Source organism: Mustela erminea, chromosome 10, assembly GCF_009829155.1.
Source record: "Mustela erminea isolate mMusErm1 chromosome 10, mMusErm1.Pri, whole genome shotgun sequence".
Lineage (NCBI taxonomy): Eukaryota > Metazoa > Chordata > Mammalia > Carnivora > Mustelidae > Mustela > Mustela erminea.
The window spans coordinates 5,468,251-5,540,339 of record NC_045623.1 but is presented as its reverse complement, the minus strand read 5'-3'; the positions used below and the strand labels follow the sequence as shown (position 1 = coordinate 5,540,339).

General features: G+C 43.3%; 1 protein-coding gene across 2 annotated transcripts; it reads right to left on the bottom strand.

The window, feature by feature from the left end:
* Positions 1–49,629: 49,629 nt before the first annotated feature.
* On the bottom strand, positions 49,630–66,392 carry GJA5 (gap junction protein alpha 5). Of its 2 annotated transcripts, XM_032301904.1 has the most exons (3): positions 66,259–66,392; positions 65,614–65,750; positions 49,630–52,126 (listed from the first exon to the last, which is right to left on the bottom strand). In XM_032301904.1, the coding sequence occupies exon 3, from the start codon at positions 52,092–52,094 to the stop codon at positions 51,018–51,020; it is 1,077 nt and encodes a 358-aa protein (XP_032157795.1). In that variant the 5' UTR covers positions 52,095–52,126; positions 65,614–65,750; positions 66,259–66,392; the 3' UTR covers positions 49,630–51,017. The 2 variants fall into 2 exon arrangements, with proteins under 2 accessions (XP_032157795.1, XP_032157794.1); XM_032301903.1 differs by lacking the exon at positions 65,614–65,750 and having other exon boundaries at positions 66,259–66,391.
* Positions 66,393–72,089: the final 5,697 nt, after the last annotated feature.

The window sequence follows — 72,089 nt, the reverse complement described above, 5'->3', positions numbered from 1 at the left end:
GGGGAGTGAGGGAGAAAAAGAAGACAAGCATATCTCCAAGATTTCTGGCTCGATAACTAGATAGGTTGTGGTGACATTTACTGAGAAGGGAGCCTTGGAGGAGGAGCAGGTTTTGGGTTACCACCAGAGGCAGAAATGTAGACAACAATTGGATCTCTGACTCCTAGGCTCAGTGGTGATGTCTGGGCTGAAAATAGAGTTTGAGCTCTGAGGTGGTTGATGAGGCCATGAGAATGCAGACATTACCCAGGGAAGGGGTGCAGTCTGAGAAGAGAATGGGGCTTAGGTCAGAATATTAGGGAGCACCAGGCAGAGGCAGAGTCAGTAGAAAGTGAGAAGAGAGTCTTCTTCTCACAGTGGCATGGCAGCTATCAGGAGAAGCTGGGGTCTCAGAAGCCCAGAGAGAAGACAGATTCTGGAAGGGAGTGGTTAAAGAGGCCACATCATATGAGGTGTGAAAGAAAGAATCTATCTGATTGGGATTTGGGGAAGAGGTCATTGTTTTGTTTTCAGAGAACAATAGTTGGAGGGGTAGAGGCAGGAAACTTATTGCTGTGAGTTGACATATAAATGGGAGAAATTAGTTGCCAACTATTTTTTTGAGAAGATAGAAAGAAGGAACGAAGATAAAAAGTAGGACAGAGGAATTGGAGAATTGGAGAGGGTGTTCTCTTTTTCTTCAGGTGGGAGAGGTGTGAACATTTTGACCTGTTGCAGACAGCAGTGAGGAAGGAGGACTCTAAAGGGTGGGGAGGAAGCGTGGAGAAGAGCCCAGGACAGCACAGGTGGAATGCAAAGCACATGGCCAGCTTTGAGATGGGAGAAAGGGACCATTCACCTGCTGGGTGTAGAGAAAAGAGGAGATGAGGGTCGCAGGTAAAGAGGTGGGGAGTTGGAATTCAGGCTTGATTGCTTCAAATGTCTTCGAAGTTGGAGGAAGGGCAGGTGGCTGGAGGAGAGGATTGGGGTGTGGAATCTGTGATATGGAGAGTGGTCTTGTTTGGGGGCTCTATCTGGGCCCCGGGAGTAGAGGCTTCTCCTTATATCCGCTCTTCCTGTATTCTTTAGAGTGTCCTTTACTTCTTTAGAAATTATAGTGCCCATTTTAAATGTACAATTCAGTAATTGTTAGTGCATTTGCAGAGCTGTACAACCAGAATCACAAAGAAATTTTTTCAACATTTCCATCACCATAAAAACCCATTTTCAGCCAATCCCCATTCTCTCCCCCAGCCCCAGGCAACCACTAATCTACTTCCAGTCTCTGGATTTGTCAGTTCTGGAAATTTCATAGAAATGAAATCATACAATTATGTGGTCTTTTGCCTCTTGCTTCTTTCACTTAGCATAATGTTTTCAAAGCTCATCCATGTCGAGCATGTTTCAATACTTCATTCCTTTTTATGGCTGAATAATGGCCTACTATATGTATCTATCCCACTTATTTATTTATTCACAATTCATTTGAGTTGTTTCAAGATTTTGGCTGTTATGAATAATACTACTCAGAGCATTCATGTTCATGTCTATGTACATGTATATTTTCTTTTCTCTTGTGTAAATACGTAGGAGTGGAATCACTGGGTTATATGGTAAGGTTTTTTTTTTTTTTTTTTTCACTTTTTAAGAAACTGCCACACTGTTTTTCAAGATAGCTGAACCATTTTACATTCCTACCAACAATGTGTGAGGGTTTGGTTTTTTCACATCTTTGCAGCACTTGGTATTATCTGTCTTTATTATACAAACATTTTAGTGATATGAAGTGATATCTCATTTGTGGTTTCAATTTACATTTTCCTAATGACTAGTGATGTTGAGCGTCCTTCCAAGTACTTATTAGCTATGCATATATCTTCTTTGGTAAAATATCTATTCAAATCCTTTGTTCATTGAAAAAAATGAGTTGTTTTTCTTCTTCTTTCTTTTTTTTAAGATTTTATTTATTTATTTGACAGAAAGAGAGAGAGAGAGAGTGCAAGTAGGCAGAGAGGCAGGCAGAGGGGAAGGGGGAAGCAGGCTCCCCACTGAGCAGAGAGCCCAATACAGGGCTGGATCCTGGGATCATGACCTGAGTTGAAGGCAGAAGCTTAACCCACTAAGCCACCCAGGTGCCCCAAGTTGTTTTTCTTCTTATTATTGAGTTGTAAGAGGGTTTCTTAGGAAATTCCTTGTTATTCCAATCCCTGTATGTTATAGTTAATATTTCCTCATATTAAACTTCCCCTGTTCAAATCACTATGTGATCTCTCTTTATTGTATTTTGATTTATACACATGCCTACTAACATCTATTTTCTTTTTTTTTAAAAGGTTTTATTTATTTATTTGACAGAGATCACAAGTAGGCAGAGAAGCAGGCAGAGAGAGAGGAGGAAGCAAGCTCCCTGCTGAGCAGAGAGCTCGATGAGGGACTCGATCCCAGGACTCCGGGATCATGACCTGAGCCGAGGGCAGAGGCTTTAACCCACTGAGCCACCCAGGTGCCCCTAACATCTATTTTCTAATAGGCTGGTAGGAAAGACTCAGAAAAGAAATAAGAAAAAGAGAAAGCTTTGGAGCTGGGCAGATGTTTATTTGGATCCCTGTTTTGCCACTTCAATATGACCTGAGACAAGACATTTGAACTTCATGAACTTGCAAGTTATCATCTATATAATGGGAAAATAATGCCCCCCTCATGGGATTTTCTTAAAGATTAGAGATACATACATAGCTTAGCACAAAGAATGACACTTACAACAACTCAATAATTGATACCTAACCACAAGAGCAGCAAGTGGTCAAGAGCTGAAAATAAATCTTAGGGCATTCTGCAACTGGGAGTTTTTTTCAGTCAAATCCCATTTTATGAAAAGGTCCTTGTTATTTTATGAAAAGTATCCTTAACTGGCACCTGAGTGCTCCTATTGTTGAAGAGATGTCAAAGAGAGAGAGGCCAGGTGATGGCTCAGAAAGGTCCTCATGCCATGGCCGCACTGTGCCAGCTCATCAGGAATATGGAGTGTGGTTCTCAGCTTCACAGGGCCCATTTTAGTGGTACCTTTGGAGTGTCCAAGCTTTCGAAGGCTGACTCATGCCAATGCAACTCACATAGTTATTTTAATCTTTAGGCTAACTAGATTGACTCACTCTTCCGGGGATTGATCCATTACTCAGTCACTAACTGTTATGAAGATTAGAAAACTATTACTTATTTTCATATTCAACTGACTGTACATGGAGACACAACCTTAAGCTAAAACGATCAAGTTTATATTGGGAAAGCATGAGTGACAACACATCACAAGCACGACTGCACTGCTTCTGATGATAATTATTTAGTTTGCAGGTAGACTTGGACATTTCCATATATTCATGTTTTGTGTGTAAAACGTTTTGCTGCCTTGAACAGTGTTAAAACCAGAATCAGGAATAGATGCGATAAAGGAGTCATAAAGGGGTAATAGATTGCCAAGTAAAGAACAGATCCTAATGCTGATGGAGCTGGGGACTTGTAGCTGTGTCTGCACTTCTGAGTGGGGGAGCTGGAGTGTGCTTGAGAACACCTTCCTCTCATTCTGAGAGGGTCTTCTTAGTGATCAATGTGGTCGAGGAGATGGAAATATCCACTCATTTTATCCACAGGGAAGCCTGCTTCACACATATTAAGTATGCTGTTTAGATCTGTTTCCTGGAGTGTGATCTATTACCTGCAGTACTAAGACATTTTCCTCTACGCTTGCATTCGAGCTGTGCATTCTGAAAATTGTGCGTGTGTGAAAGGCACGGGTGGGGTTTGCTCATGTACCTGCACTCTAAGGCCAAAGGACCAGGTTTTAGCAGGTGTGACACACAGGCCTGATTGCTTCTTTGCTGCACATCAGACAACAAGCTGGAGAAGGTCTGGACTTGGTGGGTGGTGTGCTATTGGTTTTATTTAGTACCAAAAAGGCCATTTTTGGTCACAAACAGGGGCCATGATATACGACAATGGAAGACATAGAGACAAGGAGATAAGACAGACTTCACACTGAAGAAGGGAAGAATTTGGGGTCTGCTGGAGGTTCCGAACATGGAAAGGTAATGACGTCTATTAGCTACTCTCCTTGTTTTATGTCCCTTGTACCCAGAGCATTTATTACGCATTCAGACCAGGGTTAGCCACATTTGGAGGGTTACAGAATATGATTATGCTCACACTTAAGGTACAGGATAGGGCATGAGCTGCTACTCCTGGAGAATCAAGTCATAAGATGACAAGAGGTGAAAGCAGGGTCTTAACCCCTTGATAGTCTAGCACAAGGACTTTGGTTGAGAAGACATATGGCAAATAGGATTTACGGAACAAGTAAGCTTTTGTCAGTGACCACTGGAGGTACTCAAGAAAGTGAGACTGAAAAAAGGCTAGAATTTGCAGCCATAGAGGACAGAGCTCAAGCTAATGTTATTTGGGACTTAAAGGCCAGAACATTTGAGCACTTCTGGGTTATATAAATATTAACATTTCTTTTCTTTTTAATTTTTTATTTTTTATAAACATATATTTTTATCCCCAGGGGTACAGGTCTGTGAATCACCAGGTTTACACACTTCACAGCACTCACCAAAGCACATACCCTCCCCAATGTCCATAATCCCACCCCCTTCTCCCAAACCCCCTCTCCCCAGCAACCCTCAGTTTGTTTTGTGAGATTAAGAGTCACTTATGGTTTGTCTCCCTCCCAATCCCATCTTGTTTCATTGATTCTTCTCCTACCCACTTAAGCCCCCATGTTGCATCACCACTTCCTCATATCAGGGAGATCATATGATAGTTGTCTTTCTCTGCTTGACTTATTTCACTAAGCATGATACGCTCTAGTTCCATCCATGTTGTCGCAAATGGCAAGATTTCATTTCTTTTGATGGTTGCATAGTATTCCATTGTGTATATATACCACATCTTCTTTATCCATTCATCTGTTGATGGACATCTAGGTTCTTTCCATAGTTTGGCTATTGTGGACATTGCTGCTATAAACATTTGGGTGCACGTGCCCCTTTGGATCACTACGTTTGTATCTTTAGGGTAAATACCCAATAGTGCAATTGCTGGGTCATAGGGCAGTTCTATTTTCAACATTTTGAGGAACCTCCATGCTGTTTTCTAGAGTGGTTGCACCAGCTTGCATTCCCACCAACAGTGTAGGAGGGTTCCCCTTTCTCCGCATCCTCGCCAGCATCTGTCATTTCCTGACTTGTTTATTTTAGCCATTCTAACTGGTGTGAGGTGATATCTCATTGTGGTTTTGATTTGTATTTCCCTGATGCCGAGTGATATGGAGCACTTTTTCATGTGTCTGTTGGCCATCTGGATGTCTTCTTTGCAGAATGTCTGTTCATGTCCTCTGCCCATTTCTTGATTGGATTATTTGTTCTTTGGGTGTTGAGTTTGCTAAGTTCTTTATAGATTCTGGACACTAGTCCTTTATCTGATATGTCGTTTGCAAATATCTTCTCCCATTCTGTCAGTTGTCTTTTGATTTTGTTAACGGTTTCCTTTGCTGTGCAAAAGCTTTTGATCTCGATGAAATCCCAATAGTTCATTTTTGCCCTTGCTTCCCTTGCCTTTGGCGTTGTTCCTAGGAAGATGTTGCTGCAGCTGAGGTCGAAGAGGTTGCTGCCTGTGTTCTCCTCAAGGATTTTGATGGATTCCTTTCGCACATTGAGGTCCTTCATCCATTTTGAGTCTATTTTTGTGTGTGGTATAAGGAAATGGTCCAATTTCATTTTTCTGCATGTGGCTGTCCAATTTTCCCAGCACCATTTATTGAAGAGGCTGTCTTTTTTCCATTGGACATTCTTTCCTGCTTTGTCGAAGATTAGTTGACTGTAGAGTTGGGGGTCTATTTCTGGGCTCTCTATTCTGTTCCATTGATCTATGTGTCTGTTTTTGTGCCAGTACCATGCTGTCTTGATGATGACAGCTTTGTAATAGAGCTCGAAGTCCAGAATTGTGATGCCACCAACGTTGGCTTTCTTTTTCAATATCCCTTTGGCTATTCAAGGTCTTTTCTGGTTCCATATAAATTTTAGAATTATTTGTTCCATTTATTGGAAAAAGATGGATGGTACTTTGATAGGAATTGCATTAAATGTGTAGATTGCTTTAGGTAGCATAGACATTTTCACAATATTTATTCTTCCAATCCAGGAGCATGGAACATTTTTCCATTTCTTTGTGTCTTCCTCAATTTCTTTCATGAGTACTTTATAGTTTTCTGAGTATAGATTCTGTGCCTCTTTGGTTAGGTTTATTCCTAGGTATCTTATGGTTTTGGGTGCAATTGTAAATGGGATTGACTCCTTAATTTCTCTTTCTTCTGTCTTGCTGTTGGTGTAGAGAAATGCAACTGATTTCTGTGCATTGATTTTATATCCTGACACTTTACTGAATTCCTGTATAAGTTCTAGCAGTTTTGGAGTGGAGTCTTTTGGGTTTTCCACATATAGTATCATATCATCTGCGAAGAGTGATATTTGACTTCTTCTTTGCCGATTTGGATGCCTTTAATATCCTTTTGTTGTCTGATTGCTGAAGCTAGGACCTCTAGTACTATGTTGAATAGCAGTGGTGATAATGGACATCCCTGTCGTGTTCCTGACCTTAGCGGAAAAGCTTTCAGTTTTTCTCCATTGAGAATGATATTTGCGGTGGGTTTTTCATAGATGGCTTTGATGATATTGAGGTATGTGCCCTCTATCCCTACACTTTGAAGAGTTTTGATCAGGAAGGGATGCTGTACTTTGTCAAATGCTTTTTCAGCATCTATTGAGAGTATCATATGGTTCTTGTTCTTTCTTTTATTGATGTGTTGTATCACATTGACTGATTTGCGGATGTTGAACCAACCTTGCAGCCCTGGAATAAATCCCACTTGGTCATGGTGAATAATCCTTTTAATGTACTGTTGAACCCTATTGGCTAGTATTTTGTTGAGTATTTTCGCATCTGTGTTCATCAAGGATATTGGTCTATAGCTCTCTTTTTTGATGGGATCCTTGTCTGGTTTTGGGATCAAGGTGATGCTGGCCTCATAAAATGAGTTTGGAAGTTTTCCTTCCATTTCTATTTTTTGGAACAGTTTCAGGAGAAAAGGAATTAAATCTTCTTTAAATGTTTGGTAGAATTCCCCCGGGAAGCCGTCTGGCCCGGGCTTTTGTTTGTTTGGAGATTTTTAATGACTGTTTCAATCTCCTTACTGGTTATGGGTCTGTTCAGGCTTTCTATTTCTTCCTGGTTCAGTTGTGGTAGTTTATATGTTTCTAGGAATGCATCCATTTCTTCCAGATTGTCAAATTTGTTGGCGTAGAGTTGCTCATAGTATGTTCTTATAATAGTTTGTATTTCTTTGGTGTTAGTTGTGATCTCTCCTCTTTCATTCATGATTTTATTTATTTGGGTCCTTTTTGATAATTTGATTATTTGATAATTTGATTATTTGATAATTTGATTATTTGATAATTTGATAATTTATTTGGGTCCTTTTTGATAATTTGATTATTTGATAATTTGATTATTTGATAATTTGATAATTTGATAATTTGATAATTTGATTATTTGTTTCTTTTTGATAAGTCGGGCCAGGGGTTTATCAATTTTATTAATTCTTTCAAAGAACCAGCTCCTAGTTTCGTTGATTTGCTCTATTGTCTTTTTGGTTTCTATTTCATTGATTTCTGCTCTGATCTTTATGATTTCTCTTCTCCTGCTTGGCTTAGGGTTTCTTTCTTGTTCTTTCTCCAGCTCCTTTAGGTGTAGGGTTAGATTGTGTACCTGAGACCTTTCTTGTTTCTTGAGAAAGGCTTGTACCGCTATATATTTTCCTCTCAGGACTGCCTTTGTTGTGTCCCACAGATTTTGAACCGTTGTATTTTCATTATCATTTGTTTCCATGATTTTTTTCAATTCTTCTTTAATTTCCCGGTTGACCCATTCATTCTTTAGAAGGATGCTGTTTAGTCTCCATGTATTTGGGTTCTTTTCAAACTTCCTTTTGTGGTTGAGTTCTAGCTTTAGAGCATTGTGGTCTGAAAATATGCAGGGAATGATCCCAATCTTTTGATACCGATTGAGTCCTGATTTAGGACCAAGGATGTGATCTATTCTGGAGAATGTTCCATGTGCACTAGAGAAGAATGTGTATTCTGTTGCTTTGGGATGAAATGTTCTGAATATATCTGTGATGTCCATCTGGTCCAGTGTGTCGTTTAAGACCTTGATTTCCTTGCTGATCTTTTGCTTGGATGATCTGTCCATTTCAGTGAGGGGAGTGTTAAAGTCCCCTACTAGTATTGTATTATTGTTGATGTGTTTCTTTGATTTTGTTATTAATTGGTTTATATAGTTGGCTGCTCCCACGTTGGGGGCATAGATATTTAAAATTGTTAGATCTTCTTGTTGGACAGACCCTTTGAGTATGATATAGTGTCCTTCCTCATCTCTTATTATAGTCTTTGGCTTAAAATCTAATTGATCTGATATAAGGATTGCCACTCCTGCTTTCTTCTGATGTCCATTAGCATGGTAAATTCTTTTCCACCCCCTCACTTTTAATCTGGAGGTGTCTTAGGGCTTAAAATGAGTTTCTTGGAGGCAACATATAGATGGGTTTTGTTTTTTTATCCATTCTGATACCCTGTGTCTTTTGACAGGGGCATTTAGCCCATTAACATTCAGGGTAACTATTGAGAGATATGAATTTAGTGCCATTGTATTGCCTGTAAGGTGACTGTTACTGTATATGGTCTCTGTTCCTTTCTGATCTACCACTTGTAGGCTCTCTCTTTGCTTAGAGGACCCCTTTCAATATTTCCTGTAGAGCTGGTTTGGTGTTTGCAAATTCTTTCAGCTTTTGTTAGTCCTGGAAGCTTTTAATCTCTCCTTCTATTTTCAATGATAGCCTAGCTGGATATAGTATTCTTGGCTGCATGTTTTTCTCGTTTAGTGCTCTGAAAATATCATGCCAGCTCTTTCTGGCCTGCCAGGTCTTTGTGGATAAGTCAGCTGCCAATCTAATATTTTTACCATTGTATGTTACAGACTTCTTTTCCCTGGCTGCTTTCAGGATTTTCTCTTTGTCACTGAGACTTGTAAATTTTACTATTAGGTGACGGGGTATGGGCCTATTCTTATTGATTTTGAGGGGCGTTCTCTGAACCTCCTGAATTTTGATGCTCATTCCCTTTGCCATATTGGGGAAATTCTCCCCAATAATTCTCTCCAGTATACCTTCTGCTCCCTTCTCTCTTTCTTCTTCTTCTGGAATCCCAGTTATTCTAATGTTGTTTCGTCTTATGGTGTCACTTATCTCTCGAATTCTCCCCTCGTGGTCCAGTAGCTGTTTGTCCCTCTTTTGCTCAGCTTCTTTATTCTCTGTCATTTGGTCTTCTATATCACTAATTCTTTCTTCTGCCTCATTTATCCTAGCAGTGAGAGCCTCCATTTTTGATTGCACCTCATTAATAGCTTTTTTGATTTCAACTTGGTTAGATTTTAGTTCTTTTATTTCTCCAGAAAGGGCTTTTATATCTCTCGAGAGGGTTTCTCTAATATCTTCCATGCCTTTTTGGAGCCCGGCTAGAACCTTGAGAATTGTCATTCTGAACTCTAGATCTGACATATTACCAAAGTCTGTATTGATTAGGTCCCTAGCCTTTGGTACTGCCTCTTGTTCTTTTTTTTGTGTTGAATTTTTCCGTCTTGTCATTTTGTCCAGATAAGAGTATATGAAGGAGCAAGTAAAATACTAAAAGGGTGGCAACAACCCCAGGAAAATATGCTTTAACCAAATTAGAAGAGATCACAAATCGTGAGGGGGTAGAAAGGGGATAAAAAGAGATTCAAAAAGGAAGAAAGAAAAAAAAAGAAAAAAGAAAAAAAAAGAAAAGAAAAGCATTAAAAAAAAGAAAACAAATAAGAAAAATATAAAAAAGAAAAAATATATATATTGGATAAACTAGTTAAAATACGTTAAAAAAGAAAAAGGTAAAAGTTAAAAAAAAATTTACCAGAAGGCGAGAAAAAAAAACAAAAAATGAAAAAGAAAAAAATCAAATTAACTGCAAGACTAAAAAAAATCACAGGGAAAAAGCCATGAGTTCGTGCTTTGCTTTCTCCTCCTCTGGAATTCTGCTGCTCTCCTTGGTATTGAAACCGCACTCCTTGGTAGGTGAACTTGGTCTCGGCTGGATTTCTTTTTTTTTTTTTTTTTTTTTTAAGGATTTTATTTATTTGTCAGAGAGAGAGAATACACACAAGCAGGCAGAGAGGCAGGCAGAGAGAGAGAGAGGAGGAAGCAGGCTACCTGCCAAGCAAGGAGCCCGATGCGGGACTCGATCCCAGGACCCCAGGATCATGACCTGAGCTGAAGGCAGCGGCTTAACCAACTGAGCCACCCAGGCATCCCTCGGCTGGATTTCTTGTTGCTCTTCTGGGGGAGGGGCCTGTTGTAGTGATTCTCAAGTGTCTTTGCCCCAGGCGGAATTGCACCGCCCTTAACAGGGGCCAGGGTGAGTAATCCGCTTGGGTTTGCTTTCAGGAGCTTTTGTTCCCTGAGCGCTTTCCGTAGAGTTCCGGAGGACGGGAATACAAATGGCGGCCTCCTGGTCTCCGGCCCGGAGGAGCCGAGAGCCCAGGGCCCCACTCCTCAGTGCGCCCTCAGAGAACAGCGCCCAGTTACTCCCGTCTGCCTGTCCTTCGGCCGCGCTCCGAGTTCACCGAGCCTGCGACCGGTTCAAGGTAACACCGAGCTGTGAGCTTACTGTCGGCTCTGTCTCTGTAGCCGGCTTTCCCGTTCCAATACCCGCAAGCTCTGCGACACTCAGACACCCCCGATCCTTCTGTGACCCTGCGGGACCTGAGGCCACGCTGACCCCGCGTGGGCTTCGCCCCAGTTTAGCCTCTGGAGCGATGTCCCTCAGCGGAACAGACTTTTAAAAGTCCTGATTTTGTGCTCCGTTGCTCCACCGCTTGCCGGGAGCCGGCCCCTCCCCCCGGGGTCTATCTTCCCGTCTCTTTGGATTCACTTCTCTGCCGGTCCTACCTTTCAGAAAGTGGTTGTTTTTCTGTTTCCAGAATTGCTGTTCTTCTTCTCTTCGATCGGCCGATGGATTTTCAGGTGTTTGCAATCTTTAGATAAGCTATCTAGCTGATCTCCGGCCAGCTGAAGTAGTCTCAGCCTGCTACTTCTCCGCCATCTTGACTCCGCCGAAATCAAATATTAACATATCTATACCATAGGGCAAACAAACTCACTGACACTATCACAAGCAGAAGCATAATCCAAGGATAAAACTAGTGATCTGGCACTTCCAAACCATTATTAACAATAAGCAATATAAGAATGACATTTCATTTATTTTCCCCTCTTTTCTCTTGCTACAATTTGAAATCTGAGTGGGGTCAAACAGTCCTTGCTCATGGTTCAAACAGGACCCTGTGCTCTCTGGAGCTCCTTCAAATTGCCCATCTTAAAAAAAAAAAAAAAGAAAAGAAAAAAAAGAAAAATAAATAAATGCCCATCTTGCTTCATGGCTCGTGCAATTGACTAGCTCTGATGTTGTGCCCTGATTCAGTTTCTATTTTTGACTTTTGCTTTGCTCTACATTATTCACCACCCTGTGATTATTAGGAATTGGCCTTCTATTCTGATTTAGCTTGTCATGGTATCCTCGGACTTTTAGTGGTCTCTGACTGTTCTCCTTACCTCATCCTTTCCTCCTCCTCTTCCCTGTTCTAGAAAAGGATTTAAGATGCTGGAGATATAGTTGATCAAGATAATAAATTAATTTAAAATTTTAAATTAAATTAAAAGTAGACAAATAAAAGAAAGGAAAAACAAGGATAGTAATAAGTGGGATATAAACATATATGCCTTAGAGTCCCAACTCTTGGTTACTGGTGGACCCTCAGTTGGTCCAAAATTGTTGGAGATCATTCAGAAAGTGGAGAGCATATCAACTGCTCTAATCACAGGGGTCATGAGATACCAACCTATTCCTATTACTAAAACCAGAAAGAAAAAGTTTCTGAAAGAATGTTCTAAAGAAGATGTAATCACAGAGGCCATCACCAAGAGCAACAGTTCTTAAGGTAGACACTGGATGGAACTCATTAGGGGTAACCACACCAAAGCTCAGTTCAATAAAAGCAGTTCTCCAGGCAGCCAGTTCAATTAAGGTCTGACAGTCTAGATTTTAATAGATAGTGGATGGTGATGAGTATGAGACTGTATTCCCTCAGGAGACATGAATCTCTTCTCTTGTGTTTCCCAGCAAGCTCAGGACTCTGTCCGATACTGGTTCATTGCATTGTGTGTAGAATGGCTTTTGACTTTGTTCCTTGAGTCCTGCCAGCCCAGACTTCCGCTGCTTCTGGCCTGGCTTCTAGGCTCAACCTGACTTACTCTCCCCTCTCTTCCCTGTCAATTCTTAAAATTCTGGCATATTCATCTATTCTGATACACTGAAAGTGACCCCTCCTTCTATATCATCTATGCAGTCTTGGGTGGGTTCCTCATTCTTCCCAAGACTTATTTTCCCTAACTATAAGATGGGCTGTATCTATGACATAGTTTTGATGTGAAAGGTCAATGAAAGAGATAAAGCCTCTAGAGCACAGTGCCTGGGAAAAATCTTGGTCCTCCTCTCCTTCATTATGATACTGCAACTTTAAAAAGAAGTAAAAGCTTGTGAAGTCTAGTACATTACTTATTTTTTGTAAAAATTTTTTTTCTTCTAAGGAGTCTATATATTTCAATTACTTAGGCCTTTCCTCGCCCCAAATTACAGATTGTAGAGCTTTGAGCATAGTAGGAACTCAATGCATATGGATTGAATGATTCCAGTTGGAATGATTTGAAAGGGAGGAGCTGAGCAGGATGGAGGACAAACCCTGCACTCCATCTGAGGGTCCATATGGTGGTCAGTTAAAGCTGTGACAAGATGTTGTTCCCAAGGTACCCTCATATCATTTTCTAAAGCTATTTCCTGTGTCAGTGTGATTGAGAGACAGCAAGACAGAGAGAGTGGGACAGATGCAGGAAGAAATGTGGGCGAGGGTAAAAGGCAAGAGGAAACTGGAATAGTCTTTTTTTTTCCCCTCCTCATTCAACTTCGCTAAATAACCCAAATATTTTAATAGCCCTATTTTCTCAATTCTCTTGCAATTTAATTTGAGGGCTTTGGTTATGCACAATTGTTAGCACATTAAGGATTTCTTTCTTAAATAAAGAAAAGCTTTGTGTTTGAATGAAAATCACATACAGAAGAAATTTTTTTTTTTTTATCTCTATTGTAGAACAATTCTCACACATGAGTCAAACATTCTCCCCACCCCTTTCTCCACCAACCTCCCCCAGTGCCATGTAAGGAGATTTGAAAATAACTCATGGTATTTCAGGGAAAATCAGCAGGCTATTTAACTTATCCTAGATGGGTCATAATAAAGAATTATCCTCCCCTCAGTTTATAGCACAAAGCAAGTGTAGGAGAGTCCAAGGTGGAGGAGCTGAGTGGGCCTGCCCATTTAAGGAGCTCAAACATATCAGAGCATGTCAGAACTTTGAGGGCAGCTGGTCGTGGTTTATGTTTGAGTGTGGGCTTAATGAGCCTCAAGGAAGAGGATAAGAACCAGTTGGAGCTAGTCCTTATTTTAATAACTGCAGCCAGTGAAAGGGATACTTTTGAATGTCCCAAACTGAAACACTTTACCTGGAGAAAAAGGACAGACAAGGGTACCACATCTACCCAAGGGGTTTGAGTATAACATCGCATAACGATGTAGAGTATGATATCCCTGAGAGTAAAACTTCAGGCAGTTCTCTGTCTTTGCCTGGTTTTGACCATTTTGGACACCCTCATATTGATTTCAAAAGTCAGGTAAGGTCCATCCAATCCTGATATTGCTCTATAATAAGAACTAAAAAAAGTCTTTTTACCCCAGGACTTTATGAAGATGGAAGAATTAAGAATGACTAAGTTCACATTCTGGAATTAGAATTGCCTACATTTTACCATATGGCTAATGCACACATAAATGCATACACAAACTACAAAGGATATAAAGTAGACTTGCTATGGTACTGGTAAAAATCATCAGGTCTGGCTGAGAGAATGACCTGTGTTTTGGTCCAATTCATAATTCTCTTATTCTAGTTCTGTAGATTCTCTTCTATGTGCCATACCATTTTTTCTGAATTAGAGGCCATACTGAGATGTGTCTTTCTTCTCCTGTCTTTATTATATGCTGTTCACTTTATGCACAGTTTTTGTCATTGTATTGCCAAGAAAATTGCTGACTCACCTTCATGAGCAAAGAGAAATAATCAGACAAGAGTTGCCACCAGAACACTGGCCCACCTTCCCAAATCTGTAGCGTATACGCTGCCTTTCTGACTTTGTTGTCTCTGTCTTTTCTCCAAGTCCAGCTCCTCCACTTGGACCTTCAATCCCACCTTTTGCCTTTTACCTACTCCAGCACAGTGTTCCAGAAGTTCTCCCTGTCCCTGTCTCCCTACCCTCTATTGTCAGCATGTCCGCGTGCTGTTATTCTCCCATCTAAAAAAGAAATCTTTTCTTGAACCCACTTCCTTCTGCAGCTACATCCCATTTCTCTGTTCCCCTTTACAGCAAAACTCCTTGAAAGAGATGCTGCCTCCAATTCCTTTCTCCCATTATCTCGTAAACCCACTTCAAGAGGGTGTTCATCTCCATTAGATCACTGAAACTTCTTTCCTCAGGGTCAACAATGACTTCTACAAAGCTATATCCAGTAGTCATTTCTCTTTTCTCATGATCACCTCTTCAAACTAACCTTCAACTTTCTCCCTGTCTGTCCAGTCCACACACAGTCCTCACAGTTCCTCAAATCTTCCAGCACACTCTCTCTGCAGGACTTGGTACTGGCTATTTCCTCAGCCTGGGGTACTCTTCCTCCAACTATATACATGCCTCTCTCCCAGATCTCTCTTAAAGCTCTGCTCAAGTGCTCCCTTTTCAAGGATGCTTACTCCAACCATTCAACTTAAAATTGCAGTAGTACCCACTCCACCTTGCTGTTATTCCTGGTTCTCCTTTGTCTTAGTTACTATTGCTGCTTAACACATTATCCCAAACTTAGCATTTTAAAGGAACAATGCAGTATGTCTTATCTCTTATCATTTCTGTTGGAATGAGGAGTGCTGAGTGGGTCCCAGCTTGGGCTGTTCCATGAGGTTGCAGTCACGCATCACCCCAGGCTGCAGCAGTCATCTGAAGGTTTGACTGGGGCTGGAGGATTTGTTTCTAATATGGCTTATGCACCTGGCTATGGGCAGGAGACCTTAGTTTAGTTTATCTCCACGTGGACATCTCCCAGGGTACTTGAGTATGCCTTATGACATGGCAGCTGGCTTCCCCCAAAACAAGTGATCCAAGGGATAGCCCGCAGAAGCTACATCAATTTTAACCTAGTCTTGAAAGTTACACACCATCCCTTCTGCAGTATCCTGATGGTCACATAGGCCAGACATATCTCGTGTGGGAGGAAACACAGTGAAGAGAGGTCTCTGGGCACCATTTTGAAGACCGACCACTCAATTTCTTTCCATAGTAATTACCATCTGCAGATAAACCATTTACCCACATATCAGATGTTTACTTTTGGTGTCCCCTCACTAGGATGTAATCTTCCTGAGTGGTGGATCTGGTGATGGATCTACTTCATTGAGTATTAAATCTCTAGTGTCTACACTGTGTCTGGCATATAGTAAGCACCTAGATATTTGTCAAATGAGCAATTGAATATAAAGCTCTGTAAAATTCTGCCTGTCCAGCTGATTATTATTCTGGAGCAGCTTCTCTCTCTTAAATTGCAAGGAGCTGCAGCTTCAGCGGAATCTACACTTCTTTGAGCATTTGGTGACCCATCTTTGTTTTCTGACCCAGTCTATTTAGTGCCTTTGCTGGAATGAATAACTTCCTGATTGAGATTTGAGCTAAAAACAAACTCTCTGCCAATGGAAACCACCCTTCCCAACACCACCGCCACTATACACACACTGTAAGTAAATGTTTTTCTTTGACCATTTCATGCCTAGTAAGTATATACATAAAAGTAATAAGGTTTCACTCATGATATCTTCTCAGTCAAGTTTAGGTAGCTAAGGAAGGAATGATGGTAAGAAGAAGGAGCAAATCAAAGGAAGGATCTCTGGGGTTAGGGTAGCTGCAAGAGAACCAAAGGCACATGGTAGCTCTCTTCTGTGGTCTAAGAGGAATTATTAGAATCTGGGTGGTGATCCTGCCACCACCAGAGTTCAGGAATTACTGAGAGGAGAAGTGGCATCTGTTTCCTTCCTGCTGGGTCTTGGCAGTGCAGGCAGGCAGCTGAGGTAGTAGGGGACGTGCTGGTGCCAGAGGAGGTAGGAATCCCAGCTGAGGAGAGTAGTGAAAGAGCAGGTGGCAGTGCGAGCTGGTGAGGAGAGAGCCCTGGCTTCTCCTCCATCCACAGCTGTTCCCTCCACCTGTGCTCTTGGGCCCATCCTGACTTTCTCTCACATGCTCCTGCTTCAGCCATTTCCCCATACACATTCCTTTCTTCTTTCTTTACCACAAACTTTTCCCCCTCAGTCTGCAAACATGATTAACTCTCTCCTTTCCTAAAAACCTTTCCTCTCTCCTCAGACCACTTTTTCTCAGGTCTTAGCCACCTCCCAGGTAAAATGAACACACACACACATACAAAATCATGTTCCTTTACCATTTGGTCCCATTTCCAACCATCATTCGTCTTTCCTTAGCAAACTTATTAAATGAGCTGTTCATATGCCTGGCTTTCTCATCAATTTATTAAGCTATTTATTCATATAAGCAATTTATTGAGGACCTATATTATATAACATACTAAGAATAGAACAATGGAGTATGGTTTAACTTTCAAGGAACTCTGTACCTAGTAGGGGACACGGATAACTAAATAAATTAATATAATAAATGCAACAATATAATGTCAGGAGGTAACACAGGAGAGAGAATCATTGGTTAGAGAGTAGAGAGACAGGAGTCAGAGATTTTTTTCCCAGAGGTGTGGAGTCTGAACTAGATTCTGAAAGACAACAGGTAAATCTAGGCCTGGGGAGTGGAGGGAAACAGAGAGAATCTTGGAAGCTGAATAAGAGATACTGGCCAGCTTACATGCACAGAGAGATGATGTAAAATGAGGAAAACGTACATGAGTTGGCAGCATGAAGATCATTGAAGGACTTTGCAGACACAGTTGGAGTGAAGAGCATTCCAATGGCCCAACTCTGGGAAAAATATTAACATAATAGTCACCTGCCTCTTAGGATTGGTATGAGGATTAAATGAGTTAATGGATATAGAGTGTCAATGCCTGGCACCCATTTGATTAGCAGGTGGTGGAGCCAGAATGTATATTCTCATCCTTGGGTGCCAATCATGTGCTCATTCAATTGCACCAAGAAGGCCTAGAAAAAGGCTTCCACATTCAGAGAGCTCCTAGGTAATGGGAAAAGAAAAAAGAGATTGAGCAGGGCCACCCCAGGCCACTCAGAGGACTCCTAGCCCATTCAAAAGAAGAAGTTTGAGCTTTCTCTCCCCAACAGGGCCAAAATCTCCCTCACCAGTTGTCCCTATATGGCTTCCTTCTTTTTCTTAATTAATTAACTAATTAATTAATTTGTTGAAGAGAGAGAGGGAGAGAGCATAAGCAGGGGGAGCAACAGGCAGAGGGAGAAGCAGGGAGACTGATGTAGAAGCCCGATTGATACCAGGATTCACTTAACCAACTAAGCCACCCAGGCATCTCCCCATGCTTCCTAATCTGACTTCTTCAAAGAGGTAGATGCCTTCTAGTGTGGGGCTGAGGGAAGACCTTATGTCCTAATAGCCCCAAGATGTCCCTGCTTCCCTCCCCACTGCATATTGCATTGGGGGAGCTCTGCTCCCCCAGGAAGGATTGAAGTTGCTGAGGATGACTCAGCTGTGGCCACTGCAGTTTCACTGACTGCCCTGTTATGAGGAGGGAGTGTTCTCCAGGAAGAGAACTGTGGGAAGCTCCCAGACACCAGCCCAGGAGGAAGGAGCTACACTGACCGAAGGGAGCAGCAGATCCCATTCAGCCTGTGACCTGGGGACAGTCTCAGATGAGGGCAAAAGTAGCATATTTATGCTAAAAGTTTAAAAATGCCATACATAAAGAAGAAAGAAAAATCACCCCTAACCATACCACCCAGAGATAACCACTGTTAACATGTGGGGTAAATACTTCCAGACTTCTCTTTTCACTGGTTTTTCCACTTAATACACAAACTTTATTTCATATTAATAAATATGTTCCCAAATACATCATTTTTTTCATGAAGATATCAACATTTTTATTTTTTTTAAGTTTTTAAAAGTTTTCAGTTTAATTCCAGTTAGTTAGCATGCAGTGTTATATCAGTTTTAGGTGTATAATATAATGATTCAACAATTCCATACATCACCCTCCAAATATCACTTTAAATGACCATATAGTATTCCTGTGAATCAACTAAAGGGGTATTTTTTTTTAAGATTTTATTTATTTGTTTGACAGACAGAGATCACAAGTAGGCAGAGAGGCAGGCCAAGAGAGAGTAGGAAGCAGGCTCCCTGGGATCATGACCTGAGCCAAAGGCAGAGGATTTAACCCGTTGAGCCACCCAGGTGCCCCCTAAAGGGGTATTTGAATGGAACAAGAGAGCATGGTTCATGCGGTCCTATATTCCACCTCATCCATTTCTCACCAGGTAGCCCCTCCAGAAACCAAATTCCCACACCCTCAATATATCTCAAACAGAGCTTTTTTCCTCCAAACCATTCCCTCCTTCCAAATTCCATTCTTCAAGCCACCCCCTCTCAAAACCCAAGAGTCACTTTTTTTCCCTTCCCTTTACATCTGCTTGTCACCACATCTTATGAATTCTTTGTGTACTTTTTCACCCACCCCATCCCCTTTTCATTTTTGTTTTCAGTACCTAATGCCAGAAAATTAATTACAAAATTCTCCAACTTACTATAGTTGCTCCTTAATATATGTTCCTGGCTTCTCTGCCTTCTCTCTTTCTCATTTATTTTTCTAATTCATTCTGCAGAATGTTGTCAGACTTTAAATACTAATCAAAAACCTCCAATCACTTCAGATTTCCTTTTAAAAAAAGGAAAGATTTTGAAAGACAATAGATTTTTAAAAATCTTGTATTTGTATAGTGCATCTCATATTATTTCTATTTCTGCAAATAAAGTTTACCTGGTAACATATAAAAACATATTATCCTCTATAATCTAGAAATATCTGTCAACCTCAATACCTAGCCCAATACTTGAAAAATGGTAGCCACTGGATAGTGATGAATAGACGAATAAATGCTTGAATGAAGTGCATTCTATTTTCCACTGACTTTCATCATGAAATTGGAGTTTTGTCTTCTCTGGATTAACATTTAAAAGTTAATTAGTGGACAGACTTGAAGATCTTGATGAGGAAAACTTAATATGGTCGATAGGCAAGAGGCATTGTGCTGAGAAAGGTGGTAGTGGAAAAACCCATCAGTTTTTTTTTTTTTTTAATATTCTAGAGTAACACTTGATAGTATATCCAAAATCTAGCATCTTTAGTGCGCTCCAATTTCCCTAGCTTCCATCTTTAGATGACTGGAATGTCTGTCAAAAGCAACTTGGAAGTAAAGTTAAAATATTTGGTTTGGGATCTAATGAGTATCAGCAGTGCAGAGAGAGGAAAAGAAACCTCTTATTTGGTGAGGGTCACAGAGGGGTGACCAGAAAACTGATGAGTCCTATTAATATAGCATGGTGCTGGACTTTGGGATGAGAGTACCTGGAATACACTACTGTCCTTCTCTGAGCCTGATTCCTTATCTATAAAATAGAGATAATACCCATCATGAATGGGTATACAGAGGAGTAAGGGCAGTTGGGATGTGTTTGTGCTTAGCACATAGTAAAACAGTGAAATAAATAACTGTAACTATTGTATTTGGGTTCTCTAGAGGAACAGAATCAATGAGATATATGAGATTTATTATTAGGAACTGGCTCACATGGCTGTGTAGGCTACCAAGTCCAAAATATGCAGAATTAATGTCTCAATTCAAGTCCCAAAGCCAGCAGACTGTTGTAGAACCAGGAAGAACCAATGTCCCAGTTTAAAGGCCATCAAATTCTTCCCTACTCAGGGGAGGGTCAGCCTTTTCTCTTTAAAAATTTTTTTATTTAAATTCAGTTTAGGGGGCACCTGAGGGGCTCAGCGGGTTAAGCCTCTGCTTTCGGCTCAGGTCATGATTTCAGGGTTCTGGGATGGAGCCCCCACATCGCATCAGGCTCTATGCTCAGCAGGGAGCCTGCTTCCTCCTCTCTCTGCCTCCCTCTCTGTGTACTTGTGATCCCTCTCTCTGTCAAATAAATAAATAAATAAATCTTAAAAAAATAAATTCAATTTAGTTCACTTGTAGTATATTATTAGTTTTGGGGATAGAATTTTGGTGATTTGTCATTTGCATATAACACCCAATGATCATTATATCAATTGCCCTCCTTAATACCCACCACCCAGTTACCCCATCCCCCAACCCCCATTTCCTCTAGCAGCCTTCAGTTTTTTCCTATAGTTAAGAGTCTCTCATGTTTTGCCTCTCTCTCTTTTTATCTTATTTTATTTTATTTTACCTTCCCTTCCCCTATGTTTTGTTTCTTAAATTCTACATATGAGTGAAATCATATAGTATTTGTCTCTCTCTGACTGACTTACTTCACTTAGCATAATACAGTCTAGTTCCATCCATGTCATTGCAAATGGCAAAATTTCATACTTTTTGTTGGCTAATATTCGTGTGTTTGTGTGAGTGTGTGTGTGTGTGTGTGTGTGTGTGTGTGTGTGTATACCACATCTTCTTTATCAATATCTGTTGATGGACCCTTGGGCTCTTTCCATATGTTGGCTATTGTGCACACTGTTGCTATAAACATTGGGGTGCATGTGCCCCTTCAAATCACTATGTTTGTATCCTTTTGATAAATATCAGTAGTATAATTGCTGGGTCATAATGTAATTTTATTTTTAACTTTTTGAGGAACCTCCATACTCTTTTCCTGAGTGGTTGCACCAGCTTGCATTCCCACCAACAGTGTAAGAGGCTTCCCCTTTCTCCCCATCCTCACCAACGTCTATTGTTTCCCGAGTTGTTTATTTAAGCCATTAGGGTCAGCTTTTTTTCTATTCAAAAATTCAATGGACTGGATGAAGCCCATTTACATGAGGAAGAGCAATCTGTTTTACTCAATCTACCAATGTAAATGTTAATTTTATCCCAAAACACCCTCACAAAAACACCCAGAATAAGGTTTGACCAGTTATCTGGATACCCAGTGGCTGATGGAGTTGAAACATAAAATTAACCATCATAACCATTATCAGTGATAATAAACTGTGGGCACAGCCTGTTATAATGGTAGATCACAGGGTATCAATCAGTCAGGGTGGTAGGTGTAGGGTAGGCCTCAGAGGAAAGGACTGATGAAGGCTCCCTGAAAGTTATGGAGTCTAACAGATTATGCATCGACTGAGGGAAGATGTCCATTCAATTTAGAGACCTGGGGCGCAGGGGAACTGCCAGGAGATAATCAAATGAGGTAAAAGAATGGATGAGATTAGTCAGAAGAAGTGTATAAGGGTAAGGAGGGGAACAGAGCCATGAAGAATACCACATTTTACAGATAGCCAACAGAGAAAAGCTACAAGACAACCATGCTGAACTGGAATGTTCCCCCAAATCTAAGACCTGAGACAAATGCCTTCTTCTCGATCTGTTCTATCAATTCAAAAATCTGAAAATAAGTTTGCAGACAGTTGGTGCTGCTTGCACTGAAACCATAAGCACGCAAGGGACGGGCCTTTGTGATGCTTGGCTCTGGCTGTGATGATACCTTAACTTATCTGTTACAGGGTCCTCAGCTCTAATCCAGATTTTTAGGAACCACCATTAGGTGCCCTAGGTAGGGGACAGCTTAGTAGGTAGCCACCTACATGGAATGATTTGGGAAGGTCTTTCTATCCCAAACCCACCCTGCTAGTACCTGCAGCAATTCTTCCACCACAAACTTCTTGAAGGGAAGGAACCATTTCCTATCCAACAGTAAAGGCTAAAGAGAACTGGTTTTCCTTCGAACTGGCTACATGATTGAAAACCAGCCACTTGCTTCCCCAGGACTCAGATGCCTGCTTTGTAGAATAAGGAGATTGGATTCGATGAGCTTTAAAGGCTGGTCTTTCTTTAATCTTCCATGAATCAGACTGTAAAGAATTGAATTGTCTCCCTTCATGAATTTGTATTTTTCCACTTGGGCTAGGAAATCCCATCAAGAGAGACAACATGTTATAAAATACTAATATTTCTGATAGCTGAGTGTAGACTTTTGTCAAATGGTCCTGTAGGATTTTGAGGGGTGGAGGGAGGAGAAAGAGAAAGAAATATTCTGAGTAGGGAACACTGCTCATGAGAATAACCCTGTTGGATGATTAGGGTTTGGGGTAGAGATAGGGGGATAAAATCTATCCCAGCTAGTGGGGGCTCCTGAAATCTTAGAAATCTCAAGAGGCAAGTGTGTCCCCTACACAACTGGTAGTCATTCTACACCTTTGTGTTTATTTCTCTTTATATATTCTGGCTCTCTACCAAACCACGCGCCTACTCACCCCACCCCACAGGACCAGTGCTTTGCCATCATGAGCCAGCAGAGTATGAGTCTCCCATTTTCAGTGCCCCTTTGATGAGGAAGACCTCGCTTCTAGGAAACAGAAGCCATTTTTATTCTTGTCAAGTGTACTTCCTTCAGCCACCTCTGTCAGTCATCTGCACCATCCCTCTGAGCTCCTGTCCTGAGATATTTCCCCAGGACACTTGCACTTCTCATCATAGCCTGAGTAGTGGGTGTCGCTGGTCTCCAGCTTTTCCTGCTCTTGGGTATCCGCTTCATTCTCCTTCCCTCTGGGTGTGGTATACTCCTGCTTCTTTGGGCCACACAATGATGTTAGGAAAAGCAGGAAGCAAAAACAGATGAAGGGAAGGCAGCTGATAATGTTCCAGTGTGGGAGCTTTTAAAAAGCACTGGTTCAGGAAATAGAGGACTGACTCTGCCACCAATTAGCCATGTGACCCAGGCAAGTCTCTCTACCCCAGTGGGTTTCCTTTTCTGGGTTGTGAAGTGAAAGTGTTGGGTGAAGTCAGTAGTTTGCAAACTTTTCACCACCATGGACCTCTTTTATTGTCTCTCTCTGCATGCACTTCATATTTTGAAAGACTAATCTTCCTCTAAAAATCCTCTGCATTTTAAAGAATTTATTTTGCCATCTGTAATTAATCAGAGATTTTAATCATCCAGTTTTATAACCCTGAATTCACAAAAGCCTAACTAGAAGCAAATATCAATAGACCAGACTTCTTTAGAGGTTTTGTCATATTATTCCTGGTAAGCGCATGGTTTCCACTGGACTTTTTGAAATAATACAAATAGCTCTGGCTCTACCATTGTCCAGAGTATGTACAGTCTCTGAGCTAGAACAACTTGACTAAGTGATTTCTAAAGCCCCTTCTCCAAAAGTGCTTTAAATTTATGTTATTCTTATGCTATTAGTGGGCTAAAATGGGCTAGATGTGAGAGAGGCATGTGGGGACTATCTGTGCTTCTATGTACAGTACAATCAACCTTCATCCATTTTGATACAAATGATTCAAAATTGCTCTTATTTTCACATGGGTTGAATGGAAGTCCATCTTTGCTACATTCATGAAACAGGTTTGCTAACCACAGTTGCATATGCCAAGTCTCCCAGTAGCTTGTCAGAGTAATATTAGGGCAGGCACAAAGTTTTTTCAGGCACTTCATTTCCCCAACCCCACTTACATACCCCACAAAAAATGGTATCCTCATAATGAATCATTTGACTGTCTTAAACATCTTAAGTTCCCTGGAATTATATAGCGTTACGTAAAACCACGTATTAATTGAGCAAATAGTTTCCAAGGCAAGAACTGTGGTAGGCAGTGCTGGGAGGGCTACAGAAGTATGTAAAATGTAGCTTAACTGCATTTCTACAAAATCATTTTTTAATAGGAAAACCTTTTCAAATAGTGTGCATTACAGAGGCTTCGCTCATTCTCACTTCTGGGGAAGCACAAAATAGAGATGAGTAGAAAACAGAATGAAAGAGAAAACTGGGAGGACCAGACCCAACAAGGAGTTAGGACATCTGGCTTCTGCTTCTTGAGGTGGGGTTGGCTTTGACCACAGCTGTAGGGCATCATTAGTTAGTAGAGAAACAGAGATGCTGAATGCAGACCCAAAATTCTTCAGTAAGTCTATTCAGCAACTACCTGTTGCCTATCTACCATATGTCAAGCACCATGTGGAAATAAAATGCCAAATAAGTCCCAGTCCTTGTCTTCAAGAATCCTGAAGCCAAAGGAGAAGTCACATAGGGAAACAGACATCTCTGGGTGAAAAGCGCCACAGGAGTACCAAGCAGTACAGAGAAGAGAATGATTTTTACTGTCATGGGTTACTGAGGCCACCTTACAAAGGAAGTGACCTTGAGGCCAGCCTTGAAGTAAGTTTCAGTCAGGGCATTCCAGGCACAGAGAGCCACATGGACAAAGCTGTGAACAGGTCCAGGTGGCTGGACCTGAAGGGAGAGGGAATGAGGGCAAAAAATTAAAGTTGGGATAGGATTAGTCCAGACTAGTGGTAGTAGTCCAGAATCTAGTATTGCTGTGGGCATCACTTTACTTAAAATATTTCAGGGGTATTCCCTCCAGGACTTATTAGGGCAGGACTCTCAGTTGGCTATCCAAAACAATGAGTTGACAGACATTCAGCAATCATGAAAACTGTAACTTATTTATTTGTTTGTTTGTTTTGTTTTTTACGGTTTTTTAATGCTAATTTTGTCATTGCATTTTATTTTAATTTTTCAATGTTAATTCCAGTGCAGTCAACATACAGTGTTATATTAGTTTCAGATGCACAGTATACTAATTTAGCAGTTCCATATATTACTCAGTGCTCACCCCAAGTGCACTCCTTAATCCCCATCACCTGTTTCCCCCTTCTTTTACCCCTTTCCCTCTGGTAACCATCAGTTTGTTCTCTATGGTTAAGGCCTGTTTCTTGGTTTCTCTCTCTCTCTCTCTCTCTCTCTCTCTCTTCTCCCTTTGCTCATCTGTTTTGTTCCTTAAATTCCACATATGAGTGAAATCATATGGTATTTGTCTTTCTCTGACAGACTTATTTTGCTTAGCATAATACTGTCTAACTTCATACATGTTGTGGCAGATGGCAAGATTTTGTTCTTTTTTATGGCTATTTTTCCATTGTATACTGCCTCTTCTTCATCCATTCATCTATTAACTATCAATGGACTCTTGGGCTTCTTCCATAATTTGGGTATTGGCATGTATCCCTTTGAATTAGTGTTTTTGTATTCTTTGGTTAAATACACAGTAGAGTGATTACCGGATGGTAGGGTAGTTCTATTTTTAACTTTTTGAGGAAATTCCACAGTGTTTGCCGCAGAGGCTGCACCAGTTTGCCCTTCCACTAACAGTGCACCAGGGTTCCTTTTTCTCCGCATCCTCGCCAACAATTGTTGCTTCTTGTGTTTTTTTGTTTTAGCCATTCTGACAGGTGTGAGGTGATATCTCATTGTAGTTTTGATTTACATTTCCCTGATGATGGGTGATGTTGACCATCTTTTCATGTGTCTGTTAGCCACCGGTATGTCTTCTTTGTAAAAATGTCTGTTCATGTCTTCTGCCTTATTTTTAATTGGCTCATTTGTTTTTTAAGGTATTGAGTTTTATCCATTCTTTATATATTTTGGATACTAACCCTTTATCAGATATACCTTTTGTAAATATCTTCTCTCATTCAGTAGGTTGCTTTTTAGTTTTGTTGGTTGTTTACTTTGCTATGCAGAAGTTTTTAGTTTTGATGTAATATCAATAGTTTATTTTTACTTTTATTTCCCTTGCCTCAGGAGACATACCTAGAAAAATGTTGCCACAGTTGATGTCAGAGATGTTATTGTCTGTGTTCTCTTCCAGGATTTTTATGATTTCATATTACACATTTATTTAGGTCTTCAATCTATTTTGAGTTTATTTTTGTGTAGGTCTAAGAAAATGGTCCAGTTTCAATCTTTTGCATGTAGCTAACCACTTTTCCCAATACCATTTGTTGAAGAGACTGTCTTAAAATACTGTTGGTGTTGTGACAGGGATGCATTAAATTTGTAGATTGCTTTGGGTAATACAGACATTTTAACTTCATTCTTCCAATCCATGAGCATAGAATGTCTTTCCATTTCTTTGTGTTGTCTTCAATTTCTTTCATCAATGTTGTATAGTTTACCTCTTTGATTAGGCTGATTGCTAGGTATCTTACTATTTTTGGTACAATTATAAATGGATTTTTTTTCTTAATTTCTCTTTCTGCTGCTTCATTATTAGTGTATAGAAACCCAACAGATTTCTGCACATTGATTTTTGTATCCTGCAAGAAAACCATATTTTAGATCTTGACAAATAACAGGTAAAAAGTTCTATTTAGAAACATTTTCTCTGTGTCTTTTAAAAACTAACCTTGGAATTCTTATTAATCATCTATTTTTAACTAGAGGGTATTATGCTCAGCAAAATAAGTCAATCAGAGAAAGACAATTATTATATGATCTCCCTGATATGAGGAAGTTGAGATGCAACATAGGGGGTTTGGGGGATAGGAAAAGAATAAATGAAACAAGGTGGGATCAGGAGAGAGATAAACCATAACAGACTTCTAATCTCACAAAACAAACTGAGGGTTGGTGGGGGGAGGGAGAGGGTAGGGGGGTTATGGACATTGGGGAAGGTATGTGCTATGGTGAGTGCTGTGAAGTGTGTAAACCTGGCAATTCACAGACCTGTACCCCTGGGGATAAAAATATATTATATGTTTATAAAAAATTCTAAAAAAATTAAAAAAAAGAAAGACAGTGCAAGAAAACATACATAAAGTGTGCACAATAGTGTGCATCTCTAATACATATAGCATACAAAATATGCATTGCTGAATTTGTATACTGTGCAATAAATATTTATTAAGTATTTGCTGTATACCAGGCACACACATGGTATTTCTTTCTTTCTTGGCACTTTTACTATATCTCTTTGCACTCGACAGAAGAAAAGTGGCAGAATTTTCTACAATGACTTTGACTTTTTCCCACTATGTTGTAATTGCAGGGCTATTTTATATATATATATATATATATATAATATATATAAATAAATAAAATATATAAATAAAATATTTAATGTATATTAAAGATTTTAATATATAAATCAAATATATAATTATAATTTAAATTAGAATATAATTAAATTATATAAATATAATTTAATATATAAATCTTTAATATATAAATTAAAGAGTTTATTTATATATGTTATATATATATTTATTTATATATTTTATTTATATATCTCTTTTTCTTAAATAAATAAATAAAATCTTTAATATGTATATTAAAGATATATATAAAAATATATATATATTAAAGATTTTATTTATTTATTAGAGAGAAAGAGAGAGTACAGAGGGAGAGTGAGAGGGAAAAGCTGACTCCCTGCTGAGCAGAGAGCCAGTTGTGGGGCTTGATCCCAGGACCCTGAGATCATGATCTGAGCTGAAGGCAGACACTTAACCGACTGAGCCATGCAGGCACCCCTATATTTTTAAATATATCAAATCAGAACCAGAGTGTAAACATAAGTGTGTTTTCCCCAAACCTCCAGTGACTATTTTGTGAATGAGTGGGGACTTCTTTTTTGTCTCAGTCCAATGTACTCTTTCAGAGTTTAATTCTGAAGCAGGCCACTTTATTTATTCATTCATTTATTCATTTATTTTCTATTGACCCTCGGGTGTAGTGAATTGATGTGGTCACACTCCTCAGTTTATGGCTCCTCATCACTGCTGGTTTATTCAGGAACCTTTTAAACTGCTGTTTTTACCCTGTCCCATGGATTCCTGTCCCACACTGTTTTCTTTTTTATCCCCTCTCCCTGTTCCACACTGCTTCTGTGTTTTTCATGTGTGTCCTTTGGATTCACTGTCCATACACTTATTACATAGAGTGGGTCTGTTGGAGGACTGGCCAGAATAGTGACACACACTGAGCTAAAGTTACTTTGACCTAGTTTTGCTGGCGAATCAGGAAGTGAGCAAAGCAGCAGTACAGAAGGCATCCATCAGAGGAAGGAAATGTGGGCTCTGAGTGGCTGAGTGGTTCTCCAATGTCTGCCTTGTTCTAATCATAGAGACTCCTCCGTGAAGTTTGAAGTCTCAGCATCCCCAAAGAGAAAGGAATTCTCCAGCTCACAAGAGGTCAGAACTGTGGGCTCACTACCTTTAGTCCCTTTGTGGCCGGGACAATCACTATCAAGCTTAGCGATAACATTGCTTTAGACACTCTCAGGCTTCTGTAGATTCCACCATTGCCTGTAAGGGAGCTGGGGAGGGGTTGGTCAGGGCAGGGGAAAGGGGATGCAGTTTCACCTTGGAGTAAAAGTCTTCTGCTTGGTAATTGGAATGCTCCTCTCTCCAGATGTCTTCCTATCCTTTTTATCATGCCATCCCCTTTTGGAGGAGATGGAATGATCCTTTGTGGATTAATATTTAACGAACCACAAAGTTTGGCAGAAGTCATGCTTTCCGTGTGACACAAACCTTTGGCCTCCTAGGCTTCCTGTGTGTCTGTGACACATGTCTGCTGAAATCCTTTACAGAGAAGTTCTACAGGACCATCACAACGTTGACACTGCTGTGTGTGTGGTACTCCTCTTTAGCATGTAACAGACAGATTGAACACCTCCTGAGTAAGACATAGAAACAGGAGCAGAATGGGGATATGGGCTGAGAAAGCATTGTTTTTAGGCTCTGACTTTGTGTTGAGTCACTTTTCAGCCTGAGTTTTCAGCTCTGTCAGCACCCCAGGAGTCACTGGGCACAGCCACTTTGATTCTTGGAAACTGAGCTGAGGGCGTGGCTGCTGTGGGAGCTGGTGTCAGAGTGTGACTGGATGGGGCCCAGTCTCAGCTGTGCTTGTGGTGACAAGGAGATTTTCATGCCCACCCCCTTCCTATCCTGACTGGTCCCTATTCACAGAGCTTGCCAACAAAATATCCCACCTAGTGGTCTCCTGAGGGAGAGAGGGAAGGGGGAGAGGCCACAGGAAGAGAGGCTGCGTGGGTTGGCATCAGCCTTGTCGCATGTGAGGCAACACGCTGGCTCAGATGTCGCACCCACTAGAGCCCACGGCCCTATCAGACTCGATAGGCACCCATGAGGATCAGCTCACGGGGGACTCTGGCGGGTAGGCACTCCTTGGAATTCTCTCATGATTTCCTGTTGTTCAAAGTCACATGACCTTGGAGGGGTCCAGCTCAGCCCTTTGGGGGTAACTTAGACTAAGCTACAGAGGCGACTACCATCAGGAGAACTTGGTGTCCACGTAGAGCCTGCTACACACAAGATCCTCTCTGGGCCACAGGCTCACATCAGACCACTGTGAACCCCTTCCTGGCCTAAAACAAAAGAATGGTTAAGGGTGATCATTTTTTCATGTTGTGCACATGAGAGCACTTTTCATAAATGATGTAGCCTAAAGGTACCTTTATTTTTACCTTTATTTGGGGGTAATTCCACATACCAAATCCACTGACCTAAATGGACATTACCAGATCCCACTTCCTCTGCTGGCTGTGGGACCTGGGACAAGTTATTGAAGTCTCAGTTTCCTCATTTGTAAAATGTAAATAAAAATAGTCCATCCACCTCAGAGGACTGTTGTGAGGTTTAAATAAGATCTTCCAGGTAACACCCGCATCACCCACTGACACATCCACTGCTCAGTAAATGTTAACTCCCACTATGATTTTTACTTAGAGCTGTTCCACGCTTTACAAGAGGTAACATACTTGCCATGTGACGTCACTGTCAGAGAGGTTGTTACCATTACCTGCCATCTTGTGAACGCTCAGCACTGAGAGATGTTGGGATCAACAGGGCCACAAGGAAAACCAATCAACCAGAACTCGGCAAGCCATTGGCACCCAGATGTGTGAGCTCCCACCAGCCATTGGAACCCACTAACTGAGTAGCAGTAGTGGATGGAACACTTCTAAAAGTGGTATAGAGTAGTGTAGAGTGATGGGGGAAAAAAACAAGGAACCCATCAATGGCAAACGATTACAAAATACTGTTTAACTTATTCCAAGAACATCTGCATGTGGGAGAGGATGAAACATGGGCAGGCAACCTAAACCAGTCTATTTGAAAGGGCAAAGGGGGGATAGGGAGGAGAGCAGCTTGTTCTAAGGAGGGTCTTCTGCTGAGGACTCACTCCTGGCTCTCTAGAGCCTCCTCCTGGGACACTGAGGGTGCTCCCAGAGCCACTCTGACAGACATCTGGGGGTGCTTCTAGTGTTGTCCCTTGCAAGCATGTCTTCTCTGAAGCTCAGAAACCTTCTCCAGGAGATCAGCCCCTCTTGCTGGGGCACACTTCTACTGCCTACCCAAAGAGAGGTGTCAGCCACACCACTTTTTAGGCTGGCAGGCCAGCAGGATTTGAGGGCTGCTGCCTCTGGGGTGTCCTGCCACCACACATCCTGGCTCCCATGTCACTTATTTTAGCACCAAGTTGGAGAATGAGGCAGTTAGAGGCAGAGTAGATGAAGTAAAAGTAGCTACCATTTCCATGGCATTTGCAGTTTGTAAAGATTTCCCAAATGTGCTGGTCCTTATATGAACCTCCCAATAACCCTCACAGCAGGGGAGGGGATATCCTTCCCACTTAGCAGCAGAAGAAACTGAGCTCAAGTGAAATGACTTGCTCCGTGGAAGGTCTGGATTCACAGCTCTGTTGTGCCACTCATTTTGTGGAACCATAGGCAAGTCATCTGGCCTTTTTACTGTCAGCTTCCTCCTCTATAAAATGTGGGGATTGGATTATCCAACCTTAAACAGTCTCTTCACCTCCGACATTCTCCAACTCACTTAATTCAGCATATAGGCTCTTAGCTTGCAAATCATCTTCAGTGAACATTTATTCCATATAAGCATCCAATCTGGGCAAGGACTCCCATCTGAAGGAAACAGATGAAGTCCCCTCTTCTTCTTGCTGCTGGGGACACTTAGGCACCCACTTACAAACACTGGAAACTCCTGAGGCTCTCCCTTTTGGCCATTTATGCTAGCAGAGGGCAGTAGGAACTCAGAACTTCTGTCACTGTGGCGGCCTGTGCAGAGGACATGATCTCCAAGTCCGTGTTGGGGCTGCCCTTGGCAGAGACAGCTTTCCATATTACAGTGCAGAATGGCTTTTTCTGCTGGAGTCAGGTTTTAAAGGCTGTAATGTTAAGGTACTATAGTTAGTTACATTGTGAGTTAAATAAGTTCCTGTGGAATAGCCTGGAAACCTCCCTCTCCTGTTCATAGGTTTCTCTGAAGTAAGCCTATTAAGTTCCAACACATGTGATTCAGGACCACAACCTATCTGAAGGCTGTGAACTGACTTGTACTTTATCATCATTCTTAATGTTTCAGGATTATGTCTCTTACAGTCTGTGGTCCTGAGCCTTTCATGTAGACAGGATCAGTAAATTATCTCAGATGGCTACTGTTTCTTCTAAATAACCATTCTGCTCATTTGCTAAGTGCTTGTATTCCCCCAAGTCTCCATAGTCAGATGATAGATCCAGAGGGGGAGCAAAGGGACTTAAGTCACATGGTGGGTAACATCCTAGTGTTATGATATTGACGACATGCCTGTCCCCAAATCGCCAGCCTGGCTCCACTGTTAGACATAACACTGGGCTGGGAGAGGTGTGGGAGATTCTTGGCCTACTCAGCGTCTCTTATCTGGTGCTGACCTCACCTACCATAGAACAGGGCTAGGAAGTGTGTGGGTCTTGAAAGTTCAGAGTCCTGGGCTCAGCATGGCTCTTCTTAGTTTTAAAAATTTCTATAGAGCTACCCACCTGCCAAAATTAATAAGCTCTGCTAGCCAGTACAAGAAATTCAACTATATATTTTGTTAGCTCGGTTTTTGCTTTCTTAGAATGTACAGCATAATAGGAGAAACAGACATTTATAAATAACCCTGACACTAGGCAGACAGAGAAGTGCTAGACCAGATACACTAGATATACAAACACAGTGCCTTGAGAGACTATTTCAGAGGATCTTAAAAGGGTTTTTGAGGGGCACGAGATTAGAACCAGGCCTTAAGGAATAGCAGATCTTCAGCAGAGGCTCTGAGAGAAGGTAAAGGATGCTGGAGAGGGGAAGAAGAGTGGGTGGAGGGAGCAGCGTGCGTCAGCCAGGGACAGGGAAGAGCATGGGGAGCCTCAGGTGTAGGTGGGGGTAGTGAGGAGAATGCTGGAAAGGGAGGCTTGTAGCATCACGCGGAGGACTCTCCAAGCCAGGCTTTGGAACTGAAGGAGGCAGTGACATATTGTGCCAGGTTTGTGTTTCAGGGAGACCGCCACGTCAGAAAGGAGGATGGACTCATACAGCGGGATGGAAGGTGAGGACCAGTAGGAAGCTGAGCAAGGGCCTGGGCGGAACAACTGGGCAAGTAAACTTAGGTGAGGCAGAGACGATGGAAGGGAAGGAGAGCATGCAAGAGACATTATGAAGTCATCTTCAGAAGTTGTATAGTCCGGACACAGGCCTCTGTAGGGCCGATTTTATGAGGACATGGACACTGTTCTTCTGGGATCTCTTTCATGAGATATTTCTCTGCTCAGAAAATTACAGTGGTTCCCTATTGCCCACTGGATCAGATCCAGGCTTCCCATTCTGACCTTCAAAGTTATCCAGTAACTGGAAACTGGATCCTTCATGATTTCCTCTCCACTGTCATCTGCAAATGCTAACACTGTAAACACTGTAGTTCTGTTTGGGCCAAGACAGTCTGCTCATAGTCCCTGGCCCTGCCTGAATCCCTGACCCTCAAGGCCTCTCTCCCCTCAGCTGAGGCCACTGACACCCCGCATCCATCTATCTATATATCTAGATATCGAGATCTAGATATATAGATAGATGTATATCTATCTAACTAGATCAAGATCTAGATCTAGATACACACACACACACACACACACACACACACACACACACACACACAGGTTTAAAAGCTTAGCTTGGCCCAGCTTCCTTGGTATAATGCTGACATGAGGTAGGACCAAGTTCCAGGTCCTGGCTCTTCAGTGTGTCCCTTTCTGCTGGGGCTTTCTGGCCCTCACACTTTTCTTCCCTGAGTATGACAGAAGGGATGCTTATAGCTTGCCCAGGCCCACAGGAGGGAGAGACAGAGGAGGAACAAAGTGGCTGAAGTTCAGCCACACCTTTCCCACAATTCATTCAGGACTGTTCAGTGTGAGTTCTGTATGTGAGCTGATAGGGCATTGTATTTGAAGAATTTCACACTACAGAGAGCTGTAAATGCATTGACCTAGACGTGGCCAACCTATTCTTGGTATAAAAACAGAGTACAGGGTCAGAAAGACTTGCTGCGTCTATTTGCTTCCCAGTCAGGTACCTACAGGGGCACAAGGCAGGGGCTTAAGTGTGTGAGGGGTTTGGAACCAGGGCCTTGGAATTTACACTCAGTCTGTTTCTGGGTACAGCAGTTGTTCAGTGCAACTTATTTTGAGAGTCTCTATAATCCTTGAGTCAGAAGGTGGTGACTTGTGAATCTATATTGGGCAAGAGGTAGTAAAGTCATGGGGACTAGCCATGATGGGGGTGTGGTATGTGGTATTAGAGGTTGGGGGTGGGATGGAAGTCTTGAACAGCCTTCCTTAATGGGGCCTAGGGCATCACTGCCATCAGATGCCCACTTTCCCCTTGCAAAGGCCTTATGAGGTACTCCTTTTCAGAAGTCAAACTCGACTTTCCCAAAACACCTGCTCCTGGCAGTGTCTGTTTCAAGGCTTATTTTTAGCCAGTTTTAACTGCACCCACCCCTGTTCCACCCTCAGCAAAGTTCTAAAGAAGCGATGGATTAACAATGGGACCAGGCATCAGGCCCCAGGGTTTGTCTTATCAGGGGGAAACACCGAGAACTGCCATAATCCCTCCTCTCCCACATCTCCACAAGGAAAGGGTGACTTTTCCTTGCTTGGCCAAAAGGAAATGTGACTGCTTGTATAGAAGGGTGGTGGCAGCTTGCAGAGCTCTCTGTCCATATTGATTGCCAATGGTAGAGCTGTCCCAACCCGACTGCACCTAGAAGGCAAGCCCTGCTTTACCTCACTTCCCCCCATTGTGTGTCCTCTGCTATCTTCCTAGCTGTAGGCACACACCATGTTCATTCATTCAGTGAGAGCTGGGCACAGGCCAACCAGGCAGACTTCCAAAGTGCCAATCCATAAGGGTTGCATTACAGGCTATAAAACATCACTGCGTATAATGAAATGAAAGAAAATATGTTTACCAGAACATCTTTCAAGGAGAGCACTAAATTCATTTCATTCATTTACCAAATAAAGGTTTAGTTGTTCCTATTCCATTCATTTGATCAATAGATATTTATTTAGCACCTTAAATTGTGTGCCAGACACTAGTCTAAGCACTGAGATACAGTAATGAGCATAAAAAGTTTTCACCATGGTAGAATTTATATCCCAAAAGGGAGACAGACATATACAAAGATCTTAGGTCAGGTTCCTCACAGGCAGACACTAAAATGATTTGGGTTTAGTGATCTAATGAAGTGGAAATGGGAGGTATTAGGGATAGTAGAGATATGGGACCTTATGGGATAGGAAAAAGTCAAATCATCTGATCCCCAAACAACGGGAGTTAAGACACAAAATATGTGTGTGCAGCAAAGGTCCAAAGGTTCATTAAGATTTCACAGTTACATAGAGGGACTCAGTCTATGAGAAAAATCAACTTCAACTTCATATTCAAGCTTTTGCTTCAGACGGCCTCAGGGTAGCCTCCAATGAGTTGACAGAGGCATGAGGATGAGGAAGCATCTTGATACTGACAAGGCAGTATCAAGACTTATGTCTAGGAAAGATTTCTGGGCATGTCTATAGGCACATGAAATTGACTGGAAGCAAATAGATTAGAAGCCTACTGTTTTTGTTTGTTTGTTTTCTGAAGATTTTATTTATTTATTTGACAGAGAGAGATCACAAGTAGGCAGAGAGGCAGGCAGAGGGAGAGGGGGAAGCAGGCTCCCTGCTGAGCAGAGAGCCCGATGTGGGGCTCGATCCCAGGACCCTGGGATCACGACCTGAGCCGAAAGCAGAGGCTTTAACCCACTGAGCCACCCAGGCGCCCCAGAAGCCTACTGTATTTGAGAGAACTCTGTTGTCCGAGAAATCATAATCCTGATTCTAAAAACAAAAACAAAAATAAAACGATTCCCCCCAGACACCTTGTAAGATAAGATAACTGTCAGTATTCTAAATTTGTGCTAGCTTTCCAGCTATATAGTTCCAGCTATATATATATACATATATATATATATATATATATGTGTGTGTGTGTGTGTGTGTATATATATATATATATATATATATATATTTTTTTTTTTTTTTCCTCCAAGCTGTGAATGCTATAGAGTCCCAAGGATGGCCAGCTCAGCAATCCTCACTTCAGATAAGGCTGTGGAGGAAAAATGGACATGGACCAGTCTTTCAAAGCTGTAGTCAGACCCCATGGGGGGGCACCTGGGTGGCTCAGTGGGTTAAAGCCTCTGCCTTGGTCTCAGGTCACGATCTCAGGGTCAAAGGTGCAGTCAGACCCCAGAGAGAACAATGGATAAGGAAATTCCTCCAGAGATCAGAATTTAGGTTTAGTCAAGGAATTCCACCCTCACACACTGGAGCAAACAGTCTTTACTGTGTCTACCCAGCAAGACTTTATCATTTCTGTGGATAAGTGACTGCCCTGCTACTTCTTCCCTCTTCTAAAATGGAATTTTATTTTGGTTTTCCTGTTCCTGCCTCCACATTGTATTTTGAGTGGTTGTTAGTGGAGAGATGATAGTTGTCTTTGAGACAGAGGTCTCTGTACCACAAGGAGCTATATCTAGACTTGCTAGAGATTACTGTATATCACCCATACATCCTCGTCTTTGAGCTAGATATAGTGACGGGGTGGGAGATTGGGTGTGTTTGTGTTTGTGTGCATGCTAAGTGTGTAAGTATGGAAAGAAAGGTGTGGGCTAGTATTGATGACCAGTCAACCTTGTTGACAAGCTGATAACATTATACTTAGATGACTAGCTGTCCATCCAATATTCATATAGTATAGGATTGATGTTGGGGTAGACTACATTTCCCAGCATCCCTTAGATCCATATAACTAGCTATCACCAATGGACTCTGAGTAGAAATAATGTGTATCACTTACGGGTTGGGATTTTGAAGAAGATAATGAGGAATATCCACATTTTCTCCTCTAGTCTACCATCAGAGTGTTGAGAACTCTGAGTTTCTAGGGAATAATGGAGCCACAAGATGGCTCCTAAACACCACATAAAGGAATGTTGAAAACCACCCATATGAAACGTGTACACTGAACATTACATGGTCAAGAAATAAATGTAGGTTAGGTTAAACCAAAATTTGGGGGTTACACAAACTATCATTACCATAATGCTAGAAACAGCTTCATGTAAAATTTCATGACACTGAATCAGGCATTCATTAAAGCCTTAATTGATGTTCCTGACATCATGGTAGGCAGAGAGAAAAATGCAAATCCAGATAAATACCTATTTCAGTGAGAACCAAATTGTTGCCTACTCCACCATTAAAGGATTTAATTTAATCTTTCAGGCAAGCCCTAGATTGGTATCTCGTAGTCATGGTACCATACTGAGGGTTCAATATTAGTAACTGTTTCAGGGAAGATGGATACTCAGAAATGATGGTGGCCAGGTCAGTCTCCATGAAGGAAAATGCATGCTGTATCCTATCTGTAATTGTAACCCTGCCACTATGATGATGTTCATAACCTCACTGATTAAATATGAGGGTGACTAGGAGAGGCTGACTTACATTCATAAGGCAAGACATCTTGTATACTGTTTGAGAGCCTCCTGCATTGTGGACAGCTTTGGGAGAACATTCTCATGGAATAAATACATTTTCACATCCTGGACCCATTGTGATTAATCAATTCATAAGCCTCTTTCCCAGAAATGCTTTACCATAAATCCCTCACTTACTCCATCCAAGTTCCTAACTATTTTTTCAAACCATTAGTCACTGTTCATGAATTGGCTTAGATCTAGATCTCAGGCCATTTCTCCTTTCAGACAAAGTACCACTTAAAGCTCTGCACGTGGAAGGATTTCTCTCCTCCACATTCCTTCAGAGACACCTCTTAAATAGAACTATACTACTACAGGAGTCCACTTAACTGTTGTCACCAGCATATTGTGCAGATCTATCTGTAAACCATGTTCTTTTAGGCTAGGACTGAAGGTGGGAGATGCTGCAATTGAAATGTGTTCCCTGAGTTCATAGGAGATGATGGGATCCTGAAGTAGGAGAGGCAATGTAGCAGCACTTAGCCATCAGAGGCAGGATGGGCATGGTTACATAAATGGCTTCAGGGCCAGAGTAAAATCAGCAAGTTAGACCCACAGCAATCCTTGTGTTAAGTGAATGATGCATCCCTAGGAGCAACATGGAGGAGCAGCTCAATACATTCCTTCTTGATCTGTATAATCCAAGGAATTCTAGGTCTGAAAAATATAAGCCTGACTTGAATCACCATGGTAGAAAATCTAGATCAGGATCAACTCAAAGACCCAGAGCCCTTTAAATGAAAGAAAGGCTGAAAATCCTTGAGAAAGTAGCCGGAGATATTGCCACCAATATATACTACAAATCTTTCTAGTCTTCCCCAAGTAGGCCTTCTATGGCCATTTCCCAGGTAACTGTATGTTGTGGTGGAAGGAAATACCCAGACATTTTCAGAGGTTATTGAATTCTGGCTCTGAGCTTAACCCTGAGGACCCAGAATACCTCTCTGACACATAAGCCAGGGTGGAGTCTTTGGGGAGGGCATCATGTCATAGGGTATCAGGGTAGGTGACTTTACCTCAGGCTTCCTCCCTGGCCAACATGGTAAGAAGGAAACACATGAAATTTGCAGCTTTGCCCATATCACAGTAATCCCAGTAGATCACAAATACATCCCACCCACCCACCCCCATATTCCTTAGTATATACTGTTAAAAAATATACTAAAACAATAAAAAAAAAAAAAAAAAAAAAAAAAAATCCTTCTTTTTCTCCTGACCTGTACTGTGAAGGCTATCATGATAGGAAGAAAGTGGAATCCTTGAAGCTACCCTAGTGAAATGGCAAACCAAAGCACTCTGTTTACGATGGTGGAATCACAGAGACTAGAACTAATAAAACCTTGAAAGAGGCAAGGAGGACAATCCTCACACTCCCGTTTACTTTATTTGTTTGGCTTATGTAAAAGACAGATCTTGGAGCATGACAGTGGACCCTCATAAACCAAATCAGGTGGAGGCTACATTTAGTTCCAAACATAATCTTTTTAGCATAGTAAGTCAATACATACCCTGGCACTTAGTATGCAGCTGTTCATCTGGAAAATGATTCTATTTCTACAACAAAAAGAAAACACCACAATCAAGTAACTTTCATGTAGAAAAATGACAGTTTTCTCCATCTTGCTACAGAATTACATCAGTTCTCCAGAGTCATGTCACTTCTTTACTCTAAAAGGCATGCATTTCTCAGTATGGTGGCAAAGAGAAATGTCTTTGAGCCCTCTTCAGGGACAAAGTTAAGAGGTAAATGAGTGGGGTTCTATGTGATATATACTCCAACATTCCTATCTCGCTAAATTTTTGGATTCTTCCCTCTGCATTTTACCGAAGAATTTCTGTTGTTGCTGATGAGGAGTCTACCATTGTTCTTTTATAGTTAATCTATCTCTTCCATAAATTCTGGGATTTTTTTTTTTGTTATTTTTGTGTTTTATAGTTTATCTGTAATATGGAGTTTGGAGATTTATCATATTTAATACTTGATGAGCTTTATAAAGCTGAATACTTATGACTTCCTTCAGATCTAGAAATAGCCACCATTCTGTCTTCAATTATTGTGTCTTTGTCATTTTCTTAAGTCTCTCCTAAAACTCTTTCATTAGACCACATTGGACTTCCTCCATGTCTTTTCATTTCCTTTTTAGATTTTCTAGTTTTTTAATTAACTGTGTTGAAATTCTAAGAAATTTCATCAGTTCTATTTCCCAATTCAGTAATTCTCTTTTCAGCTCTGTCCAATCTTTAACTTAGATGATTTTTTAAAATTTTAATGTTCTATTTTTCATTTTAAAGATATACACTTGAATTTTTTTTCATATTTGCATGTTCTTGCTTTGTAAGTCCAATTTCTTTGGTGGCTGCTACTCCATTCTTTATTCCTTTGAGGGTTTTATTTTATTTTTTTAAAGACTTTATTTATTTGAGAGAGAAAGACACATCACAGAGACAGAGGGAGAAGCAGACTAGCCACAGAACAGAGAGCTCGATGAGGGGCTCAATCCCAGGACCCTGAGATCATGACCTGAGCTGAAGGCAGATGCTTAACTGACTAAACCACATAGGTGTCCTCCTTTGAGGATTTTAAACATGCATTTTTAAAGTCTTTTTCAACTTGCTCTGTTACTTCTCTTTTATCAGATGTGTTTCTTTTGATTTATTGGATATGATGACTGTATCATGGTCTTGTCTTTCCCCAAATGCTTTATTAATAATTGCAAGCTTATCTTCCATAACATTTCTAACAACTTTATTGTAATATAACTTATCTACCATATAATTCACCTATTTAAAGTGTATAATTCAATTGCTTTTAGGATATTTAAGGTTGTGTGTGCATCACCACAATCAATTTTTCATTACCCATTCCATGACATTTTGTACCATATGCACTCCTATACTATGATGACCTCCTTGTGGAATGACTTTGCAATTCCAATGCAAAGCACTGAAGCGGATCTTTTGCTTGAGACTTGGCTCAAGACTTAGGCTCTGAGAAAATAGAGTCATACTAAAGCCTGAACTCATCATAGAGGTTTGTGCCTGTGTGTTGTGCCAGTGACTCTTCTTCCTTAGCCACTGGTAGTACTTCATTTTTAAATGCAGTTTCAGGAGAAAAGGTAGAGTTATTCTAATTTCCCTTTTTTAGATATCAGCTTACTCAGGAATTCTGATTCAGACCCATTGCCAGTAACGGAGCTACCAATAAGAACAATGACCTTATCCTCGCTTGGGCATCAAAACTGTGGTTGGTTTATTTGTTTGTTTTCAAAACTGTGGTTTTGATGGTGTTTATGAATTTCCTCCTCCCATGGATCATGAGGTTCCAGTCCTTGCCTGTGACTGTAGGTTCTTTCCATATATTTTCTTCTCCTCGTTTTTTCTTCTTCTTTTTTTCTCCTCTCCTCTTTTAGGGTGACAACTTTATTTCTGGTCCATGAAGCCTTCTCTTTCTAGTACTTTATGTATGGATGGATTTTTAAATGTTCTATTTATCATATGTGGTGGGGGATGAAAGTGTGAGGTTCAGCCTGTGCTGAATTCACCCCATTGCCATAGAATTGGTAAATGCTTTTCCAAACAACCTTCTGGCAACCTTCTCAGATGTTCTGGGTGTTTATCCTGTCCTCAACTCCCCAGGATGCTCCCAGTGGTTTATCCTATGCTTTGTACCACCATCTCTATGGAAGAGGCTCTCTGGAAGCAGAAGGTTTTTACAGTTTTGATGTAAGATCCCCTCTGGAACTGAAGAACTAATCTTGTCTTTCCACTATACTTGTAGGCCAGAACTATTCCTGTCCTTTTACCCATTCATTAGCATAAGAAAGTGTGCAGGGGAGATGGGTGGGTTCTCTTGGTGGGCTGCTACCTAGCCCCATCTACAAACACCTCCCTCTCTGATCTGTGAAGATGGAACAGAGAGAAACTCATTGAAGTCTACCTGTAGTGGAACAGCACCAGACTAGAGAGGAAACTGATTTTAACTGAGTCTTTCATTAACCAGCCCTGAGGCTGGTAGAAATCACTTTGCTTCTATGGGAATAATTATAATAGCAGTTTATTATGGCAAATTGCTTTCTTTTTTGATTCATGGAGCATGTATTTCACAGACAGCCTGGCCCATTCTAGTCCCAACTCTGCCACTAATTCTAACTCACTTGATGACTTAGGGCAGCTCACACAAGATGGAAACTCCATGAGTATAGATTTCAACTAAAAGAAACCTTAGAAGTTGCTAACAGAGCTACCTGAAGATAGGCTGGGTTGTCTTGGGAAATGGCGCAATAATATAATAGTTAATATTTAATTAGTAATCAATTGATACTAGGTATTATTTGCTTAATTTACTTTTCATAGCAGGCCTATGAGTTAAATGCTATCACACCATTTCATAGATGAGAAACAAGAACTCAAAAATTTGCGTAAGTAGAAAACTGGGCTCTGACCCCAGATCTGTGAAACCAAGCTGACTGATCCTAACCACTCTGCTATTTTGCCAGTGGAAGTGCTCAGAAGAAACTGGATGACTGCTGTCAGGCAAGGGAGAGATCACAGCAGCAATTAGGAGGTTGGGCTGGGCGACTGCTCAACATTGAGAATTCTTCATTCTCCAGGGCTGTTTCCTGGAAAGTAACACTTGAATTTAATTGCTAGAGATTCCTTTCTGTTTTAAAAATCCTGTGATGCATGTGCTAGAGACAGAGGGTGACAGAAAGAAATGTCATATGTACTCTCTAATGTCCCCGGGGTTTAGTTGGGAAGACGAGTCATTTGTTCATGAACTTAGCTGCCCATGACCCAGTGCTCAGCTGGGTGGGCAGGGAAAGTCAACAGGGTGGACAGAAAGTGTTGGAAGGAATGAGCAAGGGGGCTTGGAATGGCAGGGTCTAAGTGGGTGCCAGGAAAAGGAAACAGAAAGTGTGCATATTTGAAAAGCCAGACGTGTTTCTCCTTGAAAGCTTAGCTGCCACTGGAGCAGCTCTATCCATGCCCTAACAACAGCCAGCCCCAGCAGTCAGAGGGTGCCTTTCACTCTCTCAGCAGCCAAAGTGCCCTGGATGTCCCAGACTCAACACCTCCTCCCCTGGTCTTCCGCCTGAGCCTGGCAGAGGAGGCTGAGACGAAGGCCACCATCGCTTTGGCTACCTCCCACTCCCAGAAAGCCCTTTGGGTTAAGGGCTGTTGTAAATATTAAGAGAGGGGCCCTGTCGTGTGTGTGTGTGTGTGTGTGTGTGAGAGAGAGAGAGAGAGAGAGAGAGAAAGAGAGAGAGAGAACTAGAGAGCAACTTTTTATTTTCCCCAAATCTTGAGACTGTTTTAGGGATGGAGAGGAAGAAAGACAAGTTAGTGGCAGTGATGTCCTTGATTAACTGGGGAGGGGAAAATAATTTCTTTCTACACTTTAACTTCCTTTCCTACTAAAAAGCTGAACAAAACTAGGAGATTGTTACGGTTTGTTGGTGAGGGTGGATGGGAGAGGGGACTTGTCCTGGGAAGAGGGACACAGAAGCAGACGGCAGCAACCAGCTTGGATATTTCCTAGGCAGAACCTCTAAAGCCACTGCTTGGGAAGGGGGAGCTCTTTGGATAAAACATTGTATAATCACACGGTATCTGTTGGAGCATGGTCACACTTTCACACTAGATGGAAGTTTCTAACAGTGCTATTTTACCGTGCACAAGCAGTACAAGGAGAGGAAGGAAATGCCCTTTTGGAAACTAGTTGGTAGATAAAACAAGGCAGCGAAAGACAACGTAGAATCCAGGGAAATTAAAGAGAACAACTTTGGTTCAACTTGGCAGATGCTTTCTGGCATCTTCTGCCTGCCCAGCACTGTCTAAATGCTGTGAGACACAGGGTCTTGGAGTTAAGATCTATCGAGGCAGACAAGACTAACACACAAGAAACTATGGGATTCTCTATAAATGCTGAACAGAAATGTCAGGATTTTTGACCTACACTTCTATACTGTACTTGTTCTAGAAGTGAAGTATTGCTATTAACCTTGATGTTCCAGGCTTGGTCTGAATGCTGTGTAATTTTGCCTAGAGTGAGAACAGCTAGAGTTCAAGTAAGAATCATTGGTTCAATCTGGATTCCCCAGGGAGTGGAGTCTGAGGCAGAGACTGATGTGCTGACACCTTATTAAGGTGTACAGTTCTGGGAGCAAGAGTAGGCAATAAGGGGAGAGAGACAAGAGAGGGCAGTAGATCCAATAGGAAGATGTATTATCAAGCTAGGCACTGCTAAGTGGGACCAGTTGTTCAATCTAACTATACCCTGAAGAAGTGCTAAGAACTAGGTCTCGGAACCATCAGGGTGGTGGGGGTAGGAGTGGAAGAAGAGCTTCTGTCCCCTCGTGGTCAGAGCTTTGCCCTATATTGCACAGATTACTCAACAGTTCTGGGTTGTTCATTTGTTGGGATAGGTGCTGAGCAGAGTTCTACCCCTGTCAGTAAGGGAAGCCTGGAGGGGTGTCAGGTGCATCTGTGTGAAGTGGGTCCACACCCACAGACAGCTGGAACAAGAGGCAGGTGAGGCTAAGAGGGTCTGAAGTGATAGAGATAAAGGGTCTAAAATTAGCCCTCTACTGCATAACCATCACTGTCTTCCCACAGATTTCCTCTCTGGGTCCCCAGGTCCTGGCACTGAGTGAGGCACAAAGCAGGCCCATGTTATATTCTTATTAACTAAATGAATGGAATGAATTTTGTTGAAATAAATGAATAAATGGTCACACAGATCTGAAACCTCTTCATTATCTCTGGTTTCCTTCTCCTACCACAATCCCCACCCTATACCTAGTCTCCATGGCTCTGTGTTATCTCATTTCATCCCTGCTTCAAAAGGGAGCCTCATGAATGACCACAGCCTCCCAATCTCTAGGGTCTTCCCTCTGTAGCCTGTAGACAAGCTTCTGTCTCTAGTCAGCCTCGACTACCATGCTGGTCACCCCACTCCCCAAAGAAACTCCGCAGCTCCTTACTGCCCTCCGGGTCAGTTACACTCTCCAGCAATCTCCACATGTGCACTTGCCGCCTCCTGGCTTCATCTTCCCCTCCCGGTTCCTTGTGGTTCCTGGAACATACAATCTTACTCATATTTCACAGTCAATTTCAGATGGCATTTAACACTACAAAGCCTTTCCTGCAGTTTTGCTCTCCCTGGTCCTTGCCTTGCCCCAAGGCCCCACAGTGCCACTTTCCTCTCACTTACCACACTCAGCTTCTCCCCTGGAATATGGCATGGTTCTCCTCTCCTGCCGGGTCTGAGCACCTGGGGACTCTCCCACTGGTATGTTCCCAAGCTGCCCAAACAGCGCCTGCCCGAGGCCCTGACCTGACATAGAGCAAGAGCTTCCCACACTCACTGCACTTGGGGGGAGGGGTGCAAGCTCACGGCAGGGGGATGGTGCGGCTGGGTAGCGCCCCTGCACTCACTGCAATGCTCAGCCACATCCAGAGGTGCAGCTGGCCGACCTTCAACAGCCCCGACCCTGGGGTGGGTGCCTCAGGCTAACCTTATTCCATTTAAGGGTGGCATTCAGAGCCCAAATAAAGACACATTTTCCCAGGCATGAGTACTGCGGAAATGAAGAGAGGCAGCTCCCAGCAGTCACCCCAAGGGAACACCAAATTTAGCCCGAAGGCTGAAGATAAATATATTTTAAATTTTTTAATTATAAAAATAACATGAAAAGTTAAAATAGTTTAGAAATAAGGAGAATTAAAGCGTTCCCACAGATCCACTGTACTGGCACAACCACTTTCATTTTTGTTTCTTTCAAATCTTTGTTCTTTTAATAATCTTTTTTTTTTTTTAAGATTTTATTCATTTATTTGACAGAGAGAGAACAGGAGAGCACAAGCAGGTGGAGCACAAGCAGAAGGAGAGGGAGAAGGAGGCTCCCCATTGAGCCCTGTGCAAGGCTCCATGTGGGGCTCAACCCCAGGACCCTGGGATCATGACCCAAGCCGAAAGCAGTCACTTAACCAACTGAGCCACCCAGGCGCCCCTCAAATCTTTATTCTTTTAATTGCCTACTTTACACATTGGAGTTGCGATGGGGTACACTTTGTATCTTGCTCTTTTCCGTAAAAATATATAAGAAGCACTTAAAAGAAGCAGGTTGTAGACAAAGAGAAGTGTTTGAATATCACTTCTACCACCTACTAATTGTGCACATTACTGAATCTGTTTCTTTATCTGTAAGGGGATGTGTGTCAAATGATACCATAAGATTATTATAAGGATGAAGTGATAATTCATAAAATCTCTTAGCACAGAGCCTAGAAAATAGCACTTAACTATTCCAAAATAGGTGGTGGTTTTGGGGTTTTGTTTTTTTTTAATTGGCTTTTCCCCAGCTAATGACACCCTATGTAGGTTTTGACACTGGTTTCCAAATGTACAATTTTGGCTTAAATGTTTGTAAGCTTAAGCCCCTCTACATGATATTTCAATCCTTAAAAAAAAAAAAATAATAAAGTCCCAGGAAAGCATAGAACAACTTCCCACCCTGCTCTGAATGTCCGCTACCCAGGGGGCTTCAGCTTGGCCAGGCTCCAGAGCCCAGGGTAAGAGCTCTCCAGAATGGTTTCATGCCTGGCTTTCAGTTTCTCTCAGAGGAAACCCTTGTTCACAAGTGAATGCACCCCATCCCATAAGGCCTTGAGTCAGAGTGATAGAAATTCAGCTAGGTTAAAGGGACAGAGGGGACTTAAGCCATTTCCTGGCCATGACCTCCCAGGGCTGCGTTAGCCTTCCATGGAATTGAAGGAGGTGCCAGCTTGGGGTGATTTCAGAGCAGTATCAGATCCCCTGCCAAAAATCATCTCCCACCCACCATCATGCTTGATGAGGTGCGTGGAAGTCTCACTACTGGCCATTCCTTAGATTTATGACTTTGAAGTCATCTAGTATATGTTACCATCAATAAATATATCTAGCAGCACCTCACATCAACTCTGATAATGAGTACCCACCTTGTACTCTGTTCAAGGCTCTGTCCCAATGCATTGCCTAGTTACCCAGCTCCTAGGCTAAAGCTGTGCTTTGCCCATGTCAACACCCTCCTCTGAGTCTAGAGGCCTAGTTCCCAAAAAACCAGATCAGGGGTCATTACCCTGCTGCCGGCTGAGAGATGTCCCCAGTGATGCCTGCGTGGCTGGCGTCTTGCACAACTTCTGTGGCCTGGCTTCCCCACCGCTGTGCTTCTCCCTCCTTCCTCACTGCCCCCACTCTGTGCACTTGAGTCTAACTGTTTTGACTCCTCTGATGCCAAGCCTCCTCTGGACCACACCCTGCTGGCTCTTTCCCAGCCCCTCAGATGCAGTCTTCTCTGCCCACCAGCCTGGACTCTAGGGAATGGGCCCGATTTAGAAGTCCCCAACCGTGTTACAAGAATCAATCCCAGTGGAAATCATAGTTGCAACATCAAATAGGGCTTTTTAGAATGTTGACATATGATATTTAGTTGTTTTAACTAAGACCACCCTTCTCTTCTTTGAGTAAAGAGAGTTTTCTGTCCCTTGAGGCTTTTACTGAAAAGGTACGTGGTGCCAAGTGGTGTTGTTTTAGGTGCTAGTTAGGGACTGCTTGAATTCTGTCTTTCAAGAATGTTGGATCAGACTGAAGTTAGGGTCACTCACATTTTGGGGTTTCCTGGAAGGAATTTGGGTTCTCCTACTTCAGTTCTTCTAGTCATCAGTGTCTGGCTTCTCCTCAGCTCTCAGATCTCAGCCTCTGTGTTACCTCCTTCCTGCCAGTCTGAGGAACATCCCTCCTCCACCTTTGTTAGCATTTCTCTGTTTCCTTTTTGGCACTTACAACAATTTGTAATGATTTTGTTTATTTACTTGCATTAAGGTGTCTTCCCTACTAGATGGTAAGCTCCAAACGATGGAATCATATGTTTTATAAATTGCATTCCTAAAACCTGACATAGTGCCCAGTCCAAAGTGGGTGCAGAATAGATGTTTGTTGAGTGAAATTTTTCTCTTTCCCAATGGAAAGAATAATAAAAAACTGTAGATCATACTCATTTCTGATGACAAACAAGTAACCAATGAGAGGAAAAGCTATCAATCCTGTTCTGTTTACATATATATCATTTGTAAACTCTGTTTTATATTCAAGCCGTGGACCCACTGCAGGGGCTCCTAGGAACTACGGAGGATTGGGAAGCACAGAGCTCATTTTTGGCACCCCCTCCAACCTTGTTGTTTTCTTCATCTGCACATCATGAAAACAATCCTTCAAGACACCTGTGAGGTGTGCAGCGCCCTTGTTCTGTTTTTCTCTCTGCTGGAGAAATTTGCTATTAGGAAGGAATCTGAAATTCATTCATGCTATGATTCTTCATAAGAGTATTATTAGCATTTAAGCACTGAGATGCTTTAACCACAGTCATGAAACACTAGTGGTGGAAATGCTGATCTTATCTGGCACTGGAGGGAGGAAATTAAGAAAGGGGCCTGCAGGGACCTGCAACCCAGAATGTATTCACCATATTACCACCCAGCTAACCCTCCTTAGGGATGAACTTTAAAAGGGAAAGGAAGAGAAAATGAGAGCAGATACATGGAGTTAAAATCTTACTCACTGTAACGTAAGTCCCTTAGCTTTTGCTGTCTGGGTGTAACATAAACTATTAAATGTTAATAGCTATGTTTATAGAACCATGAGATGCACTGCTTCTTTTCTAGGAGAAAAAATAGATCTCAGATGCTTTTTCCACTTGGACTACTCAGGCACCTCTGGGCTGAGCACCTTGCCCTTTAACAGATGCCAGCTACATCCCCAAGTCTCAACTCTGCTGTCCTAAGTTGTGTTCTACAATCTGCTTGCAAGACTCTTTAAAAGAGCTCTCTTGCCCTGATGAACAACACTAATTGGTAGTGAAGATAATACTTCTGTATATGTTCCCCAGGCTTTGTTTATTTCTATAGGAAATAGCACCCATGTGGTATTCAAGGGCTCAGTGGTCCCTTGAACCTTTGTTTGCAGCAAGAATCATTTCTCCTCTTCCAAAAAGATGTGGTCCCAATCAGAGAGGCCAATGAGAAGCTTTCACTGTTACAGAAATTTCCTGGGCCTCAGTTTCTAAGTCCGTAAAATAAGAACATCAAGATCCATTTTACAGAGTCATCCTTGAGGTCTTCACCTGACTAGAACCTCAGCCTCTTAAGGCCCGCCTCGGTCAGGTGTCCTCTTCCAGGGGTTTTGTTTCACTTCCAGGAGCCTGTGGTTCTTAGAATTCCCATTCAATTCTCTTCCAATTGTTTCCTCTGCCTTAATTTGAATTAATTTGACCTGTCTTAAACTGACCACCTTAGGTAGATGGGAGCTCCATAAGGGGAAGTTCTGGAATCATCTCTCAACATCCCAGGTTTTCAAATATTCTGTGTTCAACACAATAATGAAAATAATAAAGATAATAATGGCAACAGTATCAATGATTACCATTTAGTGAGGTACTGTTATTTCCCAGGCACTCAGATGAACTTTTCACTCCCTCATTTAACAACCTAAAGATGAGGTAGATGTTCTGAGACTCTACTTACAGATAAGAAAACCAGGGTTCAAAGATTAAGTAGCTTGCTGGAGTCCAGCGGTAAATGGGCAGCTGAGATTTTTAACCCTTGCATGTCTGACTCGAAGCTGTTGGCATTACTAACTGATGGGTGGAGTCTGAGTGCTTCCCTCCCTGACCAAGTCTGTCATCCTATTTTCATAGTCATGGCATGAAAGGACACCAAGAAGAGAGATGCAGGGCCAAATTTTATTAAGACAAACTACACATATTATTTCTTATTTTATTCCTGAAAGTCCCATCATCAAGGACTGATGTCATAGGATTTCTAATCCAAGTACACTTATTTCACAAAACAAACCCATTTTAGAGATGGAAGGAGAGACATTTTTGTTTGTTTGTTTGTTTTGTTTTGTTTTGTTTTGCAGAGAGTCTTAATGGTGATGCCAGATAAAAGATAAAAAGGTGTTCTCTCTAGGGACCTCTGATGACCATTCTTCCCTAAATGGCCTCCCAGTCAGTCCCCTCCAACTCTCTACCCTCATCCTTCTCTCCACCCACCAGTAGCAGCCAAATATCAGCAGAAGGGCCTGGAGATCATGATGGGGAGCAGAGGCTAAGACACCTTCTGAGCCTTCACCCTCCTCTGCTCAACTTCTCATCTGCAAAGGCCGATGCCACTGGAAACTGTGAGTCTCAGCCCCTCCACCAGCATCTGGAGGTGAGGGCAGGAAGACACAAGTTCCTCTAAAGCTTCCTTTCCTTATTTCAGACTCCCCTCTCATTCATCCACCCTGTCAGTGTAGACACACACACACACACACACACACACACACACACACACACACACACGCATGCATTTTAAAAAGTAATCATCTACCTGTAAGTCTCAGTATCCAATTCTGAGCATCCTTTACCTTCATCCATAATGGCAACCGCCCATTATGGATGGACTGAACAGAGAAACCAGGCCAGTCCCTGGGAAGGCAGGACTTTTCCACAGTCCACAGTCACCACTGCTTTCTAGCTGTCTCATTAGGAGCACCAGGGGGACATAGAAATCACTGTGCTCTTAAAAGAGGCCCCTGCCAAGAGAGCTGGAGATTCCCTTACTGCTTCCTTGCCCCTGCTAAGCCCTCCAGGGAGATTGAGATCTGGGGGCTCCATAGCTGTCATCATGCCTCCTCTTGGCACTCTAAGTTGGCAGTCAGAAAGGGAAATAAATAGGGGGAAATAGTTTTCCAGTATTTTCTCTCTTTTTTTATTTTTATCTTCACAGCAGAATTATTTTTTCCCAAAGGGAATTTGAGAAGCACAATGCCCTCTTTGTTTTAATAAGACCTAGAGAAATTCCATTGGCCCTTGTGGCTGGTGATCTGGTCCGGATCTGAGAGAGGACGACGGCTTCTTGGGCACTCGGGTCGATAAGATCTTTAGGGGAGCACTGGGTGAAGAGCCAAGGAAGGGATGGGATGGTTTCTATCATCGGGTTGAGCTGTAAAGAGCTGCAGGATGACAGGTGGTGGCAGGGATTCCAGTGGAGCCTGTGTATATAGTCACTCCCTGGGGGAGTTTGCACCCCCATGAGCTAGTTGTCACCCTGGCAGAAGTAAAGGCTGCGGCTTCACTAAGGTAGGACATTTGCCAGAGGTACCTACCAAAACACTTGTAAAGTTGAGGCTGCTGGTCAAGTTCCAAGGACCTCTTTTTAAGTAAGACTGGGTACAGGGAAGGCCGCCCAGGGCAGCCCTAACATCACTGCAAGTTTTGACCCATGGAGACAACAGATTCAAGACCACATCTAATGGAAGGTCTTTGATTGATGCTCTTTATTGGCTGGGATCTTTGGGTTTTTCCTTGCAAGAAGAAGGGCGATCAGGTCAAGGAATCCATAGAGACTTGGAGAACCCATCTGGTATGTGGTTGGTATGTAGAGAGCCATTTTGTTCTTCTGGCTATCCCTCCTGTGGCTACCTTTATCGCTGTTCCCTTTTCTTTCTCTTGACCAAAGAATCTGAAAACCTTCTATGTACACTGGGTAGAGGATGGGAAAGGACAGCAGCTGGGGTAGGTAACCGTGTCACTGCCTGCACTCGAAGAGGTCTGGTCCTACCTTCTGGAATAAATGAGCAATGCCATGGAGACCTAAAGCCCAAAAGGAACAGAGCAGATATGAGAATGAGAGATGGGGTTGATAAGGACACATCTTCCCTCTGTGAGCTTCCTCTGTTCCCACCTGGTCCTGGATTCCCCCCCAGTACTAGAGGGTCACACTGATAGGTCATCTGACCTGGCCTTGCTGCTGGCCTTGCTGAGACGGCGCTTGTCACTTGGATAGCCAATGGGAAGGCGGTGACCCGGGGAGGCCCCATTGGGTACCTCAGGCTTCTGGCCGTAATGGATGTGAATGAAGCCCTCCCCAGGAATCGCCTCCTGGCCTTGCACTTGCTCGGTGGCCAGGTTCTCGGTGTTCTGCTGTGAAGCCATCTTGTTACTGAAGGGATTGAAGAATTTGCCCCCAGGACCGTTCTCCAGGCACTGATTGAAGTCAGGGGGTGGTGTGCAGTTCTGGACCATGCCGGCAGAGGGGCCAGGAAGCTGACACTCGGCTGTGCCCTGCCGAGATCTGACAAAGCGCTGTCTGATCTTCTTCCAGCCCAGGTGGTAGAGCTCAGCCAGGCTGAGGAAGAGGGACAGCGCCGCCACAGCCAGCATAAAGACGATGAAGACATTCTTCTCTGTGGGCCGGGATACGTAACAGTTGACTGGGTGGGGACAGGGACTCCTGCGGCAGACATGCAGGGTGTCCAGGAAGATCCCGTAGAGGAGGTACTGACCCACAATGAAGGCTACCTCCATGGTCGTGCGAATCAGAATGCTGCAGACATAGGTGTTGAGCAGAGTGCCCTGGAGGACAATCCTCCCGTTCACTTCCTCCCAGCAGGACAGCTCTGCCTTCTCAGCCACTGGGTACTCATAAGAGCCAGTGGCCCGGACCTCTTTGGCCCTCTCAGCCTCCCTCAGCTTCCGCTTCTCCTGCATACGCACCGTGTGCATGGCATGGCCCATGTACACCAGCGATGGCGTGGACACGAAAATGATCTGTAGCACCCAGTAGCGGATATGCGAGATGGGGAAGGCTTGGTCGTAGCAGACGTTCCCGCAGCCGGGCTGCATGGTATCACATTGGAAGTCGGCCTGCTCATCCCCCCAGGATGACTCGGCAGCCGTGCCCAACACCAGCATGCGGAATATGAAGAGGACGGTGAGCCAGACCTTGCCGATCACTGTAGAGTGCTTGTGTACTTCCTCCAGGAACTCTCCCAGGAAGCTCCAGTCACCCATCCTGACTCAGCAGGAGACAGCCACCAGGACTTCTGCAAACGGGGCAGAGAGAAAGAGAGAAAAGGAGAGGGATGCTTCTGCAAAGTCTGGACAGTCTGGGGCTCCACCGATCCATTCTTTAAGAAAGTGCAACTCATGAGCCAAATTCACCTGAAAAGCTCTCTTTTTTCCAGGCCAGCAAAAGGAAAGGGAGATCGAAGTTTAAAAATGGTTGTGTTAGCAAGATGAGAGTGATTCCCACACTTGAATGGATCTAGAAATCAACTGAGGAGCCTGTTATGAGTGGGTTCTCTGCTGTTACCTCTGGAGAGTCTGCTTTGGGAGGTCTGGGGCTGCCCCTGGAACCGGGATCTGCCCCAAGCAGCCCAGGTTACTCTGAGGTAGACAGTGCAAAGCCCACGCCTGGAGAAACACTGGTGAAGCAGGAAGCACAAAGGACTGCTCTCTGCTCTCACCATTCTGGCCCTGTGTCTCACTGAGTCTGCCTCCTTGTCTGTAAAATGGGGATGGAAAACAGCTGCCTCAGAGTTTCAAGGGTGAGGTACATGATATGTTGGGGATCATAACTCAAATGTTCCTTATGTTTGAAAGGGCATCAAGTGAAAGAATTATTTTGGTTCCAGAAGGAACTGAGTGACGAGGAAAGAATGGGGATGGCGGTGGCAAGTCCAGCCTCTCAGAATGCATCCCCTAACCTTCAGAACCATCCCCAGCTGTACTGGGAGATGGCGAACAAAAACCAGCTCTGGGTGCTGCTGATGAGTGCTCGGGTTCTTGCAGCTGGGAGGCAGCTGGCGATGCCAATCTCCCACACCTTGGGGCAGTGCAGCCCTTCCAGGGGTATGGCTCCTCGTCCTCCTGCAGAAGGTCCCCATGCACAGACCTGCTCATCCAGAATAAATGCCCCAAACCATTCTGTCCCACACAGAACCTTCTCTCAGCAGGCCCTTTCTTGCTTCTCCAGCCTGATTCCTTGTCTGTCCCCATTAGTTCCTTTTGTACTGCCTGCCACATCCTGGAAGATTCCCAGATGCCCTCTTCCCAGCCACCTTCTACATAACCGCACCCCCCACCCCCAGCTAGATCCTTATTAACCCTCAGAACTTAACCCTGTTATGGTTTCCTGCAGCCCTCCCTGCTCCTCCAAGCTGAACCTCTTCAGCTTCTGTGGTGGCTTTAGGGACACTTGGTTCCCTCCTAGCACTTGTCTTCTTGTTTTGTGGCCCTCTGCCTGTCTGTGTTCTTCTAGTGGGGGCTCTTTGATCACAGAGATAGCCTGTTCCTCTGTATCATCATCACCTGGCCCAGAGTCTGGACTGGAGTGGATAATCTTAGGGAATCTTAGTTGAGTGAATAAAGGGTGGCAGGCTCTGATGTGGCAAATCAGTTCCCTATTCCTTGCCTGCCATCCGTTAGCAGGGTGAAAAGACCAGATTTCACTTTCTCAGTCTCTTCTGCAGTTAGATCTGGTCAGTCAGGTATGGTGAGAGTCTATGTAGAGGGAGTGCTCTAGAAACTGTTTTCCATCCCCCAATAAATGGAGGGAGTCTCACTGGAGGTCCCCCTGCCCACCACCCCGACTACTTCCTGCCCATGGGCAGGATTATTTGAGCCAAGATGTCTGAGGTTGTCCAGAGAGTCTCAGAAATGCCAACTAATGTCCTGAGACCTCTGAATCAGCTCTTGAATCTCCTACCTCAAAATTCTTACTTGATGAGCAATAAATGTCCTTATGGCTTAAGCCTCTAACCAATCCTAATCAACAGAATGACCAAAAATAATAATAAAAAGAAAGAGGAGGGAACTGAATTACAAATATTCCATTTTTGTGATCCTAAAACCTTAGAATCTAATGGGATCTTAGAGATTGTCAGGTTCACACCTTGACCTTCACATCTTTGCTGTCAGTATGCCCCTGGTTCCTATCCAAACACTCTTTATGCAGATAAAGGACAGTGTGGGTTGCCATATTTCATGGTGCAGGCTTTCTTGACTCCTGAGTTGATACCTTGACAGAGACCAGGCTCCTGGCCCTGTTTTCTCCCAGGCCCCCACTCCCCAACCCTGAGAGGCCACACATGAGTGGAAAGGGCCTTATCTCTGTCCCCCTCCATGTCAAAGACTCATCCAGGTCTTGAAGCCTTTCCTCTAGTTTGTGTTCAGACATCTGTCCCTTCCCCTAGGTGGTGAAGGGTCCCCCTCCCTTAGCCTCCAAATGTGGAAAACTGTGGAGCGTCTGCTCAGAAGGAAAATGGCTGATTAGATAAGAGTGCGAATGGTCTGTCATCTCTTCTGGGCACGTGCATAGTGTTCAGCACCTCCAGGGTCATCCACACAACATGCAGGGACCAGGATGTGCTGAGTGTCTGAGAGAGGGGAGGGCGAGAAGGAGAGGGAGAGAACGGGGAAAAAAAGAACAAAAAGAGGGGAAAGACAAGCAGGAGTTTGGAATGGAAAAAAAAGAGACCATGTAGTGGTTAAGCAAATATAGTTTGGGGGTAGCTAAGTGGAGTTCAAATCCCTATCAATATCGCTGAGCTTGGAGAAGCTACTGGATCTGTAGCTCAATTTCCCTCACTGCAAAATGAAGATACTATTATTTAGCTCATCCAGTGTTAGGAAGTAATGTATAAAAAGCACTTAGCACCGTGCTCAGTGTATAAGAACTAAAGAATAATTCCTTGCCTTTACTAGCAAGAAAGTGGTGAGGGAGGACAGGAATGGAGAAGGAGGGAGAGAGAGAGAGAAAGTAGAGAGAAGTGCATTACAGAGAAGAGAGAAACAGATGGAAAAGCAAAAGGGGGGAAAAGTGAAAGGGAAACAGAAATGGAAAGTAAAAAGAAACAAGAAAAAGGGAAACAAGTGTCATATTCTTCCAAAATCTGGGGCAAATTTTCCAAACTGTCCTCAATCCCTGAAGACTTTTCCCTTGATCTTCTGACTCTGCCACTCATTCCTTGCAAGTCCCCCAGGAGGTCTAAAAATAGGGCCAGGCAAAGAATGTGATGCTTTGGTCTGGTCTGCCAAGAGGCTTGCGGCTGACCCCCTCCCTTGTGGTGCAAGGAATCCCACCTGGAAGAAGGAAAGCCAGCGTACAAGAAAGAAACATCATGGAAGAGGAGAAAGACAGTGACATTGAGAGGCTGCCTCATGGGGAGGGAAAAACACTAGCTGATGAGGTGGGGGGTGGGGCAGACCCCATGCACCCCGGTGACAGCAAATAGGGTACAGGACAAGTCTCACTTGTGACTTCCTGATGACCCAGGCGAGGTCAGAGACACTTAAAGTTGCTACCAAGTACCAGCTGCTCAGTTTTTAATATGAAAGTCAGTTTCCCAGCTACACTGTGTCCCTTCGGGTCCCCCACAACCTCAGCCAAAGAAATATGTAAATTAATACCCACTGAGTTTACTGGGTGTAGAGCATATAAAATGCTTTGTAGATTATTATCTGTTTCTTGGCAGGAAGTGTGTTAGGAGGGGCAAAGGAAGCTGCCCATGCCATGAATAAATTCTATCAAATACAGTGGTAATAATATACCTCACTGCTTTAGCTAAGATCTTCACTGCCTTCCTACTGCTTATAAAGTTCAGACTCTTTAACTTGTACTTGAGATCCTCCACAGCACAGTTCAGTCCTGTCTTCTTCCCTGTTCCTCTCACATACTCCATTTTTAAGCTACATTACTCCCATACACGTGTACGTGGCCCACACCTTTTTACCTCTTTGTCTTAGCTCCTCATACCCCCTCTACCTACCAGGTCCTTCTTCCTTTTCATCCATTCAATTTAATATGAATGGTTACCAGGTATCATGCAAGGCCCTTAAAGCACAGCAGTTAAAAAGTAAAACTAAGAGTCCCTGACTTTACTGAACTTAACTGCTTTTATATCCCTGACATTGCAACAAAGCATAATGTGTGTTAACATTAAGAGAGTGCTGTGGGAACACATGGCAGAAGGTTACTCTGGCTTAGGGCGTTGGGGAGGGCCTTCTAAGGAGCCCTGGGTAATTAAATTCTACAGCCCTTTGCAACTGATACAAGTTCTGAAGTCCCCCAGGCAAAAGAGATGGTCCTTAGAACCCAGTCCCTAGAACATCCCCACTCTGTAGTTTCTTCACTCAAAAACTTTCAGCATCTTCTTTCAGCATGTCATATCCTGGGACAAAACAAACATTTGGAGGAGTCACCAAGGAACTTGTTTGGTAATAGTGACATGGCACTTGGATAAGAGGGAAAGGGCCAAAAGAAGGCTGTTGTGTATAGTGAACATGGATCATTTTATTCCCTTACTTTGTGTATTATATGACTACAAATAAAATTCAGGTACCTACATTCCCAACCCAGTGTTAGCATTTCTGCCTCCCAACACAGCCAGTGTTTTCAAAGAAAACTAACTAAGAGCAACCTTGGTTAACATAAACTCATAGCTAGGACTTCCTCCTCTGGCCCCACATATGTAGGCAGAAATGGAGAATTCTTTTCTCAAATTGATCTCAGCCCATTTTGACAATAAAGACTCCACATTACTGTTCAGCATGTAGGATACAGGCACACTTACATGTTGCCTTACACTGATTTTCCAAAATTTTCATTCTAACAGCCAACCCACAAGTACTTTTTTGAGTCCCTGCTATGTGCCTATCACTATTCTGGGTACTGAAAATAATATCTAGGGGGTACCAGACCTGGCACATACTATGCATTCATAGTATAAAATCAGGCCCAATTCTTGCCTTCAAGGATTTAACAGCTTTTCCCTTCAAATGAGTAATAGACTTCTCAAGTCAAAAGCCCTGTCTTCTACTTTGTATTCTTAATGCATTAAGATCTCACAATAGGCACATAATAAATGCTTTCTTAATGATTGAAAAAAATGTTTGATCCAGCAGTAAGATTACAGAGAGATCCTACGGAGGGTCAAATCTTCCTTCTCATGTCCAACAATAAAAAAGAAAACCTTACAGGGGCCCATGGGTATCTTAGTCAGTTAAGTGTCCAACTCTTGATTTCAGCTTAAGTCATGATCTCAGCGTTGTGAAACGGAGCCCCATTTCAGACTCTGTGCTGGGCGTGGAGCCTGCTTAAGATTCTCTCCCTCTCGCTTTTCTCCGCCCCACTTCTCTTTTTCTCTTGTCCGTTCTCTAAAATAAAATAAGTAAGTAAAACCTTATACAGTTCAAGATGTGCTTCTCCTCCCTTCTCTTATTGACCCCAAGAAGGTGGGACCATATTTGTTTTGTTCACGACTGGCTACCTTAGGACATACAGACACTCAGTTTCTATTGTTGAATGGAAAAATGCTCATAGTTATGAGGATTTTTATGCCTTTTGGGGTGCTGGTTATTACCTCTGTTTTGCAGAGAAGGAGACATCTACAGAAGGTAAGAGATTTGCTCAAAGAAATGAAGACGAATAGAGGTAGAACCCAGACCACATCAGAGTTCCTGATCAAGTCTGGGGCACACCAGAAAATGTCCCTCCATCCTCCTTCTAGGGGTGAAGTGCATCAATTCTTATGTCTCCCGACCTCAGAGCTTGAAGTTCCAGCAGTGAGTTATTTGAGACATGACTGCCATTTAGTGCTAAAGCCTGGGGGTCGGTTTTTAAGCAATCAAGCAAATGTTTATGATGGTCTCCTGATGTGACCAGCACTTGATATGAGGTGCTGAGGGGATTATGGGAAAGTTCAATTCAGTTCACCTTCACAAACATTTACTGAGTGTCTACTTATGTGATAGAAGTTAGGAACCCAAAGATCAGAAAGACTCTGGGTTGAAGGAACTCACTGTCCAGTGAGGGATACAAACACAACCAACTGTGCAAATATTCTGGGCTTCTCCAAAGAGGCAACCCTTGAATTGGAGTTGGGTGGAGGTGAAGTCTATAGAGGTGAGAGGTAGGGGAGAGAGGAGGTGTGGGAGAGATGGGGGCATTCCAGACAAAGGCAACCACGTGAACAAACCCACCAAGTGAAAGCCAGCATGGTATTAGAGGACAATGAGCAGAACAAAGGGGTGGTCTGCAGAATAGGCAGAAGCAGATTATGGAGGGCTTTGAGGCCATGCCAGGAGTTTGGAGTAGTTAGCAACCCTTACGTAGACCATGTTCGGTACATGACTTGTTCCTGTGGGCAGACCCTAATGGGACACAGCCCTGAAATGGGGTGGGGACATAAAGCATGGCACAGTCAATAATCACCCTGCTGGTGGCAGTCCTTTGGTAGTAGCTGCAGCATAAACTAGGCAGGCTGCAGGTGACAGGTTCGTCCAGCACACTGCTAAAACAGCATTCTGTCTCTCCTGCTCAAGAAAGGATATCGCAAGGGAACAAGAGACTACCATAGAGATGCCTTGAAAATTCTCTTCTATTGATTCTAATTCTGTCCTCTGGAGCCACACTTAACAGCCTTTCTAATTTCTGTGTCCCCCACCCCCACACCAAGTCAGCAGCTGGGCCTTGGACTGAACTGTAAAATCATTGGGTTTTCAAATACATAATGAAAATGATTTGCTCTACTGGCTATGTATTCTCTCTCCAACTCTACCCTGAGCTCCTTGAAGACAAGGTCCATATCTGTTCATCACTGTATTCTCCTCCTAAGTCCCACTACCCCCTCTTCCCTCTTGGTGCTTAAGACTGTACCTTACACCTGGTTGGTTGATTTGTGCACCTTTAAAAATGAACAACAGTAAATAAATTACAGCATTCAGCTCACTCAAAACACCTAATGCGGGCGCCTGGGTGGCTCAGTCTTCGGCTCAGATCATGATCTCAGGGTTCTGGGATCGAGCCCCGCATCAGGCTCTCTGCTCAGTAGACAGCCTGCTTCCCTTCCTCTCTCTCTGCCTGCAGCTCTGCCTACTTGTGATCTCTGTCTGACAAATAAATAAATAAAATCTTTAAAAACAAAACAAAAACACCTAATGCCAGTAGAGGGGCTCCCTGGGAAGTGACCTTAGGGCACCTGCACAGTGAATGTGGTGACCAGAACAGCAGGAGACTAAAGCTGCTGAGCCTTCCTTCTGCCTTTGACCGAGCCCTCGGCTCAGCCAGGCAGGACTGGATGGATCTAAAGCAGAGACACATCTGTTCACCATGGACTATTTCTTCTCCACCTCCTCCCCACATATCACTGGGGCGCTCACTCAAGTTTGTCAAAATTAGATTATAAGACCACTCTACAGAGTCTGAGTCTAATTCTGGACAATGACACATGTTCTGTATTATCTAACAGATCTCTGGTTCTCAGTAAAGGTTGTTATTCACAGTAATGATAACAGCATTCTGGGCCCATGCTATAATTCTGCTCATCACACAGTGGAATGTGGCACAGAGCAGGGTTGACTTGCTTCCCAATTAAGAGAATTCTGTTGTAAAAGGACCCAAAGGGCCTCACTTAATAAATGATCCTTGGACACAGTATCATGTCAGTGCAGCTCAGTGCAGAAAGTGTTTATTGAGCTCTCCTGCTATGCCAGAAATCAGAGGTGGCTTTATAATGTAAAGCACTAAGTATAACATCATCTCAGAACTCTTTGGCACCTTCCTTTTTCATTAATACATGCTTTTCTGACCTACCCTCCCCCTCAATAGCTTCTCACTAAAATGGAGAGGCACAGGGAGGATTGCACAAGAAAGTGGTCTTGATCTTCAACTACTCAGCAATCTTCGTTACCCTTGGAAATTCTCAGCTCCATTTTCTAGTTTACCTAAACTTACACAACAAGAAACTCTGAATCTAGGTAATAATGATAATAATAAAATTAAATTATTGAGACCTCTCTATGTGCCAGATGTTCTGCAAGTTTCTTGATATATTTTTTTTCTCATTTGATTGTCCCAACAATTGAGCAAGCAAGGCTCATCCCCAACCCCTTTGTACCGGCTCAGGGAGGTTGACAGAGCAACACCACTCGAGGGGGACTTGCTGGTAAGTGGTGGAGTTGACATCAAACCAAGCTCTAGTCTTGTCTGACAGCAGTACGCCTGCTTTCACAACTGTGCTAGATCCCATCTAAATGACCTAAAGTTCCTTTCCTTAAAAATCCTTACCAGTCAGAGGCTGGCCACTTTGACACAAGGTGAGTGCTGCAGGGAGGTTTTCAAGGTGACTGTTAGAATCGGGAGTCGATTTCTAAGTTCTTGGGGGTAATTCTTACATTTAGGACTTCCACTCCTCTCCTGACTGCTATTTGGGGATTGCCTTTTCAACCTCAGGGGAAACAACTAAACGGGTCCTACAGCCAAGTGGGCAACTTCCTCAGAAGTCCAGTGGGGGCTTCCACTCCTGAACCTTGATCACTGAAGAAAGGAGAGGGAGACAGAGATGAGAAAGAAGCAGGAGACAGATGGAGGAGATGAAGTGTCACTTTGGTTTTCCTTTGACTCCAGCCAATGGCAGATAATTAACCTTTCTTTCTATGTCATTATTTTATTCTAGCAAGGACAGAGTGGTCTGCTCAGAAACACTCTGCTGATAGACAGTTGTTTCAAAGCCAAGGAGGTGGAACAGAGCAAAGTGGAGAAGGACAATTATGCTGAGATACGTAATTTTCTTGTTAAATTGTTGGAAGAAGAAATATTTACAAGAAATAGGTGGGAAGTGGTGGCCAAATGGAGATATTCAACAATGAAATATTAGGAGGTCCTTATTAAGTACCCCGAAAAGGTTGATTAAAACCTATGAAGTTATTAATGAAAATTATATTTATGAGACACTTAGATTTCTTTAATATTTCCACCATTTTTCATGGATTCATAGGAAAGGAATCTAGATATCAAGCAAAATCAATCCCTTATTTTTATACAAGCTGAAGACCAGGGTCCAGGGAAATTAAGTACTAGTGATAACAGATAACACGAATTTTTTTTTTAATTTTTTTTAAGATTTATTTATTTATCTGACAGACAGACATCACAAGTAGGCAGAGAGGCAGGCAGAGACAGAGAGAGGGGGAAGCAGGCTCCCTGCTGAGCAGAGAGCCTGATGCGGGGCTTGATCCCAGGACCCTGGGATCATGACCTGAGCCGAAGGCAGAGGCTTTAACCCACTGAGCCACCCAGGCACCCCACAGATAACACGAATTTGAGTGTTTTCCACGTATGAAGCATTTTACAACTATACTTTTAACCTTTATTAATTCTGCTAGGAAAGTAGTTATTATCCCATTTTACAGCTGAGAACACTGAGGCTCAGAGGTAGCAAATGCTGCATAAGGGACTTGCCGTCAATCTGCCTGACTGCAAAGCCTACCTTCCCACTGTGTCTTTAAAAGGGAAAGAAAAATCAAAGAGGCCCCAGTTCTGACAGCTAGTGACAAACCTGTGACCAGAACTCTGTCCAGTCTCTGAACTCCACGAGCAGGGCTTTTCCCACTCTCCCGTAAGAGGCCCTGGGTTTTTCCTTTCAGCCCCTGGCTTCTTGGCTGGCCATCCCTTGCTGATGCTGTTCCTAGAATTAATGATTCCATCGACGCCCGTGGCCCACAGTGGTCAGGATTCCCAGACTCTTCAGCATCTGCCACCATTTGGCCAGAATTCACATATAGAAAGTTATTTCCTTTTTTAGCCACTAAGTGCTCTTGGCTGCAGCCGTGTCTGCTGCCGGGTTTTCAGCTGGCCAGACAACAGACTCTGGTGTTTCACTGATGTCAAATCATAACAAGAACCACTGAAACAAAAATAGGAGGTGGGCCTTGTGTTTCCTGAAGAGTAGTGGGATTCGAACCCTGCCTCCACTCACCAATTGTGTGCCCTTAGGCAAGTCACTCAACCTGTATGTTTCCTCCTCATCTGAAAAGAAAGAATGTTTACTCATGGGGATTCAACAGTATGTGGATGTATGGAAGGTCCTCGAACAGTACCGGGCACATAATAGGTTAGTTCCTTGTTTTCTTTTCTGAAATTTCCAGTAAAGACTCCTCTCAAGCATGATCCAACTAGCCAACCTGATACAGAATTTGGCAGTGCAGCAGCCTGGTGAGAGAGACCCAACAAGGACGGTCACGGGGCACCGGGTGGGAAAGGTGAGGAACACATGGGTGATGGGAAGGATCTTAATTTCACTGTACATCTGTTATTTCACTAGGTGTGCAGACCTTCGGGGGCAAGCATGGAGAAGAAGGGAGGTACGGGGTCTCACTGAGATCAGGCCCCTCTCATTCTCGTAATTGGTTCAGCCTGGTTCTGGACTTTGGGCCTGGAGATGGACTTCATTTGAGTCCACATTATAAAATGTGTGCTTCATGTAATCCCTGGTTTTTGAAAAGCTGCAGCACTTTTGAATCTGTTCATCAACCAGTCCAAAGGCACATCCACTAGGGTAGGTTTGAAGCTGGCTCGGTTCTACTTGGAAGAGAAATCGGTGACCTGCAGAGGAGGGCCATCCCAACCCCTAACCACATCTGCCCTCTCCTGAAGTTCTGAATCATGAAAATCCCAGGATGAATTAAGATCCTGGAAATTATCTGTGAACAAGAGCCTTGAGAGAAAGGCTCTTCCGAGTCTCAGCTCTTTCTCTGTGGCTCTGGATGAGACATTCCGCTCCCTGATCCTCAGTTTGCTTGTGTATAAGAGAAAGCAATTGAGCTGGATGGCTGCTAAGTTAGAACATCTGGGGAGTTTGTGACTTGACCAATTGCGATAGCATGGCAAGTCAGTGGCAAAGCCAAAAGGCAAAGCTAGATTTTCTAACCGCCCCCAGCGTAGAGGTCAGCAAAAGTCGTCCCAGGGGAAAAAAAAAAAAATCTGCGATCATAAAAAGCAAGCAGTACCTTCTCAGAATTCCATGTCGTGGGGGAGGCTTTTCCATCAAATGAGATGTAGTTCCAAGATATGGGCTGAGGACCAGCTAATCTGGATTCTACCCTATTGTTCCATTGTTCACTGAGCACTTAATATAAAATAGCCATTTTATTTATTTATTTATTTTATTAAAGATTCTATTTATTTATTTGACAGACAGAGATCACAAGTAGGCAGAGAGGAGGAGGCATACTCCCTGCCGAGCAGAGATCCTGATGCGGGGCTCGATCCCAGGACCCTGGGATCATGACCTGTGCCAAAGGCAGAGGCTTTAACCCACTGAGCCACCAAGTCACCCCTAAAATGGTCATTTTAAGTACAGGTTTCCCCCACCATATCGGGCTCCCTGCTTGAAGGGAGCCTACTTCTTCCTCTGCCTCTGCTCCTCCGCCCACTTATGTGTCCACTCTGTCAAATAAATAAGTAAAATCCTAAAAAAAAAAAAAAAAAAAAAAGAAGTGGTGTAGAGTACATATTGGATAGTGGGGAAAACTGTGTGTTATTTTATTTAATCTTCACAAAACCTTACAAGGAAGACATTTATTAACTTCTTTGACAGATGAAGAAACTAAGGCTCAGAGACGTTAAATAATTTGCCCCAAGCCACACAGCTGAAATTCTAACCCAAATATGATTCCAGATGCCCAGATGCCCAGGCTCTTCCTTCTGCCCCATCCCTGAATTAGATAAACTCTAAGATCCCTCTGTGCTATTTCAATACCCCTGATTCTGAGACCTCCTGACTCCTTTTCCTTATGAAAGTGAGTGGATTGTTGAAGGTTAAATTTTTTTTTCCCATGATATGCTAATATCCAGAAACAACTGAATGACCAAGTGGCACCAAGCTGTCATTCTCCAGAAATCTAGAAAGGGAATTCTGGCTCTAGAAAGGGAATTGGTTTCTTTTCTAGGAGACTTGAAGCTTTCCTGGGCATCTCTCCCTTTGGTCAGCTTAATCTTCGAGCCCAAGGTGGGGCCAGCTGCCACAGAGACCTGCGAGAATCCCAGGTGGGTGAGGTCTTCCTTGAGAAGGGAGCAGAGCCTGGGCCTTGGGTCTCGCTGGCCCTGAGGACTCCAGGTCTCCTGACTAATCCAGGCAGATAGGCTCCCTGTTCTGCTTTCAGTGGCTGCAGTGGAATCAGCCAGTCCCCAAGAGGCCAGGCTGCAGTGTGGTAGTCCGGCAGGCTGCCAGAGCCCCAAACCTTCCACTGCACGTACCCCTCAACAGCCAGCAGTGATAATGAGGAGCAGGTGGGCAAGTGAGAATTCCTGCCAGAAAACAAGATCGTAGAGATACTTAAATGGAAGAGGCAGGGAGGCCTGGGGACAAATGGAGGTTCAGAGAACACAGCTGAGGACAGAAGTCCGAAGGGCCCTAGGAATGAGTGAGCAAAGCAGGACATTCTCCTAACCAAATTGCGTCACTCATTGCGTCATCCCTCATGGGTCACTTTCCTTTCCTCTGCTTTGTTTTCCCTATTAGTGGAAGAATTGGACAGGCAATCTCACAGACCTTTTCCAGTCCTAATGGCCTAGGACTTTTGGCCAGGATAAGGAGAGGGGACAGGAGTGAGGCAGCTGGGGGACAAGAAGAACAACCAGTTTCAAGAGTCCAGTAAGAACATCCTTGGTGTTCTAAGGCTGTGGCAAAGTCAGGCACCATGACTGTTACTGACGTGGCTTGATGACCTTCATGTATCTGACTGAAGGGATAGCCAGTGGGTACCAGTCTGGAAGCCAGGAAACACACTTCTGGGTTTCCTCCACCATGGACACTGTGGTCAGGGGACTGCTTCTCGGCGGCTGCTGAATAAGGAGAAGATGGGGAGAGATGGCCAGGGGAGCAGGCTCCAAACAGCTCCACTGCCCTGGGGAACCTGCTGGAAGGTGGAAAGTTCAGAGCCGTCCTTCGAGAGCCGTGAATCAGGGTCTTGGGCTGAACTGGGGCTCTGGAGGCTTTGGGTGGAAAAGAGGAAGGCCCGCTGATATGAAAGTCAGGCTGCGGTGCCTATAAATACCAGCCTGTGTCCCCAGTGGTGAGCCATGCCACCTGGCTAATGAGGGTGCCACATCGCCACATATAGGCTTTTGTCTCTTCTCCAGTTTTGCTAGATTTCTCCTGGGTCTCCTGACTCCCCGGCCAATGCTCCTTGCTCTGCCCTTCCTTTCCTCCGGCCAGTCAGACTCAGTGGGCCAGACCCTTACGAGACGTTGAGGAGGAAAAACCAGGAATCCCTCCATTATGATGGCATACCGGGAGGGGGAATCCAGTTAAAAGTGATCAAAGGCATAGTACAGATGTAAAATCCTTGTGACGAACTTCCCCTTGCCATGATTCCAAGGAATACTTGAGCCTAAGGAATCATAACCTTGTACAGCATTACTGCTGAATGGAACTGGAGGGATCCTTCTATTTCAAACCCCTCATTTTCTTTTTGAAAGTAGACTCCACGCTGTAGTAGACACACGACCCTGAGATCAAGATCTGAGCCGAGATCAAGAGTGGCACACTTTACCAGCTGAGCTACCCAGGTGCCCCACAAACCCCTCATTTTCTAGATGAGGAAACTGAGGCCCAGAATGGGGAAGGGTCTGGTGCCAGGACACACAGCCACTCAGGGCACAAGAACCCGGTTCTTTCACCACATGCTCAGGAAAGAGGTCAGGGAACCCACAGAAACCTTTGTGCCCGCGGGCGGCCGTCTACCTCACCCTGTACCCAGGAGGAAAGGGGACCTTCAGTGACACCTCTCCCCTCTTCCCCTCTGGATCTTCACCAGCCTCTTGCCTCTGACAGCGACAGTGAGTGGCAGGCCAGCCGGCTCAGCGCACAGCGGGGACATGATATTCTGCAGGAAATTAAGCACGGAATATTTTTAAACCACCCAACACGCCTTGGGGGGCGGGGATCAAAACACTCCCCTAGATGCAGTGGAAGGCAGTTGGAAAAAGATTCCAAGCCTAGAGGAAGCACCGCAATACAGTGATGGTTTTTGTTTTTAAGGGCCAATTTCATCTTAACAAAAGTTCTTGGAAATGAACTGCTAAGCTACTTAGAAGATGCCCCTGGAGGGCAGCCACTCCGCCAGAGGTAGACCAGCTCCAAGGGCCCTCCACTCACACTTCAGCAGATCCTTAGAAATCAAGTGAGTAACTTATCTGCTGCTTTACCATCCTCCTCCGCCGCCGCCTTATATCCCAACCTCACCATCGCAGGGACTAGTGAGGGGTAGGGAATAAGCCCCCAGTACAGAGAAGGAGCTCTGGTTCTTGTCCAGCCTGGAACTCCAGGCTCTCTCTTCTGGCTCCTTCCCATCAACTGAGAGTTTCATCTCTTAAAAGCACGTCTATCCTTACCTTCTCCCCAGTCCTTCTCTCTGGAATTTCCACAGGCTTCTCTGGTCCTGGGTTCCCGGCTGCCTCCTCCGCTGCCCACTCCTCCCAGCTCTCACTCAGCCTGTCAGTTGCTCTCCCACCCCCTTTTGACTCGAGTCTGTCGCCCTCCCTCCTCCCACTTCTTCCTACTCTTTCACTCTCCACCCCCTTCCCCCCAGGTCCCTCCCTCCCTGCTCTCCCTCGTGCTCTTAGAATCTTTGCTCACTTCAAAAGTTTTCTTCCCTCTGCCTCCCTGCAGTCTCTCTTCACCACTCTCCTCTCCAGGAGACAGGAGAGGGAGTCTTCCTCCTCCCCCGCGGCCCTCCACTGTCATTGTCGCTACGGTCCTGGCACCCTCACTCTCCTTCATGCAGGTGACACACTGCCTCCCTAGTCTCTGCAGATCCTCCACAGGCTCCTCTGGCCAGGGCTGTCCTGGGGCATCAGGGGAAAACTAGCATTACCTAAGAGGTCTCACTTCTCCATCCTTTATCTACCGGCAGAGAAAAAGAATGCTCCCTCAAGAAACAGGTCTTTTTGGGACCTCCATTATGTCCTCATCAGTGAGCTGTACAGCAACTAGCATAGGAAACAGTCTCACAACTCACAAGCACCAGCACCCAGAATAGACACCAGGGGTAACTGGAAAGTTCCAAAGCACAGGGAGAGGGCACCATCACTGACCAGGATCATACTCCCTTCACCCCCTTCTCTAAAGAAAAGAAAGCACCTTCTATGTGCCCAACATTGGGCTAGACTATATATATATTCTATTTTTATTTCACTCAGTCATTCCAGTTTCCAATTTTACACAGTAGACATTTCTACATTTGAGGAAACCCAATCATGGTGACCCAGTTGGTAAACGGTAGAGTCTGGATCAGGAGTTTTAGTCAAAGCCAAAATTCACCTCTGTGCTCCTCCCACAAAGGCATACAGTTTCCCAGCTGGAATCCAGTAAATGGAAGTAAGCTTATCTCTTGTTAGAAGGTACATCACAAGCAAGCAAATTCAGAAACTGGGAGGCATCTCTTCCCCTCAAACTCCCTTCATTCCCAACCTTCAGCTTAGCCATGGACCTCGTTAGAGTGTGATAAATATCAACAAAAGAGGTTGCTCTGAGTAGACTGAGCCCAGACAAACCAATGACCAAGAGCCCACATGTTGTGACAGTGAGAAGAAAACGCCAGATGTCATCTGGAACACCATGGAAACTGAGGCTCAGGGAGTCAAGGCCACCTGTCAGTGTCACACATGGTAGTATAAGTGACAGATGCCCCACATCATCACCATCACACACAGCACTGCTCACACACATTTCAACATTTTGCGAGAACTGTTTGTTTCTTTAGTGGTGATAGTTTTCGACGGTGAATAAGTTTAGAGTCGGCAACAGGGGAGAATGGGGGGCCAAACTTCCTATGTCCAGGGAGGCAGCAGCCCTGTGGAAAATAAATTCTGGACTTTGGATTCCTTAGTCAGAGTTTCACGCTTTTTAACTTGTTGTTGTTTGTTTGTTTTGTTCTTTGCCATGTAGCAGCAGATTCCTGAGCCAGCCTGTCTGGGTTTGAATTGGGGCTCTACTGCTCACTAGCCAGGTAACACTGAGCAAGTTAACTTAACTTCTGTGCATCTCAATTTTACAAATTGGGGCTAATAATAACTACCTCCCAGGGTTGTCATGAGGACTGCTGAGTATCTGGAAAGCACTTAGGACAATGTCTGGTGCATGCTAACTGCCGTGGATATGACTGCACAAGCAACACAATATATTTGCAGTCTCCTCCTGCCTGTACCACAATAGCTGGGCCAAGTTCCAAGGGTAGAATTTGTCACTGAAACCATAGAGAGCTCTGGGGACACCAGTTTCTTCTCCACAACAGAGATTACCCCTGCACTATGGCTTTGTCACTACATCTTAGCCACTCTATCAAACCTGGAGGCTCCCAGAAATGCCTGGTTATCATCTCCACCCAGAAGATGGGCCAGTTAAAGAACACATAAGTCTCAGCTGAGAGATAATCTGAGAGTGAGGAAGGGTTAGTGAGGTATTAATTCCTAGATCACTGGCTGCCAAAGGAGAGTCTAGCTGGGATTACAGCTGGGGATGAAGGGAGAATGCCATTTTCCTCTGAATCCCCTGAAAGGGAGAACTGGCAAGATGTAGGCATGCCCATGATCTGGGATAGAGCACAGGGCACAGAAGGTAGATGCTCTCACCCTGCTTGGCAGGTAGAGAAATAAGGCAGTGAAGAAACTGGATAGGTTGCTAGAGGTGACCCAGGAAGTCCGAGTCAGGGTTGGGAGAAGACTGAGATCTTGAACCTAGATCATCCCAACACAGTAAGTGGAGCCGCCCTCCAGCCAGGCACTGCGCTCACCATAGCACCTAGGACAGAGTGCATTTTGATGGCCCAGCGCTACGCTGCTTTGGTAAGGCCTTCAGAAGTCTGGTTTATTTCTCACCTGGGTCTCTCCTAGGCTCAGGTAAGGACTCTGACAAGATTAAGGAAAATGTCATTTGGGTTATGGATCCCAGATGATCACTTAAAGGGGCTGAATCTAGCTGTTACCTCATATCTAAGAAGGTTGTCATGAGCAAATGAACAACGTCCTGGAGAAGGAGGTGTCAGGCCAGGGGTGGGAGCTGAGGGTCTACTGTGTCCTCCCCTCCATCCTCACATTAGCTTAAGACAGGGTCTTACAAAGAGGAGTCACACTTTGAAAGATATAAAGAAACTCAGAGAGGATTTAGAGAGGAAGCCAAAGAATTGGTCAACAATACCTGTAAGGGAATATCTATAAAGTGGAATGGCAGAATAGACTTCATTCAACACTCACTACGTGCCAGGCTTTGTGTGAAGCACTCTTCACCTTCTAGTGTAAGATGAAAATACAAACATGACCTTCTAAAGATCGTATGTACCATCCGTCAGGGTCTCTTGGACAAAGATTCTCTGGCCACTCCTGTGGGCCCAGCCTATACTAAGTAGGAGAGAAGGGCCATCTTCTGTCCACAAGAAGCTGGCATTCTAGTCAGCTATGTAGACAAAACAATTAGCATAAATGGCAGTACTCAATATGTATTTGTCCTCAATGCATGATGATGTAAAAAAAAGTTAGTGAGGAAAAAAATCTTTTGGAAACAGGTTCATAGAGTGTGATCTCTTTGTTGTGCTTAAGAGAAAGGGCAAGGCACATTTATTAAAGGCTTTTGAGGTACCAAGTATTTTCACCTCACAACACTACAAGGAAGATACACCATTATTATTTCTGTTTTACAGAAAAGAAAATTCAGTCTCAGAGAAGTTTAGAAAATTGTGCAAGATTACCCAGTTAATAAGTGGGAAAAAGGTCAGGCAACTTTCTCACCAGGGCTGTGGAGGAATTCCCCTGGAACCCACTGGCCTGGTCAGAGAGGAGGGCACAGGACCTTCCAGGTGGGAGCAAACAGGCCTGTAGATGCCACAAGAAGAATGGGCCCCAACCCCAGCAAGAGAGGCTGTGTTTGACCATCATGGTGAAAGTGGCACAGCCCCCATCTGAGATGTCCAGGCAGAGGCAAAATCACCTTTTGTACAAGTCTTTTAAAGGTGGCATTTTGAAAGTTACTTCTGTTTTGCTTCCTCTTAGAGGCAAGAGGGCAAATGAGGAGACAGTTCAATGTCCTTTCTACCTAATGAATCTCTGAGTCCCCCAGTTTCCTTCTAAGACACTATGGTCCAGATGTTTCAGGAGCCTCCTCCCTTAGAACCCACATCCCTTACACATGAAAATAAGTTCTGTCAGCATCTACTTATGAGAGCAGTGGGTCCCCCATGCCTCATTGGAGGTCATAAAGAGGTAATTGGAGCGATGGTGAGTGAGCTGAGGTCACACTTTACTGCTGGTGGAGATGCAGACACCACAGGCGGCAGTCATCCCCTTTAAGACTTTTGCTTTCCAGATAGTGGCTAAAACAGGCAAGAACACCTTGTTCCAAGAAGCAGAAAGCAAAAGAAACACATACTTCCTTGTCTCTGATGCTTTGGTCTATGAGTCTATTCTCAATACATATCAAGTTTTAATCCCCAAGAAAAACTCAAAGTCACATCCACACCTCTTCTTGAACTTAAGGCAGATGGGATTTTTGGAATCCCAAACTTAAGAACCCTTTTGTAGTGGACTTGGCCAGTGGCCTCCATGGAAATGAGAAGAAGAGGAGGAGGGGAAGAGGAGGAAGTATCCAGTATCAGCCAAGCCTGATTCTCTCCCACTAAATTCAGGGTAGGAAGGCAACAGCTGGATACAGCCTCAATGGAATTCTGGAGTCCCTAGTCCAGGGATTTCATTTCATGATGAAAAGGAGACCTTTCTCTGAGAGATCTTGGGATGGCCTTTGCCCTCTAGATCTGAAAGGAAGTACTCGAAAGCAAGAAGACTGTGAATTTTGTGTTACTTTTTGTTATTATGTCATTATACACAACCTCTAGAGTTTGCAATGAGTACCTGGAGCACACCTCTTTTTCCTCCAACAAATTATTCATCCTTGATCTACCCCTACCTTTCTGCTTCACAAGGACCAAAAAGGGCTTACTTCTTTATTTTGAAAGGTGTTTTCAGTCAAGTCCAAAATATGATACTAGGTGGTCTATTGGCAAAAATCATAAAATATCATGAAATACAAGGTCAGGAAACTTTCTGCCAAATATGCCATTAACTCAGGTGCCCTCTGACAAATCACATCAAAATAGAGGCATTTTCTTGCATGTCAAATAGAGATGCAATGTCCCATGCCTGTCTAGATAATTTAGACAATAATGTTGAAAACCTAATTCAACAACAAAGTTTGCATCTCCTCCTTAATTAGTGTCCAGCTTCAACTTTCACTGCTAGGGTCAAATTATTACAGAAGGTAAGAGTCATTTAGGAGACTAAGATGATTCCCTTTCTTCAGAGTTTCCTCTCACATTCAGTCAGCTAAATATTCAAGGTAGAATGGACAGGATTTGGGGCAAATAACCTTGTGGTTAAGAGTATTTGGGTTCAGATCTTGGCTCCACCACTCAGCAACTATAGGGCCCTCTTCTGCCATGTGGGGACCCATTTGAAACCCTGGAGTTGGCAGGGAGATTATTGTAAGCTGAAGATATTTGAGATTCATCAGACACAGGAAGATGCCTTGTTGGAGCTTCCCTTATCTGACTTAAAGCAGCAACTTCTGGGAAATGAGACTCCTGTAACTCTCCTTTCTGAGGTGGGGGTTGTGGGCGTAGGGGTGGGGGTTGGAGGGGAGGTGCATGGCCATGAAGAAGACAGAAAGACCACTGCACCTGCATAAACAAACATTATCACAAACTTTCTTATCCCCCATTTGTTCTAAAAACTCATTTGTCTTTCCTAAAGAAACCAATCTGGTGTTCCCCCAGAAGCCTTTTCACTCTCCCTTTTCATTACTAAGTTTAACCTTTAACCTTTTAGTGAGCTAGCTCCTTTTGTTAGTTTCCCTATGCATACAAATAACCCTCTTTTTCCCTGTTATCTGTCTTCTGTTAGTTTAATTTGCAAAGCTCCAATAACTGAACATAAAGGGCATAGGAGATTTTTTTTCTCCCTGGCAGCCTCATCTGGCTCACTTTTTAAATGAGAGTAACATAGTAACTAAGAAACTTATAGATTGGTTATGAAGGTTGAATGAAATAGATATCATGTTTGGCATGTAGTGAGTGCTAAATATTCTCTATGTATAGAATATATATATATATGTATGTATGTATATATATGTATATGTGTATATATATATATACACACACACACATATCCATATAGAGTAT

Coding starts and splice junctions, on each gene's coding strand:
- GJA5 (XM_032301904.1), bottom strand. CDS start 52,094: ATGGGTGACTGGAGCTTCCTGGGAGAGTTCCTGGAGGAAGTACACAAG.